The sequence below is a fragment of the Seriola dumerili genome, unplaced genomic scaffold (assembly GCF_002260705.1).
Source record: "Seriola dumerili isolate Sdu_G_001 unplaced genomic scaffold, Sdu_1.0 BDQW01000169.1, whole genome shotgun sequence".
NCBI lineage: Eukaryota > Metazoa > Chordata > Actinopteri > Carangiformes > Carangidae > Seriola > Seriola dumerili.
In genome coordinates, this window is record NW_019174424.1 from 2,541,369 (window position 1) to 2,602,316 (window position 60,948).

General features: G+C 39.0%; 6 protein-coding genes, 1 long non-coding RNA gene and 1 other non-coding gene across 9 annotated transcripts; 4 read left to right on the top strand and 4 right to left on the bottom strand.

Moving 5' to 3' along the window:
- The first annotated feature begins 13,811 nt into the window (after nucleotides 1-13,811).
- LOC111227298 lies at nucleotides 13,812-14,998 on the top strand. Its single transcript, XR_002665333.1, has 3 exons — nucleotides 13,812-13,988; nucleotides 14,119-14,209; nucleotides 14,966-14,998. It is a non-coding gene; the product is annotated as an uncharacterized LOC111227298 (long non-coding RNA).
- A 3,957-nt stretch (nucleotides 14,999-18,955) lies between these two features.
- On the top strand, nucleotides 18,956-29,036 carry sdr42e2 (short chain dehydrogenase/reductase family 42E, member 2). Its single transcript, XM_022752707.1, has 11 exons — nucleotides 18,956-19,393; nucleotides 20,693-20,788; nucleotides 22,242-22,299; nucleotides 22,709-22,827; nucleotides 22,959-23,034; nucleotides 24,293-24,375; nucleotides 25,452-25,589; nucleotides 25,872-25,937; nucleotides 26,444-26,507; nucleotides 26,624-26,697; nucleotides 28,797-29,036. The coding sequence occupies exons 1-11, from the start codon at nucleotides 18,956-18,958 to the stop codon at nucleotides 29,034-29,036; spliced, it is 1,452 nt and encodes a 483-aa protein (XP_022608428.1).
- Nucleotides 29,037-29,945: 909 nt separating this feature from the next.
- On the bottom strand, nucleotides 29,946-30,027 carry trnal-uag. The gene has a single exon. It is a non-coding gene; the product is annotated as a tRNA-Leu (tRNA).
- A 2,875-nt stretch (nucleotides 30,028-32,902) lies between these two features.
- On the bottom strand, nucleotides 32,903-40,501 carry LOC111227314 (cerebellar degeneration-related protein 2-like). Its single transcript, XM_022752750.1, has 7 exons — nucleotides 40,249-40,501; nucleotides 38,174-38,286; nucleotides 36,421-36,569; nucleotides 36,161-36,328; nucleotides 34,944-35,258; nucleotides 34,482-34,764; nucleotides 32,903-34,337 (listed from the first exon to the last, which is right to left on the bottom strand). Exons 1-7 carry the CDS (start codon nucleotides 40,325-40,327, stop codon nucleotides 34,056-34,058), a joined length of 1,389 nt encoding a protein of 462 aa, XP_022608471.1. The 5' UTR covers nucleotides 40,328-40,501; the 3' UTR covers nucleotides 32,903-34,055.
- A 344-nt stretch (nucleotides 40,502-40,845) lies between these two features.
- LOC111227200 (transmembrane protein 180-like) lies at nucleotides 40,846-44,730 on the top strand. The gene is made up of 7 exons (XM_022752630.1): nucleotides 40,846-41,364; nucleotides 42,044-42,358; nucleotides 42,441-42,869; nucleotides 43,139-43,293; nucleotides 43,398-43,481; nucleotides 43,710-43,853; nucleotides 44,424-44,730. Exons 1-7 carry the CDS (start codon nucleotides 41,152-41,154, stop codon nucleotides 44,563-44,565), a joined length of 1,482 nt encoding a protein of 493 aa, XP_022608351.1. The 5' UTR covers nucleotides 40,846-41,151; the 3' UTR covers nucleotides 44,566-44,730.
- Nucleotides 44,731-46,590: 1,860 nt separating this feature from the next.
- igsf6 (immunoglobulin superfamily member 6) lies at nucleotides 46,591-48,764 on the bottom strand. Its single transcript, XM_022752631.1, has 6 exons — nucleotides 48,678-48,764; nucleotides 48,186-48,512; nucleotides 47,989-48,086; nucleotides 47,851-47,901; nucleotides 47,525-47,635; nucleotides 46,591-47,414 (listed from the first exon to the last, which is right to left on the bottom strand). Exons 1-6 carry the CDS (start codon nucleotides 48,760-48,762, stop codon nucleotides 47,361-47,363), a joined length of 726 nt encoding a protein of 241 aa, XP_022608352.1. The 5' UTR covers nucleotides 48,763-48,764; the 3' UTR covers nucleotides 46,591-47,360.
- Nucleotides 48,765-49,946: 1,182 nt separating this feature from the next.
- On the top strand, nucleotides 49,947-56,509 carry LOC111227271 (ER lumen protein-retaining receptor 2). Its single transcript, XM_022752706.1, has 5 exons — nucleotides 49,947-50,214; nucleotides 52,441-52,541; nucleotides 52,645-52,803; nucleotides 52,945-53,197; nucleotides 55,175-56,509. The coding sequence occupies exons 1-5, from the start codon at nucleotides 50,124-50,126 to the stop codon at nucleotides 55,207-55,209; spliced, it is 639 nt and encodes a 212-aa protein (XP_022608427.1). The 5' UTR covers nucleotides 49,947-50,123; the 3' UTR covers nucleotides 55,210-56,509.
- A 703-nt stretch (nucleotides 56,510-57,212) lies between these two features.
- Nucleotides 57,213-59,082, bottom strand: tmem159 (transmembrane protein 159). 2 transcript variants are annotated; one of them, XM_022752658.1, is made up of 5 exons: nucleotides 58,944-59,082; nucleotides 58,554-58,657; nucleotides 58,279-58,447; nucleotides 58,033-58,178; nucleotides 57,213-57,842 (listed from the first exon to the last, which is right to left on the bottom strand). In XM_022752658.1, exons 2-5 carry the CDS (start codon nucleotides 58,638-58,640, stop codon nucleotides 57,780-57,782), a joined length of 465 nt encoding a protein of 154 aa, XP_022608379.1. In that variant the 5' UTR covers nucleotides 58,641-58,657; nucleotides 58,944-59,082; the 3' UTR covers nucleotides 57,213-57,779. The 2 variants fall into 2 exon arrangements, with proteins under 2 accessions (XP_022608379.1, XP_022608377.1); XM_022752656.1 differs by having other exon boundaries at nucleotides 58,542-58,657.
- Nucleotides 59,083-60,948: the final 1,866 nt, after the last annotated feature.

Consider the following 60,948-nt stretch of genomic DNA (forward strand, 5'->3'; position numbering starts at 1 on the left):
CAAGCACAGAGATACAAGGACAGCTTTCAATTCTCAGTACAAATCCACCACAAAAACATCTATTTATTAATTTATTTATGTATTCACTTGGACGAGTCCGTTTCATTTATTTGTCATTTTCTCACTGTCGGTGTGCAGCTGAAGATAAGACAGCACTACTCCTCTCGGGATGACACCTCCATTAGCCTCACAGCGACCTGCAGTGTGGACTTGAGCATGACTGGTGTTTCCATTTAGGATTTCAGAGGGTCACAGTATTTCAGTTCACATCAGTCCAACCAGCACTCTGCTCTCTGAACATGGCTGTGGGACTTTAGCAGAACCACGGGAAAAATGCACTGATGAATATTTGATCTTAACTGTCACACAAAGGCTCCCTACATATATGACAGCCTTTACAGACTGACTTGTATTATGTAATTCTGACACAATCACAGTACAACTTTCTATTGCAACCTAACCAACAGAAATCCACGATAATGAACAACACATATATGCTCAAACACAACGGCTTCCTTCTATTACTGCAGTTTGGATTCTCTAAAGGGGTCCTGAGATTAATGTAAGATGTCCTTAGATGAAAGTCTTCCCTGGTCGGAGTCAGTGAACAAGTGAGATGCGTTCTTCTCCTGCGTTTAGTTTCTTTACCCACAAAAAAAAAGAAAAAAGAAAATATCAAGCAAATAAAAGAGCATTACCAAAAGCTGCAGGAGACCACCTCCCAATCACTGGTTACATGTTTGTGTGGCGGGAGTGAGAAAGTAACCTCAGGAGGAAGGTCGTATCTGCCCAAATATCAAGAAGACAACATACTTTGTTTCTAGTCCGGGTCAGACCTGATTTATTCTCCGGCGAGCTGCTCAGTATGCAGAGTACACCTGGCTATAGGTGCTGTTTCAAACTTATAGAGTCCTACACCTTGCTGTTCAAGGTGGATCAAATTTAAGGTGATGTCATTAGTTTTGCAGATGTTTGGTCATAGAGCAAAAAATTGGACAAATAAAGATTTTGACCTGATGATGGAGCTAGAGGAAAGGTCAGGGGATCAACGTTTTTACAATTTATCTGGAAGGGATGAATGTGTGCACCAAATTTCATCCAATAGTTGTTGAGATGTTTCAGTCTGGACTAAAGAGGTGCTCGTATTCTTTCGATTTTTTCTTTTATCTTACCTTTCTGACCTTTTTTCCTTTAAATACTGCTGTATAAAGTTTTACCTGTTCAGCCAAATCTTCACTAATTCTAAAGAGAAAATCACTGTTATATTGAACTTCTCACACACCCACGACTCTTTCTGAATCAGGGCTTTCAAGTAGACATAGCTTAAGAGGTATTAAGGTATTGCAGTATGCATTAAAAGGTGACAAGCGACAAAGGTTGGAAACCACAGTCTTACTGTATGACAAATGACAAAATGTTTCAAAATGTCTTTATAAATAACTGCAGACAGTGAATTTTTCATTCATCTCTACCTATTCATCAAAAAAGGACACAATGAATAAGCAGAATAAAGACATACACGATCCATCACTGTGTGTGTGTGTGTGTGTGTGTGTGTGTGTACACATACAGTATAGAGAACCATACTGAGGGAATGAGTGATAAAGTTAGCCAGGAGGACCCACAGATAAGGCTGCTAGATTTGATTTAGTCAGGTCGGCAGATGCTTAATAGAGAGTTATTGGAGGACAGATGAACACTGACAGATCCCAGAACTGTCCTCTCAGTCCAGATGGAGGTGAGAAACATACTGTGGCCCAAGTTGCTCAGGTATCCATGTGGAAGGGGGAAAGAAAGTAGCTGATAAGCTATTCCTATTCAAACTAACTACAATATAAAGTTGTTAGATTTTTATTTGAGCCTCAATGATATTCGTTGATGGTGATAAACTTGACAGAGAAGTAGTTTGGGGAGAATTTCAAGTCACTATCCAGACATCAGTTAGGATTCATTAACAGTTTTATGAGAATTGTTTAACTACTCGGAAGTAGCTGTTGGCACTGTGGTGCAAAATGACAGATTGTTGGATTATGACTGACAGGATTAACTGATTTGTCCTGTGAAAATGTTACATTTACTGCTGGGAGTCTAATATGTTTAACTGGACGTCATCAAGCAATGATCCCTTTCTAATTTTGTGGAAATGTCCGTCATTTAGCAAGAGTTCACCCAACCATCTGCTGAACCGAAGCCCTGCTGGTGTTTAGTAGCAGATTAAAACCATATCTCTTCACATTTAATGCAGTTTTATGACACACAAAAGTCGTCGAGTAATGAGGGACATTTTGCACCAAGTGTGTATTCTGTATTCACATTTAGAGAGACAATAAAAGGGTTTCCTCAGGAGAGGATTCAAGAGATTCATTGGACCATTGGTTTTACTCACACAAGAGAGGATGCAGTGTGCAGAATTCCCTCCTGTTCAGTGCGGCACACGCTGACAGCTGCCTTAACATGACATAAGTTGTGATGGTGGGAGTGTGGGCAAGGAAATTCTCAGTTGATATGTTGCAACACATACTCCTATATTTTATTCGTCACATTTGCAAATGTGTGTACAGCACTCCCAACGTTGTGTGAACAGTGTGTCGTCCTTCTGCTCACTAAGATAGATTATTGTGTCAGCACACTGCCAAGCGCACTTAGATGGAAATATGGCCACCATCTGTTCATGAGAGGCTGTTCCAGCTTTGTGCGCCCCACCTGAGGAGAAGATTGATCTGATGATGATAATGTCATATAACTATTTTTTTTTGGAAGGTGCATATTTCTGTCTAAAATAGCTTCCAATACAAAAAAAAATCTTTATGAATCCTACATTAATTTACAACGTGCCTTTTGCACATTTCCAATATTAGAAAAAGACCATGACATATATTTTCAATTACATGCAGTAATGTTCTGTGCTATCAAACAATAAAATACCTTATTGATTAAGAGCTTTCCCTCCACCTGGATGCTCTTATAACTGAAATAAATCAAAGTCTTGGACAGTCTTTATCAGTCTAAACATATTTTTTGTTTTAAAATTGTCACCCAGTTGTTGCGACTTATCTTGGGTCTGTCATGATCTGGCCCCATAGTGACTTTGTTTGGACTCTGTTTATTATTTCCCCCCTAATATGACTTTGTTTGGATGTTATGGTTGGACTTTTATCTAGTTCCTGTTTTATTTTGAAATAACATACATTGTTTTGTCTTACTTCCTGTCTTTGTGTAGTTTTCCCTCCGCTGTGATTGTCTGCCCCGCCCTGATGTGTTTCACAGGTGTTCAATTACCCCTACTCCCCTTGTGTATTCAAGTCTGTCTTTCCCTCAGCCCCAGTTTGTTTCTGAACCTTCTTGGGTAGCATTCAACCTGCCTCTTGCTCTAGCCTCCAGCATGCTAGCCTCCAGTTTTTTACCCCAGGCAGCTAACTCCCAACCCATAGCCCAGAGGGTGACTCTGGGGATCCTTCACCTGCAGGCACCTCCAACAGCCACAGCCTCTGCTAGCCTCCAGTCAGTTTCCCAGCTAGCACTGAGCCCACAGTCTCTAGGCCTCCTCCCACATTGGTTGACCCCCTTCCTGATTCAGATCTGAACACTCTCCTTTCCTGGGAACTCACCTGGCCTTTCCTGAGATGTATCTAGGGGTGGGAGCCCCTAGAAAGAAGCAAACTTCTTGCAAATGTCAATCCGTCAAGCAACCTCAGCCCCAGGATTCCAGTTACCAGCCTGAGCCTCAGCCTCAGGTTTCCAAGCTGCCCGATGATCCTGAGCCTCGGCTGCTCAGCGAACACCCTGGCTGACACCTTGCCTGTTGCAGCGTTGGGGGGTCCCGGTGGACACCTCATCTGTTCCAGAGTCTGTTCCTGTGTCGACAGCCTTGTCTGATGCCTCGCCTGTTCCTTGTGTCGTTGGTTCTGGTTGACAAACCTGATAAAGCCTCCTGTAATGTCCAGCTCCTTTCCCCAGCCCTCTTGTCTGTGGAATTTTCAGGGGGGTTGTGTTCCTGCCTGATCTCCAGTTTTTCACCTTTTAAGTAAGTTTTGTTTTTCTTTTGTTGAATAAATCTTTGAACTCAACCAGCCAGTGTTTGTAGCTGCATTTGGGTCCAGAAATCCTAAACTTCATGACAGTATCAAGCTGATATTGTTTATTATACCATTTCCCATAGACCCATAATTTTGACATGTATGTGGCTTCTGATTGGCTGACTTTAATGCTCCCTTTGAATGGAACAATTTACTTTCACATTACGTGCACAACATTGTATGTTTATTTTAAATCATGTTTCTCTTACTTTTGATTTTTATACCTTTTTTACATTGGTGTTATTTCATTATTGTTTTTGCTTGATATTGTTTCTCTTTCTCAATGCTTTTCCACATTTTTTAAAATTCGATTTTGGACCCTCTTGAAAACAAGATGTGGCATCTTAAAGAGCCTCTGTAAACAATAAATAAAAGATGCCTTTTATATTGTGGGTTGTGGCAGGAAAACATTTTAGCTTTTTAAAAAAAAAAAAAAAAAAAAAAAAAAAAAATCAACTTATCTTTTTCCATAGAAGATATTTTGACATGCAACAGTCGGAAAAGCACACATGTAAGTGATAAAATCACTGGCTAAATTCCATTTGGTTTCTTCTTTAATGTTATTAGTAACATATGAGCTTTTCTTGCTTTGGTAAGTCAAAATGTCTGCTGGATAAGCAGTAAAGGTGCAGTTTAGATGTTGTATTCAAAGTGAAGTCAAACACGCTGGTCTGTCTCTGCTGAGATGCTTTTTTTGTTGCTAACTTTAGCTGCCTTCAGTATTGATCGGTCAGTAGGTGGGAAATGGAGGCCCAGCAGAGGATGCAGTGATGTTTCCTCCCAGACGGATGTCTGTCTGCTATTTGTCAGCATCCATCACACAGCAGACCTGCTGGTGAGGCATGAAAAAAATAAAAGAAACAAGGAAGAGGAAGAGGGAGTTGCAAGGTCAAGAGCTGCGTCACTGAAAAAGATCACAATATGAATAGGAACTGCAGTCTCTGCAGCATGTGCATTGTCATCAGTCTAACCCTAACTTCTTATTTCATTATTTTAATTTTCTTTTTATGTCTGCTTGTAAACAAAAAGACAAACCCATTTGACGTATTAATTTTATGTTAATGATCTTTTAGTTTTTTCACATTTGTCTCATCTCATGGTCCTTTTTTATCACCTTGTTTTTAACCTAATTTTAAACCTGCAGTTCCCATCAGCCACAGAGCATTTTATAACTGTTTAGGTCATTGTTTTGGTTTAAGGGGTCACAACTTTACTGTTTTGATTCTCTCTCACAGCTCTTATTAACTTGTTTCCAGCTGCAGCAGGCAACAGTTTTAAGCAAAGAAAAAGCTCTAAAAACTCACAGCACCATCACCTTCCTTCAGCTGTGCACTAACAGCTGGTGAACACAGTGGAGCGTTTAGCTGCTAAAGAGCCAGATTTTTCACAGGAGTGGGTGGAGACCAAAATGAGCTCAGATGGGAGTTAATACTGGATAACTTCTGAATGTTAAAAAGGCAACTGCTAACACTTTGATGATAGTACGTTGTGCGATGATTGCCACTTGTTGCACTGCCCCCAAGTGGCCAAAAAAAGGGTTGTTATTTCAATTTCAAATTTTCCAGTTTTGGTCTGCAGCTTTGGTGTTAAACTTGCAGCAGCTCCTGCTTATTGGTCCTCTCTCTCTCTCTCTCCCTCCCCCTCCCTCCGTCTACCCTCCACGATGCTGTCATGTTTGGGACACTCGCAGGCCGACAGCTGGACTTTCAGCTCTGTCACTGTGTATTTCTGACAATAACAGAAGGCTGCAGGAATAAACACAAGCACATGTTGACACCGCATGATCAACACTGGAATGCAAAGGACATCTGCTGTCACTTAGGTGTACCCGAATATACTAACAGATGCTGCTGAACACTTGCGCGCGCAGACACACACACACACACACACACACACACACACACACACACACACACACACACGTATGTCTGCTATCATATGGAGCTAACCCAGCTGCCACAGTTCTTACAGTGTGCGCCTGTGACTGGTGTGTTTCCTGCAGTGTCATGTTTTCTGACATCACATCGTGACTGTAACAGGATAGACACAGACGACACAACCAGCGGAGCCACTGTCAATTTATTCATAGTCTATTCTATTATATAGTGTTTAGATATGATTATACATCATGTTTTAGTCCTCCCCCGAAACCAAGTTGTGTCAGGAAGGGCATCTGGTCTAAAAACCTATGCCAAATCAGATATGCTGATGGTGATCTGCTGTGGCGAGGCCTCGCAGGAGCAGCTGAAAAACAACAAACAGTACAGAAATGAGTATTATTGTCTGTGGGAGCGAAACATTCAGAGAGGAAATGTTATGGTAAATCTGACCCAAGTTCATTAAGTCAATTATCAGCTACCAGGTTAAAAGTAGAAGTAATGTCAAAAGACAAAATGTCAGCCTGTCAACAATACCAATTACATGCTTGTGGCTGTTCACTGCAGAGTGCAGAAAAAGAAAATGTGTTTTTTTTTTTTTTTTTTTCCTCCGTCATTAGCATACTGACTCTGCCAAGCTGTTCTGTAGTTTTCTTTGTTTGTGCCCGTGCCAGAAAAACACTCATTCGAAACAGGAAAATGAATCACAAACAACATCCTATGTTGTTATGTCATGTTTTGAATGGTGGTAGTTTTAACAGAGCCAGGAATGAAAAATAAATAAATAAATAAACTACAATATGACTCCAGACATGAATCAGACTTTACATTACAGTATTTAATAATACACTGGATGTTTATATTAAAAAAGGAACATGATGGCATTTTTGGCTGTGACCTCAGCTGCCACATGTCACGGCACCAAAAAGGGAACCGCAGCCTTAAAGCTGGACATGAAGATTTCGGTGCTTCACACATCCGCTTTCTTTTCCCCTGTGTGTCTCATGAGTTGTTTAAATGTTCATTGATAGGCTACATTACCAAAACACTCTTTGGTAAGAGTGGTTTGGTAATATAAAAATGAGCCCTAAAACGTCTACATTGGGGGGGGGGGTCTCCATTGCAATGTGCTCAACCAAAGCATGTATGAAAGTTTAGAGAAATGCTTCAAACATTGTGCTGATTGTTGGTTGTTGGGCCTACTAATGATTTGTAGGATGATGCTGTGACGGGTTATTTCGATTATTTCGATTTTTCATTTCACCTGGCTCTGATGGGTTACAACAGTGGTTCAGAGGCACAATCTATCTAAACCTAAGATGAGCTTGGCTTCTTGTTTTTCACGTCCACCAGCTCTAAAAAGCCAGCTGCACAGAGATATCCTGATGCAAATGAGAGAAGTTTTTGTTTTTTGTTTTTTTGTTTGTTTTTTTTTCTTTTTCAAAGACCTGTCACTCAGTCTTCAGTGTTCACTGTCACATTGTTCTCACTCTGAAAATCATCCAATAATGGGAAAGCATGGAAGTTTTTATCCAGATGAGTGGTAGTCAATGACAGTTTTCTGACCCATGCTTCAGTTTTGTCAGTGACAAAATTTTACCCTGAGGTCCTAAGGACCTAAGCTGCTGGTGGTCACGGAATCCCGCCATCCGAGGTGTGACTGCCGCCATAGTTGGACAGTCATATTTACTTCTTTCGGCTTTTAAAAAGCCTTTTGATTCTTTAATGTCAACATCTTGGCAATGTGTCAAGTCAGAAGTTAGTTTCAGTAGTCAGTGTGTTTATTTACTTATTTTGCAGCTTCCTGTGACCACTGATCTTTAATAGGTTAAGTAATGATGTGACACTGCTGACTCAGTGTGACCTGTTAGTCAAGACCAGAATCCCCAAAACCAGTTATCCGTCAGTGTGCTCTCTAAGTATTCTGTCTGTGCAGTGGGAGATAACCCCTGTAGAATAAACACAGAAATCCTCTCCTGCTTTTTTTTTCTTTCTATACGCGACTTTAACCTCAGATTAGTCCATTCGGACAAATCCCCACCAAAGCCCACCAGGCCTATGTCAGTCATCATGCCCCGGATATTACTACTGACATATAGCCCTGGTGAAAGCATCCGTTATTCATCAGAGACAACCTTGTGGTGTTGTGAAGAGCTGCTCAGTCACTTCGGTCCGAGTTCCCCCCCTTGGACGTCTATGTGTTTGGTATGTTGTTGTAGCAGTAGGAGCTGGAAAAGAGGCTACAGTCTCACGGCCCACAGGCCGAGCCCCCTGACCAGTGTTTATTTCTGCTGGGCCCCACCATTTATTTTCATGAGGGTATTAATGTGTATTTTGATATGCCTCTTGTGTTATTTTAGATGAGTCATTTGGGAATGCGTGGGTACATGTGAGAACAGTTTGTGCCTGCGCAAGGTCGGCGAGATGCATGCATGATGGAGAGGACTCTGTGTGTGTGTGTGCGTGTGTGTGTGTGTGTGTGTGTGTGTGTGTGTGTGTGTGTGTCTGTCTGTCTGCGCGCTTAGAAATATACATTGGGTATGATAATGAAGGCTTCTGTATCCTGCTAAGCAGAGAAGCTTATTTCTGTATCTGGAGTCAACAATGCTACCGAAAGATGAGAATAGACTGTGTGAAAGGGAAAGTCTGTCATGTAATGAAATTCAAAAATTGTAAATAAATATAAAAAATTCTGTTTCAATAATAATTCATGCCTGAAACAAAGTAAGTCTCGTGTTCAGTGTTCATTGTTTTCTGTATTGTCCAGTCATAGAGAAATAAATTGAACAGTATATTTGTCTGTAGCCCAGCTGTCCTCTCTTTGTCCCCCAGACTCTAACAGTGCCAGGTTGTGAGTTGGGGGATTCAGACCGGGGGGAGATCCAGGATGAAAAGTGACCTCCTGATGAGCAGCCTTGAGCGGGCCTGCTGTCATCATCCTCTGCCATCATGCTGAAAAGCCCCAATGACTCAAAGAGCTGGAGATGACACAGCGTTTCCATGTCGTCTGACTACCTGCAAGATAAGAACATTTAATAGAAAATGACCTAAACTCTGTAAGTAAGGTGTGGTGAAGTTGTTTCAAAGGAGAACCCCATTAGTTTGAATTCCAATTACTGGCATACAGGTTAACATGTTAGAGCACTGGCAATAAGCACTTAGATAAATGTTCAGCATTTGAGGAAATGGAAAGTTAGATGTGAAAATTAATACGTTTGTGTTAAGTATTGAGCTGGAGCCAGCCATAGTTTGCTTAGCTCAATCCAAACTGTTGTTTTTACATTTCTGTTTGTGTCATTATTAAACAAATGAGACACAACATGCTAACTGGTGAGCTTTACAGGTGCTAGTTGTTGGATTTTGTTACCTTTTGGGCAGAGCCAGGCTAACTGTTTCCCTCTGTTTGCTGTCTTTATGCTAAGCTAAGCTAATAATCACCTCCTGACTTTAATTGCGTACTGACAGAATAGACATGAAATTTGCAAAACCTGCATCAACAAAGTAGAAGCTGAAACTAGAAATTACAAATAACAAGACATTATATTTGCATAAACTTGCACTATTTGTTCATCTAATCATTCGCCGGAATGTTTCGGAGGGTAAAGATGTCTGAACTCTATTTCCTCCCCTTTTACAGAATTGAACTCACTCACACTTGAGTTTGGGACATAAATATGAGTCATAAAGTGGGAAACATACTTTGGCATACATTTAAACCTCATAGTGGTGCAAGATAAAAAGTTGGGGAATCAAATTTTATGCCAATACTTTCCCTAAACCCTGAGAATTTCAACCCGCTGATGGAGGAAAAGTCGGAGGGTCACCAAATCAATAGACTAAATCTTATGGAGACATTAACAAGGCGATTATATATCTATCTAATAATCGTTGAGATATTTCACTCTGAGCCAAAGTCATGAACTGACCAACATTGCCATCCCTGTGTACTGTATAAGTATAAACGGATGTGAACAATCTCATCCTCACTCTCCTTTTACACTTCCTCTCTCTCCCTGAACTTTCCTCTATTTATTCTCTCCTCTTTTGCCCTCGGCAGCACTCCTCATACTGTTGACGACTGTAGACCGAAGCATGCTGGGACTGCAGCAGCAACTATCATGAATAGACCTCTGTGTCATACACAATAACTGCTGAATACAGACGGATAATATATATTATATCAGTGGATATGAATGATTAATATGACCCCGGTTTGAATAGAGCAGAGTGAAAAGACTCCTGTCATGTTCTCTTCTCTGCTTCACTTCAAACTGCAGAGAAGCTCAAACAAGAGAAGCTTTGAGCTGTTGTTGTATTTCATTGCGAGTATGTGTGTGGCAGATAACAGCATGTCATGGAGGGAGATCAGAGCTGCGACAGACCGATGGCACTCTGTCAGGGACGACTGGAGGACGCTGCTCTCATTGTGATGATACGAGAGGTGACTGTAATCTTTTTTGTCCTCTCCCCGTCTTTCTCTCTTTCTCCCTTGCAATTACAAAGCATGTGAACATACATTTTTTCAAATTGATTTCATATCTTACTTTCAGCAGCAGAGAAATACACGGTTAAAATAAGAAGCTGTTCACTTCTCTCCTTTCCTTGTCCTTTGCTTCGAGCCATCAGGTGCATCAGGACAGCTGCTCAGCTGATTGGGCTCCCGAGCGATGGATTGAAAGGTAACTTGCCAGATATCGATTGCCTGCGAGGCTCTGACCTTAACGGGAGCAGGCTTAGAGTAAAGCTACAATATTATCTGTACTGCTGTTCAGCCTTCTGTTGGGTATTTTTTTTGTGAAATATTGACTCTGGGTTATTAAGAGAGCCAAGTATCCTGACAAAACATCATGCAGAATGCCAGGAAACTGAAATAATAAACTGTAGATAAAATTAGATTGGCCCTGTTGGTTTTGGAAGATAAATTACGTTTATTCACCTAGTAAATGTTCTTGTCTTTCTCACAAAGTGTCCATCATATTCTCTGTCAGCAAGCCATTAGGGAAAAGTTTTCCTCCTCCAATCTAGTCCCAACCTGTTCCTAACAAAACACTCGGTTCACGGTAAATGCCAGCAGGAGAGATTTCCCCCTCCCCTCTTATTTTATCTGTCCTTGAAGCAGCACCACTGCCATCATCTTTGTCCCAAGCCTCCAATTTCATCCTCTGAGGAATTATGTGCTTGTCTGTCACTTACTCAATATCTTTCTCCTTTATCTCTGAGAGAGACAGGAAGCATCATATGCTGCCATTATTTTGGACATTTTTATCAGCTATTGGGGAATTTTTAGAAGAGGAAATTTAACTGAGTAATTACCAGATTCCTTTTCATTCCGTAAGTACATTTGTTGGTGTGTCATGTGCCTTTTAAAAATTCATGCAAAATGTACAAATACCTAAACTGATTTTTGAGGGATGTGGGAGTGAGTCAAAAGTGTGTCAGACTGGGAAAAAAACAATTTGTGGGGTGCCCAGTGTGCAGGGTCACTGGTTTACAATACAAACAAACCACATAACTGCAACAACTTTGGTTCAACTTCAGCTGGGGATTTCCCTGCATGTCATCTCTCCCATAGTTTCCTGTTTCCCTATCCTATGTAGTATAGTATAAGAATCACTTCATAGTTAGAACTGAACTCAAGCAAAAAGTCTAGGAAATCAAAACAGACAAAATCCTCTGAATTGATTCTCAGTTTCATCAGCAACATGTTCACATCATGCGTTTAAATTAATCTACAGTGTTTTATGTAGAATACTGAGGAATATTGTTCTTCTGTAAAAGTGGGTGTTATGGATTTGTGTTAGGAGCCACACTATGCGTTGTTTGTTTCATGACGTCGGACCTATATAAGAACTATATTCAAAAATACTGTATTTATTGTCTTAAGTATACTTGACTCATATATATTGAACTAATACATATATGTATGTATGTAGCCAAAAAAGATTTGATCCTTTTTCATATATGTAGTAGTACTACCCAAGACATGTAAACTTTGACATGTAAAAGGTGGAGATCCATTAAGATCAAGTTTTATTACACTAATTAGGCTACACCTGAAGTGGCATCAGTTTAATGCCACGCTGTTGTGCAATTTCTGAAAACATAAAAGGTATAGTTATTGAGTACATTGTACACTCAGAGTATTTTTAGAAAATTCATTGTAGTTTCTGGCTGGCTGCCCGTCACCCACGGTCAACAGTTTGGCTGCTGACTGATTGTAATTTCCCTCCTTGTGTTGAAGGTTGAGTGAAGGTCACTGAGGAGCACTTCCTCTTCTGTATGTCCGCTCTCATCTGTCTCATTTCTGCATGCCAGACCTTATGCTGCACTTTTTTTTGTCTTGTCTTATTAAATTTGTAGGTCAGGTGAGGGAGCAGATCACCAAAGCTTTTTTGAAATGAAATGCTTTAATTAACTTTTATCAATGAATCAATGGGCCTGTATCAATAGATCCCTCCCCTCCCTTTGGAAATGTCATAGTCACTACTGATATTTTTACTTCCTGCAAGTCATAGCCTGTCGGTTCGGCTATTTTTACACCTACCTTGTGTGTGTGTGTGTGTGTGTGTGGTGGTGGTGGTGGTGGTGGTGGTGGGGGGGGGCAATAGTTAATGAGCAGAGTGAATGCAGATAAAACTCAAACACTTCTACAGTTTCTTCCACATCTCTCTCTCTGGTGTTGTAATGCTAATAGTAACAGAGAAACACTACTTTTTCTTGTTTCTGAAAAATGAATTGTAACATTAAATTTTGTACAAACATTCATGGTCCCTGGAGGATAAATCCTAATGGTTTTAGTGATGCCCTGACTTTTTCTTTAATGCCACCATGAATTTGCCTTTTAATTTTTGGATGTGAGTGAAATGTCTAGACAACTATTGGATGGATTGCAACGAAACTTTCCCTATCATCACTTCAAAATTTCATTTTTTTTTTTCAATTTTAAGATTCCTGAGCATACAATACCTGTAAAATGAATGACATTCCCATCAGCCTCAGCTCTATTTTGTATTAAGTGCTGACTAGCAAATAAATGTCAGCATGCTAACATACTAAATTGAGATGGTCAACATTGTAAACATTACCTAACATTGTCACCGTGCGTTTATTAACTGATGCTGATGTTGGCATAAACCTCAAAGTATTGTTGTGTCTTAGTACAGCGCAGCAAACTGTAGACGTCTCCTCTCACTGTGCAGTTTCCTCTCTCTCCATGTCCCACTTTATTCCACAAGTGATTTGGGGATGTTGCACATTAAGCCAAGCTAATTGATTTAGCTTAAAATGCTCTCAGTGCACTAGCTCATCAATCTGCCTTTCTTCTGGGTGTGACCTCAGTGCTCCTGCTTCCTAAAATGAGCATGAAATGAAATGACTAATCCACTTAAATTAGTCATTTCAACAAAAAAATATGTCTGCCAGCCTCTTTTTTTTTTTCCACTTTCACTGAAGGGTGTTAAAAGCAAGGATGTTTGGTGATGCTCTGTTCTTTAACTCAACGAGTTTAAATGCACTTAACAAGTATAATATTCATTGGGACATAAATATGTCCTACATCATTTCCTGTGAGAGCGTAACATTGGACGTTAGACCATTTATTTATAATGTGCACAGTCAATTCGTCATATTTCTCTGCATTTCTTGGTAGTTCCCTTCCTTTACCTTTTTCAGTTTTTCTTTGGTCTCTTTGGTATTTTAGTTGTCACTCCCAAGCTGCTGCAGTGTACATTACTGTGCGTTCTTTTCTCTCCTTCTGACAGGTTGGATTTCAGCATGGCTCCTTTACCTCGGTAAACTTTCCACCCACCTGGGAATGAGGCCCTGTCATCTACTGTGCATGTAGGTTTTCTGCATGCAAAGTGTTTTATAGGTTTTGTCTGTCTGTGACAGCTCTCCATTGCAGTTTTTTCCCAACACCGTATTTCCTCAAGAGGTCCTTGAACTGCTCTTCCCTGTCAGAGTCCCTACTTCTCACAGTTCCCTCAATAAGTTCATCACTCCAACTATTTTCGACTCATCTAATGAATCCCCACAGGTTTGTCAGTGTACGTCTGTCTCTATCTTATTGTGAAATATACAGGAACATAACATCCTTGTTAAAATGGATCAATTATGGGAACACACACTGTTCTCTCAATGTCTATATTTCTGTCTAAACTGTACAGAAACATCCAGAACATGAGCAGGCAGGGCCTCTCTACGTTCACCAGACGATCAGAAGAAACTGATCTGGGATCAGATCTTCACCTTATCAAGGTATGTTGACTCTAAGCTAGCTGGCTGACAGTCTAACTCAGAAATGCATTGTAACAGAACAAACCCTTTGCCCTTTAAAGTAATGTGCAGTGTTTTGGGGGCTCAGTGTATTTAATGTAAATGTAGTTGTCTGGCTCCCCCTGCTGTTTGAAAGAGCCCATAATTGATCATACTGGTTTTCATCTCAGCCTGCCAATAATCTGGGATGCCTGGTAAATAAAAGGAATTAGCTGGTAGGATAAATTGTGTGTCCTTTTTTTAATTTTTTTAATCCAGAAATGTTATTTCCTCTCACCAGGCAAATTTACAGTAATAGCTTCATATTTTTTCAAGATGGTGGACACAAACTAGTCTCTGTCTGCATGTACATCAGAAAAAACAGAAACGAACTGTTCCTCGGTTGTATCAAGTTTCCACATTGTACTTGTGTAAATTATGCTGTATGTTGAACCATCAATGCCTCCCAAACTAATTCGCACAAACGCTCTCACATGAGAAACGTTCCCTCTTCAGCAAATTAATGTGAAAAAAAAACTTTCTGGTGTCAAAATCTGCACTGACATTATTCTGAACAGTGAGGCTCAAACATCCAGGTGAAGTAAAAGCAGTGAAGGGTGACTTAAAATCCCAAACTCTTCTCACTCAAATCAAACTACTAAGAGCCTCAAGCAAAGGCATCTCGTCTTTTAAGGCTTTATATTGTCACTTGCATATTTCCCATCTTTTGTATCTCTCTTGTACCTTTGATCGTTGCAGCAGCTCAGGTTGACCTCCACACTTTGCTAGGACTTCATGGAGTTGGTGCCTGTCCTATTTCCAGTCCCCAGGGCAAGGCCTGGCAAGGTCGTAGACAAGGGAGATCTGCCTCGACCAAAGTACTGCTTCCCCTCACAGCTGCAGCGGGGCAGACAAGGTGACGGCTGAAAGTGATTCATGGGTGTGCTGGACAGCATTTAATCAGAGCGTAACTCAACCCTTTTACCCAGTGCTGAAATAACTAATAAGCATCAGAGGAAAGAGTGGCTTTCGACTGATCTGGTTAGTGCTCACTTTATAGCATTGGGCAAATGTGTGCGTTGTTATTTTCTGTTTTAGCAAAGCATTAGAATCGTGTGTGTATCAACAGATACAATGACGTCTCGCAGATCAATTAAAGCCACAACAAACACTCAGACTGCGTTGTTGCCCTGGACATCACACGCACATAAGTGTGTGTACAGTATATTGTATGTGTGTGTGAATTTCTGAGATGTGTGGATCTTTCAGGGCCAATAATGTCAATCAAAATCTTTCACTCTCTATCAAAAGAAGCTGAAACTATTATTCTGTTAATTGTTTAGTTGACTGACAGAAAACTGCTATTTTCTAAAAAATGCCAAAAATGAATTGGCTTCAGCTTTGTAGGGATGAGGAGAGGAGTGGTTTCAACAGCCCTCTTGTTTTACTTCTATTTCTATCACTTCTTTTCTTCTACTGAAGTTAGCATGCTAACCAGCTAGCTGTTAGTCTTGTCACTTTCAAGAGCTACCGAGTCACAAGAGCATCCAAGTTGCTCAGAGGGCTTATTATAACCTTTTGTGTTTTAAACGTGACGGCCGAAGCTCTTGGAAAGATTAGTTGGTGAACAGCTGTTAATGCTAAGCAACAGCCAAATTTACAACTAGCTCCTTTAATTCAAGTACAAGTACCTCAAATAAGTACTGCATTTAAATTAATGTATATTCCACTGCTGGTGACTTGAACCTTAAAGTGATACACGTACTGTATGTCTGTGTTTCACTGTATGTGTCTCTTCTCACACTTTGTCTTGTTCTATAATGAGTTTGGGTGGAGCCACAATATGCAGACAGAAACTGAGTTTTTCTCCACCTCCAGGTGTCTCATTGGTTTACAATGCCTTTAAAGGGATTTGATGTCTACTTGCTGTCCTTCATCACAGATTCCAGTGCATACACTAAACCGTCAGACACTTAGCTAAAGATTAATTTCTAATTCTCAGACTGATTTTGTTTTAACATTATTAAAGGTAATACAAACAAGGTAAGTCCAGTAATTCACAAGAGACAAAAAAAAGGAGCAAAGTTTGGGATATTTTGTCTTTTGCCCTGCTTTCCAGGGGTTGTGAGTTGACTGTGTTGGTAGTCGTCTCATGACCCTTGAGATTTGTCTTGTAACCCCTGGGATGGACCATGACCTCCAGATTGGAGAGCACTGAAGAGAATCACAGTTACAATGAGTTTGCTGATGACACAACATTGTTCACCTTCATCTGTATAATCAGGAGTCTCTATTTGATTTCTAAAGTGAGTTACATAACATTTTATGAAAATTAGCTATGAATAAATAAAAGTCTGTCTCATTTTTGGGGCACTTTATTTTCAGAACACTGTATACTAAGTGAATGGATTTCCCTTTTGAGATAGCAAATTTGTAAGTCAATGTGATGCTTTTGCAGAGAGAGGAAGGATATGTTTTTTTCGGAAAATACAAAGAGAGACAAGGTTCTACAAAACGATATCGACTGTGACACAGCAGCACTGCCAGAGCTGCCGTTTAACCCCAATAAGGGTAAATGTGATCTGAGGTCTAATTTGAATCAACACATCATGTACCTTTTTGTTAAAAGAGGGAAATACATATTTTTAAAGTGCAATTTTATTGCAGTTTATCTTCAAATTGCTTTCACAGCTCAGTCATTTGGCAGCTGCTTAAGAGCCCCCCCACACACACACACACACACACACACCACCCCCCACCCCGCCCTCCCTCCCTCTCTGTCTTTAATTACGTGCCATGCATTTAAGTGTCAGCTCAGGTTTGGCAGTCTGTCTGTTGTCTGCTAAATAAAACATGAAGTGTCTATTTCTGTCCTCTCCAAAAACACTGTGCGCAGGAAGTGACTACTGATGCTGCTGCTGTTTACCAGGCATGTTGTCAAAGACGCATCTGTTACTTCATCTGAGGCTTGAGCTTTGATTAATGACTCTGTTTTCTTACACAAAAACATATGTGGACTCATTTTCTATATATTTTGATTTATAGAGAGAAATTCTTAATTAAATATCACAGTATTATGAGAATTGTGGAGCCTATTATTATTATTGAATGATTGCATTGGGATATTGTTTGAATGAGTAGCTTGGCCTGTGAATGACTGAAGGCAGCTGCAGGTAAAAAGCAGTCCTAAGAAAAAAAGTCATACTTAACACATAACATCATTTTATTGGCTTGACACATAATGACTTTTCCTAATTTTATAACAGCTGTTTATAAACATGATTTTGACCTGATGTCAGCTGTACTTTTCAGGCACTACCCTCCAAAAGGCTGGGAGTTTGGGTGCTCTGGCAGTAAAAGTGAGTATAACATCCTGTATTCACTGTCTGTAAATGATGTAAACAAAATAAATGTTTGTTCGGAGGATCTGGTCTAAAAAACACTTTTTATTTCATAATAATCACAATTTGTTATTAACAAACGCAGACTAGATGGAATTGAAACCTCTAAATGTAAATCAATCCAAGTGTTAATTTGAGCACCCCTCATAGTAAATATAAAGAGTAAATATATCACATCCTAATTTGAAAAAAATGTACTTCCTTTTAAAAGGGCGCTTTGACAATCAAAATGGAGCTGCGCGCTGCAGGCAAACATTACGGTAGGAGAGTCTCCAGGTACAGGTGCAGGTGATTGACAGGTGAGAGAGGTGACGCATCAGGAGGCACCGCGAGGGCAAAGGGAAGGTAGCCTATAGACTGGATTATTTCGTGAGCCAACAGGCACTGGTATGGATGTTAGAGGTCGACGGGAATATTAAGGTAAGTTCAGTAATATTACCTTAGTTAATGTTAGCATCATAAAGTACAAGACACGTGATGGTGATCAGATCTTCGCATGGTTTGTTCATCGCTTTGACTCTTAAATGTCCCTGTAGCTCATCTGTTTCAGAGGAGAACAGAGGAGAGATCCTGATTGAATATGACAAGAACAGAGGTCAGAACTTCTAGTGATTTTATACCTGATGACAACCAGTCAAACCTGTTGGGTAACCACTGAAATCTCTATTGGAAAATAAAATTCACAATCAATATACAGTATCCTTACAACGCAGTGATAGATTGTTTTAGCTTACAGCTGTTGAATATTGATTGATTATGTTAATTCATTCTTATGTGATTCATGAAGATGTGTTGAAATATAGTCCCAGTTAAAGTTGTATTCAAAGTTTGATGTCACCACCATCAGGTTGGTAAAATGTGTGTTAGAAATGAAAATTTAAAAAAAATGTTGTTCATTAGTTTGATATACATAATTAACACGTTAATAACAATAGTGTATTCTGTCAATTTTAGTGCTTTTAACAATTTTCACCCTTTTAATACCCATTAACAAACAGTGATCAGTCATTATAAAACTCATGTCATGAGGTTGAAATACACAGAACCGAATTTTAAATAATAGTGGAGATCCCAAAGTTATATTTCAGGCCAAGTTTGAGTGAATTGTGTATAAAATGATGCAAAATCTGATGGGATGGTACAGCCATCAAAAGTCTTCTAATCGTCGTGTGTGTGTGTGTGTGTGTGTGTGTGTGTGTGTGTGTGTGTGTGTGTGTGTGTGTGTGTGTGTGTGTGTGAGAGAGAGAGAGAGAGAGAGAGAGAGATTCATTCTTTACAGGTCAAACTTTAATGATACTAAAACAATGAATAACCAATATTTCCCCTCCTTCAACCCTCCAGGACGTCTATGGAGCTGTGTGGTCCCAACATGAGTGAGAGTGGAGGCTCTCTGTGCCAGGTGAAGCAGCTTCCCTGCCACACCGCCCCCCTTTGTCGCCTGCAGGCCGGTGGACATCACATGCACAACCTCCCCCACCTCACCCACCCGCCGTGGGCCAACCACCCAGCCCCAGCCGTCGTCTCCAGCCCGGCTGTGGCCATCCGACACAGGGTAAATGGAGCCACGGCGGCCAGCTGCAGCAGCCCGGACTGCACGGCCTCTAGACTGGAGGAGGAGGTGGCACTGGCCCGGGGCACCTCCAAAGGGAAGGTGGTGGTGACAGGAGGAGGGGGATATTTTGGTTTTAGGCTGGGGAGGGAACTGGCCCGTCAGGGGCTGTCAGTGATCCTTCTGGACATGAACAAGCCTCCCTGTGATGTCCCTGATGGTGCAATCTTCTATCAGGTATGGGACAGTGGAGAGGGGCCTGACTAATACCTGCTGTGTCCTTGTAAATTTCCTTTATATTTCTGTTTTTCCAGTTTTTCCTGCACTTCACCTAATAACTTTGCCCCTCAGTGATTTAGTACAAGCCAATACTGTTACAGTCCAATTGTATAGGACACATAACAGTGACAATGGTTATGCAGCCATACAGTTGCGTTTATTTCTTTTTCTCTGGCATATGGCCAATAACACTGTCCCTTCACTTGTAACATTTTATAAAATTTTTGCACAGACAAGCAGCCATCTAAAGTAAGGCCTAATACCTGCCTTATGGTTTGATTGATAAACATCTGACTTGGTGAACAAAACTGCAATTTTTGTCACACCTTCAGAAGTCTTCTTCTTTTCAACCCTAATTCACAATTATACAGAATTTGATAGGTGTATTCACCCTATTCATTTTCAGTGAGCTAACTCTACTACATGTTAATTAATATCCTGTTACTTAGTACATCTTCCTTCATACCCTATGGGGGGGGGGGGGGGGGGGGGGGTCTCACTGAAAAGTCAGTTTTCTAGTCTTGTTTTAGTTTTTAGTTTTTAAATTATATGAAAAACTTTTATTCTAGTCTTTTATTTAATATTCACATTTGCAAATAGAGAAAACTCAAATGAAACCTGACTGTAAATTCACACCCACTGACTGACACTGATACCTATATGGGACCTCATATTTATTGTCTCACATTAAACATGCAAAATATTTTTCTTAGTTTTTTAATTTCTGCCTTTTTGCAGTGAAAACTCCTGCTCACAGCAACACAGCTTTACTTCTAGGTTTGGTTTGGGATATAAATGACATGAAGTACACAGTACAATATACTTACACTGCTCCCCGCAGACTTAAAATTGACTCTAGTATTACCTTGCATCAGCCAGTATCAGTCTGCGTGCTGGCTGGAAACAGACACAGGTGAGTGATCCGCCTCAGAGTGCCAGCTGCTGACTGGGTCAGAGAGGGCGGAGACATGATTCAGGTTTCACCTGCAGGCCTCATGGCACACTTATCTTAATTATAACTGTCCTTTCATGAGATAGATATTGATGTATTGTGACACTTAAACTGCTAATGCTGTTTTGAGAATACACAGTAAATGTACTACAAGTCTTAATAACAAATCATTGTCATGGTTAAAATCAATAATTTACTATCACTGGACCACTTTATGTCTTCTCTTATGGGTGGACCTAAGTCCGACAGATGTCTGCAGAGTTGGTTTAATTAACTGAAGGTAATTCTTCTTCTCTCTTTCTCAGAGTGACATTCGAGACTATCCTTCCCTCTATAAAGTGTGTGAGGGAGTCGACTGTATATTCCACACAGCGTCTTATGGCATGTCTGGACCAGAACAGGTGACTTCCCTTCATGTCTTCTGTAGCAGCTTCTCACCACTCGATCATTCAAACAAAAGTCCGAGAGACAGAGCTTCTAAAAAGTGACAAATTTAATTGAATAATTAAGTGCTGCAAGGTCTGAACTTATATTATCTTTAGAGGTGATGTAGCCTACAGAATTCAAATGTTATTGAGTGCATGATTACTTAAGCTTAATAATGTACTTACTGTAAGTAGTTCTCTGGATTTACCCAGAGCCAGTGTCAAGCTTCAAAATCAATTGTAAATGATGCTAAAACAGACTTTCCATGGTCAGTATTGATTGTAGGAATAATTTTCTGAAGCTAATCTACAGAACAAGTTTGATTAATACCAGAACACGAGGACGAAAAAGAAAAAAAAAGAAAAAAGAAATGCTTTGCTCAAAATTAATGCAGCATAACCAGTGATACTTTATTATATATATATATATTATTCCACACATTCTTCTTCCTTGTCAAAACCTGGCACCTACATGGATGCAAATTCAGCTGCTAAAAGTTTTGTGGGAGATTCAGGTGTGTTATGCTAGTAGCAGCTAATGTTATCGCAAGCGGAGAAGAGGGGTGGGCCACAGAGGTCTGCTAACTCACATCTTTCTCACACCACAATCCCAGATTTTGTAGTCCTCAAGCCAGAGCTGACAACCTTTTTTCAACATAATGACAGACCACTGACTATTACTGACAAGATTTATGTTATCATTGTATGTACCTGACTGAGACTTGCAGTATGCCAGTTCATTATTGCACCAGAAAATAAAAATAAGGAATGTGTAGGTTTCCAGTGAATGAAGCCTTAGCCTGACGCTCAAATCAGTCTCTACTTCTTAATCCACTTCGAAAAAAAAATATAAATCCACTTCAAAATATCCACAGGACCACTCCGTAAAGTTGAGCTGTTTACTTCAACACAGAAGAAAATAATATTACAGAACGATATCCATTTCCAAAGGTATTATCAAATTCGAATGACAAAAAGAGAAGTCAAAAAACTGTGTGGCTCCACTCTCTGCTTGCCTAACTAACCTGATATCACTCCCCGCCCCTCCCCTTATGGGAACACCAAAGCACTTCAGGTGTGAAGTAATTAAAAGCGAGTACCTTATTCCTTTATACTCCAAACGTAACAAATGAAATTCTATATATTTTAAACTGTCCACACACCCAGTTTATTGACATAGACAATTAACTTACATTGTGGTAAATATTGTAAATATGAACTGTAAATAATTCAACCTGTAAATAATGTAAATAATCCTTAAATTTCTTTTATCAATTACTGTATATTATTGTTATTCCATGTATGAAATCAAACCAATTTGTCAAACATCAATTAACTGCATTTAGGTTCCTACAGAATGTATTATCTACAGTATAAGAAAGGGTGTAGTTATGAAGTGACATTTTTCTGTCTTTCTCTTTGCCTCCAGCTGCGGAAAGAGCAGGTGGAGTCAGTCAACGTTGGAGGGACGAATAATGTTATAAACGGTAAGAATACATACAGTCGCTGTCATTCTCAACACCATGCAACTCACATGCATTGTCATAGATCAGTGAAATGATTGCTGAGCCTCATTTGGACACTGAAAATACTTAAGATCAAAATTTGCTTCCAATGGGCAACAAAGTCCACAATGTATCCCAATGTTTATCTGAAGTTAATATGAGGCTTCAACGATCTGAGTTAGACAAGTTACTCTTTTTGTTACAGTCTTTCCACTGCAGCTCAGCAACAAAGCAGTGCCCAAAGACTTTACCTTTGGATGATATCCACTTGATTTGATAAATCCTGGCTGTTTTTTTTGTTGTTGCACAGACTGAAGGCACATTCAGAAAGTTTATTTTTAATCTGCACACCACCTTTTATTGTACCAGCATTTAATCTGCTGTATTTCAGTCTGTAAGGAGAGGAGCATCCCCCGGCTGGTGTACACCAGCACCATCAACGTGGTGTTTGCGGGGAAACCAATTGAGGATGGTGATGAAGATTCGGTGGCGTACGTGCCCCCCGACGTGGTGGGTGAAAAGAATAGGACCAACTGCAGCGTTACCAATAGCAGATTTTTACCCATGAATTATTCTAAATGTCGTATCCACTAATTTAGCACCAAAGGTTGGGATGAACTGTGTGTGTCTTTCTGTTCCAGCACATTGACCATTACTCCCGAACTAAAGCGATTGCAGAGCAGATGGTCCTCTCAGCCAACGGATGCTCCCTGAAAGGTGTGAAACGATCTGTATGTGTGTGTGATGACGGTGTAATCACAGGGTTACATGAAAAGTGTGTAATCACAGGAGATCGCAACTTTATCGTTCAGTTTCTGTGTAAAAAATGTTTTTGTGTGTTTGTTTGAAATGGCGACAGCGGGAGAGACTGAGTCAATGGTAGCTATGGAAACTCGGCGTGCAATCCAATACAGGCAGTGACACAGGTTTCATTTCAGAGCTGGACAAAACAGTACCAAAGAGTGCAGCAGTCATGTAACACCAGAAATAATGTCTCTCTCTCACACACACACACACACACACACACACCCACACACACACACACACACACACACACCCACACACACACACACACACACACACACCCACACACACACACACACACACACACACCCACACACACACACACACACACACACACCCACACACACACACACACACACACACACACACGTAATCTTCTAATGCATTGTAATGGGTTTTATGTCAGACTGTGTGCTTTACATTAACAGGTGTGAAGCCTCTCACTCCCTCCTCCAGTGTAACCCTACATCCTATCAGTGACCATCACCTTATACATTCAATCAAGCTTAGAGCAAGGAGATGTCTCATTATATGCTGCAGGTTAAAGTTGATGTATCTGCAACAGGAGGGTGCGGTTTAGGGTTTTTTTTTCCACTGACATAAAGAGACAGGACATTTACTTGAGTTCTCTATTTTTGTACTATTTTAAGGTAGTTTGTACTTTATTTGATTTTATCCTACTTTATACTTCTGCTCTGCAACATGTCAATAGGGAATATTGCACTTTTTACTCCACTAGATTGATGTGAGAACTATAGTTAGTTTTCAGATTAAGATTTTACATAAAAAAAAAGCAAAAAAAAAATGTTATCTTATAAAATTACAATGCATCATTAAAAGACCAGTGGTTTCCAACCTTAATGACATCGTACAAAAAAAGCAGTTGAGGCCTCTTGTTACATATTTAAGATGTAACTGAGTGATGGTTGCATTTAAATACACTGTCCAAATAGCTACAGTTCAAATGTGTCAAAAAAGTAAATATTAGAAATTAACTTTTTAAAAATGAATATAAATATGTGAAGCACTACATTATTTTTTGTCTTTACTACTCTGTGTCTCTTTTTAGTGCATCAATGTTAACTATCAAATCAAAGTAACAAAGTAATCATGATATACTGTATCACTCAGAGCATATTCAGTGAAGGTTTGTATCTTGTGTCTTGTGAAGGAGGAGAACTGCTGCAGACCTGCGTCCTGCGACCGTGTGGCATCTATGGACCAGAGGAGAGGAGACATCTTCACAGGGTGATGGTGAGGGACTAACACAAAGAAAAACTTATATATTGTCTTATCATAAAGATTCATTTCTTTTGTGTTGGCACTGGGAAAAAAAAGGACAATCTTGCAGTGTCTGAAGCCTCCCTGGCAGAGTGTGGTCCAGCCTGAAGTCTTTACATTATTCATGGAGCTCTCCAGGCATCCAGTTACAGCTACCTTTTCTTCCAGTCTTTCCTCTACGAGGCACCAGTTTGGGGTTTATCGTCGGCCAAGTGGCCACAAGGGCTGACTTTAATATTCAGTAGGTCAACCTGATTCTCTAGTCTGGGGTTAATTTGTACAAATATGAGTCTACTTATTGTTCCAAATCATTAGAATACCATAGATTTTGATATTTAGGACATTCATTTCAGTAGTAAAAAAGTTAAAAAGCTGCCAGGAACCCAAAACACATGAAAAATGACACAGGAGCCTATACAAATGTACAAATCATTAGTAGCAATAATCACTGAAAATATAATTGCAGAACATATATATATATATATATATATATATAGAATATATTGAACAAAGGGGTAAAGATGCTTCACACTTGCTTGGGTAAATACTGTTGCTTTGTAACTTGATTTCAATGACATCTCTTAGTGTGTTTTATCTCTCAGCTGCTGAACAGCTATGCTAACATCCCTGGATGTTGTGAAGATGAATAACATGAACTATGTTGTTTCTTGCATTAAAATAGTTTCTGTTCAGGAGCACTTTAGAACTTTAATTTAAGTTTGACAAAAGATGAAGTAAAAGGTGGGAAAATGTTCCCTGGCATAGATTAACACAAGCACAGTGTGAAAACCAAACAGGCATGTATCAAACCCAGTCGTAGGAAACAAATCTACAAATGTTTGCTTTAAAAGAGTTATATGCTGATGATATAAAACATGCTATATTCATTTAAGACTCAGTTTTCTGCTCTAACCTGTCATTGGTTAAAGTATTATTTTAAGGTTAATTCTCATTTATTAACAGAAAGAAATGTTAAAATCAGAAGCAAAAAAACACATTTGGCACATGAAAACTGTTCACTTTCTCTCCTCCATCTGTCTTTGTCTCAGGTGAACGTGGAGCGGCGGTTGTTCAGTTTCAGGTTCGGGGACCCCCAGGCCAGGATGAACTGGGTACACGTAGACAACCTGGTGCTGGCTCACACTCTGGCAGCTGAGGCTCTCACACTGAAGAAGAGCTGTGCTGCTGTGAGTCACACCGTCCGCTGCGTGAGAAAAAACCAACAGATTCGTGTGATCACACCACTTTGAACTATAAAACCACACAGAGTCAATCAGGCATTAACAGATTATTCCTAAATCTTTTTATATTTACCTAATCAGTAACCCCTTAATGACTTGAAAAGTGATTAAATTTAACTGAAGGCCGCCGAATAAAAGATGAGTAGTGGTTGTCTTTATCAACTATTCTGTACAAGAATAGAGACCAAAGATGGGATCAGTAACAAATTAATTTCTGTTCTTTTGCAGAGTGGACAGGTCTATTTCATTAATGATGGAGTTTCAGTCAATCTCTTTGAGTGGCTGACACCTTTGGTGAGTTAAAGGATAAGGCTGTTGATAATCTGTGTTTTCCTTACTGTCTCCCGTGGAGACACCAAAACCAACAATTAACTGCTTCTGTTAACAAGTGTTGTATGTAGCTTATTTCTCTGTGCCATAGATCTCCATTGTTGTCCAATAAAAAAAAACAAACATTCAAAATCCCATTCTGCTGCTGGAAATACTCACTAGAACACCAAATTTGTATTAATCCACAGTTGAAAATAGTCCCCATCAAAAGCACTACTGATGTCATTTTTAGTAACAATTGCTAAAAAAGCTGTGTTTTAGAAAATTACTGAGACTTTATCTATATATTGTGAACTATTTTGAAAGATTTACATCCTCAGTAGAAATTATTGGATTTGGGGCTACAGAGTGCTACAGAGAGCATTTGTCTTATAAAATTTCAAAGGTATTTACAGATGAATTGAAATGTATTTAGTCAGAACTAAGTGGAATTTACCTCACTTTGTTTTGCATTACTTTTTCGATCGCAGTTTGAAAAGCTGGGCTACAGCAGACCATTGATAAATCTCCCTGTTTCACTGGTCTATTCAGCAGGTAGTGCTCCTCCTCAAAAGTGTGCTTCTTTTCAATATCCTTTATGCCATAATGTTTTTGAATGTTTGCCAAGTTGTTACTACCACTGACTATATATGTTTATCCTCTGTGTCAAGCCATCCTGGTGGAATACTTGCATGTAGCTCTAAGGCCGGTGGTAACAGTGCCTCTACTTTTTACCAGAAGTGAGGTAAGTATTCTTCCTCCTGTCTGTCTCTTTAAAACATGTTTTTGCTTGTCAGGCTTTCAATGGATTCTGGGGATCTTGCCTTTTCTGCTCCTGAGCATGTTTTTAATCCAGTTTTTGAAATGTCATATGTCATTAGTTGTCCGACCTGAATGAACTCTGTTTGAGATACATTATAGATCATGAAGATGTGACTGTGTAGTGTTTGAGAATGCATGCATGACTAAATGAAAGTATGCCTTGTGTGTTGGAGATTTAGTTACCTTCTCACTAATGAGTAGATTCTTGTTTAAGTCTCTCCCACAGCAGTGAAGACAGACTTCATTAGGTATTTTCCCTACCTCACGCCACGTCTCCTCTCCCTTCGTCTACGCCTATCTTTGTCAATGAATTATGGAAAACAAAAGTGAATCTTGAATTATTAAAATTATTAGCAGATAACAAAATCTCAAAGCTCTCATGGTCACTGGAAACCTTTTAATACTATTTGTTGATCTGTAGCTCTATTAAAACACAGTAATTATACTGTATCAGGCTGAGGGCCTTTACGATGCATGCCAAGGAGCCTCCATCGTGGCCTGTAAGGTCCTCATGAATGAGTGATGAGGCAGAAACCAAAGCTGAGTGCCGAGGGCCTGCACCTGGAGCTCATGCTGTCAGACAGCTGCTGGCTGGGGGATGGATGATTGTCCTGTGAATAAAACATAAACTGCTGTGGGTCAGAACAGGAAGTTCAAGATGAAGTTTACAGGAAGTGACCTCAGTACGGTGGCTGTTGTCATGGTGAGTGGAGTCGGGCAACCGCTCAGCTGGGCTCAAATGATCCTGTCAACTCTCAGGTGAAACCATTGCAAGACATGCAGAGGACCTTTTCCTCTCTTGCATAAATTCCAGCTCTATAAATGCATAGTGAGAGATGCAGTTTCAAATGTCATATCAACTAAAATGTAAACACTGCAGAGAGCTGCACCAAGGTTCAGTGCTCAGCTGTCTTGTCTTGGCGTGTTCAATAAGTTTAAAAGATAAGTCTGGTGATATTCTATATTATTCATATCCCACAAAAAGATCAAAACCATCCTATAAATAAAGTACTGTTTGTGTATCCACAGCTATATACATATCATAGGCCAGAGATATACTTGCTTTTTAACCACGGGTAATTGTTCACGTATTTGCCTTTGTACTACACGTGTTACTGACTGGATAATCCTAGAGGGCACACCAGAGAGCACTGATCAGATACAATGTATGATGTAATCAATAAACATGCCGACACTCGAGGGGGTTACTATTTTGGTAATTCTGAAATCATAGTCTTAATTTCTAAGGATGTTCATGACTAACTCTCAAAACCGATGCAGGATACTTGAGGCAGTCATAATGCACACATGGACATGCAGTTAAAAGCAAGTATACTTTAGCTTTACTCCTTTTTGTACAAGACCTTTTAAAAACATAATTGAACCACAATGTTGCACTGTGTGACATTTTACTTACCATAAACACAGGAACTGTTTATTTTGATGTGATCTCATCCTCACCGTCCTGCTGCTGTAAATAATCACCAATAATCAGTAGGGCATCAAATGTGTATTAGTCCACAGCTCAAAATAGTCCCAAACACAAATGCACCCTGTGGTGGATGGTGTGCTTGTAGTGTTTGTAGCAGCTATGCATGAGGCATCATACAAGAGAGCTCTGAAGATCTTTTGTAAAAGGTGTGTGCTGACTGAAGCAGTTTTACATCATAAGAGAACTGACTTTCGGGAGGATGGAATGTGGGAAAATTGCTTTAAAGAACTATTCTTCTCTCACTGTCGTCTGTTTGAGCTCTTTAATCGCTGAGTGTACTTCACATGCAGATACCTTATCCCCGGGCAGTAAGAAGATGCAGTAACCGGAGGCATCCATCAGTCACATGCTATCAGACTGTAAAACCAAATTTGCCAAATTGAGGTTAATCTGAACCATTAGCCTGGCAGAATGTCCTTTAACTTTGTCTGTTGGCCTGGCCTTCTCTGCATCAGCTGAAGGGCTTGATATAGATTATTTCTTTTGTGATAAAAACTTTTGTGAAATTATAAACGTATCATCTTTTGCAGGTTAGGAACATTGCAGTAAGCCACACTTTCAAGATCGACAAGGCCCATCGAGAGCTGGGTTACTGTCCGAAGCTGTACAGCCTGGCGGACTCTGTGGAACAGTACCTGAAGTCCCAAAAGCCTTGCTCCACCTCACCTTTTTTCAACCTCTCCTGGACCTCACAGCACCTCATCCTGCTGCTGCTGATGGGTCTCATTGTGGTGCTACTAATGTTATCCTGCATATTCTGTCAGAACTAAACAATTTTTGCAGTACTGGATGGATGGCTGCACTATAAGCTGTCTCAGGTATTGTAATTTAGAATAAGACACTTCACTTGTTTGTTAGGAAATAAATTGTTTTGCTTCTTTTTTTCTCTCATGAAGGTGATGGTTTATTCTCACCACAGATGACAGATGTAATAGAATATGCCCTAAAATAAGTTTTCGAAGTTCAAAGTTATGGAATTTCCTTTTGATGTAAGTACATGTATTATCTCTCTACCTTTTTGACATTGGTATATGTGTATCTAATTTCAAAATGATGAAATTACCAGGCTGCTGAAAAGCATTAAACTTGAGTTGTGTTGTCTACAGTTGAAGTAACTATGATTTCATTAAAAGGAAAAAATACATAGCTTTGTATTACAAATATTCAAATTTTAATTGATTGTATGTAAAGCATGTTACCAGTTTCTATTATAGATTTGTTGAGATTTACATCTTTAGAGTTTAATTTAGTATTTAACTGGCAATTTTGTAAACTTTTAGAAATAAAAGCATTGATAATAAATGACAATGACCATTTTATATCTACAACAAAAAAAAAAAAAATTATAAGTTCCCTATTTCCTCTACTCAAATGAAAACTTATAAAGAAAGTAAAACTTTTTCCCTGAAAAATCTACGCATGAATAAAAAATGCTGGGCAACACAGCATGTCATGTTGAGGATGAGTTGGTGCTTTAGTGCAGGCTGCCACAAGGGGGCGTACTTGCACTGCCGAAAATGTTCACGGTGGTAAGCACTCCTAATGTGTAGCAGTAAAAACGACCATGGGGCATCACAATGGCATATATGTGTAATGTTTTTCACATGGCACTGTAGACACAAAGGGTCTGCTGACGTTGTTTGCTTATATTGAGACATCTCAGTAAAAGTAAACGTTACTGGCAGCGGTGGGATTCGAACCCACGCCATCGAAATGACTGGAGCCTAAATCCAGCGCCTTAGACCACTCGGCCACGCTACCTTAACGGCGTCTGTGATCGTGTCTCACTAAATCAATATAATTACAAAGATTTAAGTCGCATTTTAAACGGTCTACGGTTTAAAATATTTTTCTTCTATTTCTTCCCTGTTCTCTGATTAAAATACGTAACGGACAGGTCTGCCAGGGGGCTTCGTGTGAGCAGGATTATACCTTACACAGAATATAAAACATTAAATGTATCTAAACTGTGGCATTTTATAAATCACTTCCTATGGTTTCATCGATGATTTTACTTAAGTAAAGCAGAACGATGTAAAAAACACTCCATTACAACTAAATGTCGTGCATTGAAAAGTTCAAACGTAATAAATCGCGCATGGTATGAATACACACATGAAATCGAGATAGTAAAAATTATTTGGTCCGAATCCGGCCCGGAACCACCATAAAATCTGCGCCAGATCCGTCGGTGCCCTTTGGCACAACGGGGCTAGTTTCAGTGCGGATCCGTTTTTTGAGTCCGGGTCAGAACTGGGCTGGTTCCGGGCCGGTGAGGAGTCTTTATGGGGACCCAGATCCCTACTGAATCCGGCCCACATGTGGGTCGGATCCAATGTGGATCTGGGCCAGATCTGGATCCAGACCAGGACAGATCAGTTCAAGTCTGATGGATCTGGTCCGGAATTCAGCCAGATCTTGTCCAGTCTGGGCCAGATCCATTCTGGCTCTGGTTCAGCTCATTTTGTGTGTATTTGGCTCCAATATGGATTTTATGATTACTCAATATTACAGCTGAATAAAGGGTAGTAACATACATTTCTAGAATTTCAATGGTGAGGAAATAAATGTCTTGCCACTAATACTCAAAAGTGATAAGTAATTATAAGAGAATGTTTCTGTCTGGTCAGTTTTAACATGAAGCCCTTGAATAACAAAAGGCTAGAAATAATAGTATTATTTCTAGCCTTTCTAGCCTAAGGCTAGAAATAATAGTATTATTTCTAGCCTTTTGTTATTCAAAGGTGTATAGTTAGCAAAATTACAACTTTATACTTGAAGATAAATAAAATTGTTGTATTGAAAATATCCTCCATGGGACTCTTTTTCAGGAAGTCCATAAATAGTATGCACATCTTTGGATATTTGGAAATTCCCTTAACCTTTTTTTTTCTTTTCCCTCTTTCTTTTCTTTTTTGATTTTGTTTTGTATGTTGGACATAGCCCAATAAGAAATATACATAATGGTAAAGAAAAAAAAAAAGATGAAAAATGAAACAAATAAATTAGCAAAAGTGAACTCATATATGCATCAGATACACAGCATAATCACAGGGTTACATTATTACATTTTAATAGGCTATATGTTTTTATATGACATTTAATTATTATTATGGATGCATTCATTTGTAAGCAGGATTTCAATGTTGTTAGGGCAAACTATTTTCAACTATTTTATTTGCCGCTGGCTAAATAAATAATCCATAGTTAAATGTGGATTATGGCAATACTCAAGTATCCCAGATCTTTCAGTAGACTATTGTAAAGTAGTTAGTTACATTCCACCACAGTCCAACACTTAATAGCCTATAATCCCTGAAAAACATCAGTAATCATATATCATTTTGGATATAATATATTTTTTTGATGGCATCCAGTGATTTTGTAAATCACTTTTCTCTCAGTATAAGAGAGGACATTATGAGTGCACACAGACAGTCACTGTTGGTTTGAACTTGTGGTTGGCTGGCTGGCTGGCAGAGCTCCAGGAGCAGCCACACATAGGAATGTGTGGAGGATTTGCCCTGAGTTTGAGTCAATTAGGCACAGTTTCCATTTGTGACAGCGGCCACCTCCTCTGTCACCAGCAGTTGGTTTCATTACTTATATATAGCTAATTTGACAGCTAATCTATACCTTTTGTGAATAATTTTTTGTTGTATTTGGTCTAACTCAGACCTCTGCTGTTTGCTTTGCTGACGGCTGTGTATGTATGCTTATGATCTTGCCAAGACTTTAGGCAAGCGGGGTATGCAATCCCCTTGTTTGGAGGTTTAATGGATTTGGGGCTAGTTGAAAGCAGTGTGGGGGAAATCTCAGTTATATAAAATCTAATTATGAAAAGAGACAAAGCCCCATTAATTGTTTGCAGGGCCACAGAGTGCACTGGGGGACAGATGTCTTGCAAAATGAGGAGACCTCTGGGTTTCACTACTGTTGTGTGTTTTGATTTGACTGTTTCTACAACACACTGCAGCAGACAGATAGCCATTACATTTTTTCCATCTGATGAAATTTTATGATTATACACATAGAGGGAGGACAGGTTGAAACACCTCAGTGCACTGGAACTCTGTAACGATTATTGTGGTGTTGTTATAGACACTGCATACGATAACAATCAACAGGTTCCTGCATCAGTGTTTTTACTGGTTAGTTGCAAGCAAAAACATGTTAGTCATCATGGAGGACACCTATAATCGTACAGTGATGCCTTCTGCAGCAATATATAGTCCACTTCACAGCTTCAAAAACAACATATTGCTAAATGCCAGCTATGTTTAGTACAGCAGCATTGTCCATTAAGCATCTTCTCTCTCATGAGCAGTTCAACACGTGGAAAGTGAGAGTGAAATGACAGACCTCACAACACGATTTTGAACTCAGATCTGCAGTTTCACTGTGGGCAGGGTCAGCAGTATGTTTAAATTTAGCCGATGACAGCTCCGGTCCTGAACATTTAGGATTTTTGAGAGTTCCCATAATATCTATCAGAATCATTTTGATTCAGAATGAAAGGGTTATAAGAATAAACAGTTATTGACTTTTTTCTGTTGTTTATGCTAACCTGAGCAACACAATCTCTGTTGCATACTGAGAGAGGTTAAAGTCCAAGTCAAAAGGAATATTATGACGATTCGAGGCACAGGAAATTGTTTATATACAAGAGAACATTTCTTTTGTGCTTTCCATTTACCTCTGTATTATTTTTTTCTCAATCAACCTTGTCAGACAGAATATTTACAACCACAGAAAAACACCTTATTGTACATTTGATTTCACTTTCAGTCAGTCTTGGCTGATTAATCTAAATATTTAGCAATAAAGAAAATAAATAGCATTTTATCTTCTCTAAACTTATTTAAAAAAAATAAATAAAACATCAAACTGTGATTCAATCATAAAAAGTGCAGGGCTGTTATGTGTACTACTGGCATAAAGGCTCATTGCAGCCTAAGCTTTGCACAGACATGAAAACAGAATGCATAGACTGTTAAAAACAGTATTCCAGTGTACACTGAAATTTCTCTGGTGACATTACAATGACCCTTGACTGGTGAACCAACTATTGCCAACTTACAAAAACCACCTCACGCTAGCTGTTAAGCTATTTATCATAAACTCCTGAGTCTTTAGTTATTACATAGCTACAGTTTTTCATCCTATTACAACATTCCAACATTTCTGTTTATATAAGTCATATATAACAGCTATGTCTCCAACTTACATCAAAACGCTAACAATATTCAATGTGTGTATTTCTCTTCCAAACACCAAATAACAGGGTTAACATTATATAGACTGAATATGACACTGAATGCTGTTGCAGTTGGACATAATACTTGTAGATTTGGAGGTCAAACTACACACTGAAATGTACTTTTTATTAGTCTAAGGATCTGTTAGTACGTATTAATATAACTATAAATATTTCCCTATACAATAATTCTTTATTATCTGTAATTTTCTGTATATTTGTTATTGTACTTTGGAATGTATTCATTTGTCAAATCATACAGCTGCTTTATATAACAAGTTTTATAACACTTCATTTTTGATAAGGACGGAATAAATGGAACAGTGCTGACTGACAAAAGTATAGGTGCGTCAACATGACAGGAGATAAGAGGATTGCAGCGTGTCTAAGTCGCACAAGGACTAAGCGTGCTTATTGCATTTGCACCCACTGGATATTTTTATTGCAAAGCCACCTCAAAGTTTCTTATTTGTCAAAAACTTTCACAAACGAGTGCAAGCCCCATGTCCCATAAAGATGAATAATACAACTATTAGGCAGAGCTGGAGAATTTACTCTCCCTGTCTGGACGTTTGCTGTCACTGAGGTCCTCTTTGGTCTTTTGGATGCAGGTGAAGATCTCCTTGAAGAGAGCCTTGTACTCAGGCTGCTGGCCGTCTTCCAGAACCACTGTCAGATCAGACAAAGCAGCTGAGCTGGACAGGCGGCGGCGGGTCCGGATGCTCACAAAGGGACTATTGGATGTCTGGACGGCTTTATGGCTGAGTCCGTCTGTCGCCTGCTGGCATCGCTGCAGCAGCTCATCATATTTCACCTAGATAAGACAGACATATCTTATGGAAGTGCATTCATTTTCTTTTAAATATGTTCTCCTTCTTAATAGTCTACGCTACTGGTTAGTAGTAGTAGTAATAGTTCTCGTGCATAAATTGTACAAAATGTGCTATGAATACAACACCTGGAGCGCGCTGTACTGTGCATCCACCTCATTGAGCAGAGAGATGCCCCTCTGTTTCACCGCCTCGGCTCGCCTTATACACAGCTGCTCGTGACCACGGCGAATCTCGTCTGGGTTTGTCGCTCTCAGAACGCTGTCACTGTTACACCTCTGTCGGCTGTATCTTCTCTGCTCCTCATCATTTTCTACCTTCTCCTCTGTGTCACTCTGCCCTGGGCTGACCTTTTCTTCTGAGGCGAAGAATACTGTATCAGGCAGCAGCAGCTGGTCTGGTCTTCTGACACTGGTGGGAGTGGAGGGGACACGGAGGTATAAGTCTCAAGAATCATGAGAAATTACACACCTGGAATTGGTCCATACTCTTGCTGTAAAATCTTAAAGTTGTATAATCAATTCAAAGTCATAAAAACATAGCCAAGATAATAGAATTTGAACATAGTCCATACATAACTCAGTCCTAACCTCTTGGCACAGTCAGCGCGCCATAGAAGCCGCAGCTGTTCCACTTCGGCCTCCAGCTCCTTCTGCCTGGTCCAGCAGCCTGCCAGCAGGGACAGCCGCTGCTCCAGGCCAATGTTCTCCCTGGCTGTCAACTCATTCTCCTGCTCTGCAGCCTCCCTGCGGCTCCGCTCCGCAGCTATCTGGGCCTGAAGTGTCTGGACAGACCTTTGGAGAGCCACATTCTCCTCCTCTGGGTCTTGGCATCTGTCTTGGTCATAGAAAGAGCCCTGAGGCGACCAGAGTCCATCCACGTGCAGACTGTTGTGGGCTAGGTGCCTGAGCCAGAAACAGGTAAGTCAAGAACAGGTAATGCCAAAATATGTGAGACATCACTTTAAGAAAAATAAATATTTTTGTTAATCACACTGAGATCACTGTGCATCAATAGATGGAAACAAAAGATTATTAATCATAAAGTATTAGGTCTGTTTCAAGGAAACTAAAAGTCATTATAGGGTTAATGTATTTATAAGGCAGTAATTTAACTGCATTACAAAAACCTTTTGTTAGACTACTATCAATATGAAAAACATTACCAATTTCATCATAGTTTGTTATTAGATGACTTCATTGTGTCACCTCACTACTAAAACCACCTTTGGGAGCTGCCATGATACATTTTCTGTATACATAAAAAAAGATCTGTCTCATAATTCACACATAGTCTGTTGGATTGTACAAGATTTTAGGGTAACAATTCTCTTCACAGCACACCAAATACATGGCATGAAAAGCAGCAAGCTAAAGCTACAGTGGCTTGTATGTATTAGTATGTTGCACGGGGGGTGTTAACTTGGATTATGTCTAAAGAAGTCTGGTCTGGCTCTAGGTGACCTGAAGGTGTCCAGTTATCATCAAGTAGCTGAAATACCAGACGTATTATTTAGATGCTTTTAACTACCCTTTACTTCTTTGGACTAATGTAAAGGAAGATAAACATCAAACCACACTGCCCCTGATGGAAGCAGATACTGTGTACATGAATATACACCTGAATATGTTTCTAGAAAATCTGTGTAAAAATATTTCAAGGAAACTCTCAGTGTCTTTCTCACACAATACTGTCTGGACCAGCCATGCAATTTCCTGTCTGGCAATAGTTTGTCTGTTACATCCTGCAGCTCTGCTATTGGCACTGTACAGAAAAGTGTGTGTAGTTACGTGCACACATGCAATACCTGTCATGGTGTAAGTCATACAGCTCTTTGAGACAGGACACACTCTGTGCTCCGAGGCTGCGTCGCTGCTCTCTTTTGTTTCTCTCTGCCTGGGCAGTCTTGAGCTCATCCACCTGGGTCTGCAGGTCCTCCATGTGGGTCTGAAGCCCGTCTATGGTCTCTGTTAGACTGTAGTGGAAAGGAGGTTTATTGAATATTATCTTCATATATTAAGACTTTATGATGAACTGACTGGGTGAATAGTTCGAATAGGGACTAACCTATGGATCCTCTGCTGGGCCAAGCGGTTGTCCTGCACTAGTCTCCGGTTGCCTTGCTCCAGATCCCTGGCAGTCACGTCTAGCTGCTCATACACTTTGGCATGCTGGTCGTTCATCTGACGCAGCAGGTCTACCTGCTTCGTCAGGTACTGGTGCACAAGAGAGGTGACAAACATTTAAGTTTAACTTAAGTCTTCCAGGTTTGTTTGTGGTATCTCCAATAAATGATTTTAGTAGAGTTGAAGCAGTTGGTTCCAGCCTCTCAAATGTGAGGAGTGGACTTCTCTTCCTATATTGTTGTAGACTGAATATTTTGAGGGTTTTCAAACACATCAGACAAACCTGACATTCAAAGTTGCTACCCTGTATCCTTATTTTTTTATATATCATAATATATATCATTTCATCGACAAAACAGTTGAAATAATGTACATATTAACTGATTATGAAAATAATCCTGTAACATGTTACTATCACACATTAAAAGATCAAAATGCAGAGCAACAGCACCGAGCCACACATGAGGTTATTTAAAAACTTTAAATCCATCCACAGAAAAGAAAGAGACAGGGATAGCATATCATGTCTCACACATTTTTACATTTGGTTTTATATCCCAGCCTGACACATTTTACTACCAAACAGACAACGGCTTCCTTAGAAGCAGAGAGCTGCCAGTTGTGGGCCTGGAAAAGCACTCTGAACATTGGGGAAGGGAATGATAACATGAGTCTGTGGGTTATATTTGAATGGCATTTGACTTGTAATTGTGGTTATATATACTGAGTTACCTTTCTCTGGTGGAGATCAATGCAACCATTTGTCTAGTGCTTTTATAAATCTACTCAGCTCAGCCTGTATCACATTACCATGCTCAGGTGTATGCACAGCTTTGAGACAGTCATTAGTGAAGTGAGTAAGACCATCAGCAGACACAGCATGAGGACGAGGGTCACAGAGACGTATGGGGATTACCATATCAACCTCTATAAATCCTGAAGCCACCGGCCCTCTCACTGCTGTAAACAAATTAAGGCTCTTATCGTTGTTGACCTGCTGAATGCCATGTCCTCGGACTCAAATAGATCAGCACTGTCTGTGTGTGCCAAAATTAAATGTCTGAACACCGAAATGTAAGGCCTAATTGTGTTTATTTATAAGCTCTACCTGACAACCCACTCACAAACCAAGACCTGTGCTGAGATCCGAGAGTTTGACAACCTATTAATTTAGGGAATCTAGGTTTGATCAGGCCACATGAAAATCAAAATTATATTGTGCATTTTATCCTATCTAGCCTGTTAATTAGTTGCACCTTAACAAATAAGAGCAACATCAAAACCTTAATTAAGACCTTCGTTACTTGAACAATACCCATGTAAATAACACAGTGAAAGTTTTCCTTTAACTAGATGGACGCACATCCTGCCAACAGGACGCACTGAGCCAAAGGCTCACTAGGTCAGACTGGTGAGGATTAGCTTCTACTCCATCCTATTTAAAGTTTAGAGAAATTCCCAATGACACTTCCCTTCCAGTGAAAGATCTTTTTTTCAGATCCCTTTAAACAGATTTTTCTCAATGAATTGTCTGCCATGTATAGACTCATGCATATAAAACTACATATATGCAGTAAAAATATGTATCCACAGATTAGACTGTGGATAGCAGAGGATGTTATAAACACATGTTGGAATGGGTAGAGGGAATACACGCTCATTCCTCTGATTAGTTCCTTCCTAACATTTATCACCTCTATCTCCTGCAGCTGCTCCTGGTTGGTGGAGTACATCTGCTGGAGGGCCTGCTCCAGCTCATGGTTCCTGTCGAGGAGGGTTTTTCCCAGCTCCGCCGCCAAATGGAGATCTGTCAAAGCACAGGGAAAAATGTAAACACAAGATACAAGACAGTTTCAATGCCCAAACACAGGCAACTGATACAGACTTACGGTAGTGCAGTTCTCACATACACAAACACACAACTCATTGTCTCATACTATTAGTATTTGGCTCGGGTGAGTCCAAGGCATGCCTTGGGATCTCCTTGTGACACGCTGCCCAACTAAATTCTTTTTTCTGGATGTAATCCAGCAACAGTGTTGACTCCTAAGTGAGTACTTCTAATGTAGTACTACTAAGTACAGTCAATAAAAATGTTTCATGCAATTAGTAGTGTATTTCCCAGGATTTTTAACTCAAACATGATGTAAGACCACTAAATAACAACCTGGAGGAAAGGGTGTTGCACAAACAGTTATCCATTGTGAAAAATACCTCACATTACTGCGAAAAATCTATTTGTCAAACAGCAGAACACTTTAAGTTTTACTCAGCTCCACTGAGGAATGCTACAGGAAACTGTTCCTGCCTGTTGCCACCACTCTGTACAATGCGTCACCTCTGTGTCTGGACAGCAGCTCTGGCTGCGTGAAGGTGCCACGGTGAAGGTTCATTCGACTTTTTCCTACAACTAAAACAGACTTCTCACCGGACATTTACTTGTCAATTTAAACATAAATGGGGTGCAACTAACAATTCCTTTCATTTATGTAATTGATGTTCATTAATCTGCAAATAATTTACTTGATTGATTTATCTTTTTCAATTAGTTAATTAATTAGTAGTAATGGTTTCAGCTCTATGATCTATCCGTACTCTTTACTATATTCCACACATATTCAAGATTTTGGTTGTAGTTTGTGCTCCTTCTATTGCATATATCTCAAATCCCTCTTTGTGGTCTTTTCAGCAGCACAAAATATTTGTGAAGAGCAAGTTTATCAGAAAACAATCAACACAGGACCAGTGATGGCCTCAGGAAATCCTGGCTACACAGAGCTCTCAGGATGTCTCAGCTTTTACCCCATGACTAGTGTAATTCTGTGTAACAAGGGGAGCCTATAGACTTCAATGTTACTTCATCCGTGGACATTGGTGGGAAATTCTTTTTCACAGCAGTACTGTACATCACAGGGAACATCAGCATTACACTTTGACAGGCAGAAATATGTGAAGTACAACAAAACAGCACACAAAAGCAACAGGCAAAAACATGAAAACAACGCATGTAGTTCCCTCAGCCAGTCGCCTGTTTAGTGCTGCTATTGCTGCTAAGTACATTTACTCAAGTACTGAGCTTAGTACAGATTTGAGGTATTTGTATTTTGACTGTTTCCTTTTTGTGCTACTTCAAACTTCATTCCTCTACATTTCAGAGGAAAATATTGTACTTTTCCCGTTATCTACCATTTACTACTAATTATCATTTGACAGCTACAGTTGTTTGTTTGTTTTCATTAATATTATACATTAAAAAATAGTATAATAAATTGATAAAATACAAAACATTGTTAAAGATCAAACCAGATTTTTCAGTGATGACCTCTTATGAAAAATCAGTGAAGAAGATGTTTCAGATTTCCCATCTAAACTTGACTGGTTGGCAAAATTTCACATTTCAAGCAAAAGAAAAGAAAAGAGAAAAGTTATCAGAAACAATTAAATTTTTATGGCGGAACGTTGTGTATTTTTTTTATCTTCTTTCCCACTGTTTTTTTTTTTTTAAACTTATTTCTGTGAGCCCATTTGTTATTGTATCATGTCATCAGTGCAGGGCATTACTTCAATAAAACTCATATGATCATCCACCGACAAGCTCCAACAAGTCTACTAATTCTTACTTAATTAAAAGACTGCACCATAACACAACTGATTATCATATGGCAGCGTTTACATTCCTCTACTGCCTGTATGCTGTTGTCTGTGGGATAACCAGCCCTCACAGTGAGACAGAGTTAAGGGTGCGACCACACAACAGTGCAGCTCTTACCGTGTTCAAGGTCCTGCGGGTCGTACCAAGACTCTCCATTCTTGTCAAACTCTTCCTCCAAAATCATGTCAGTTAACATTTTACAGCTGCGGGGCGAGCGGAAACTCCACCTGACAGAAACCCGACACACAGGTGTGTGTTAGTTTTGCAGCTTGAAGTTGTCCGCCGCCTACCGCCTTGTGTAGAGGAAAGTAAACTGCATCCTCCCGGTGTGAGAGGAGCGTTAAGTACGTTGTCTCTACAGCAACGTGGCAAATGTCTAATACTCGACAACATCCGGTAGATGGCAGATGTAAGACATGAATTATTTATAATAAAAAATCACCATCTCTCTCCATTTTATCCGACTTGTCTTTTATCACCGTTTACCAATAAGCTCGAAGAACATGACGAACGGTAAAATAATTTAAAAAAAAAAAAAAAAATTTTGATTGTCAATTTTTTTTTCGTTCTCGGAACTTCCTGCTTTCCTTTGGCAGACATTTTTAACGACGAATCACAAAGCAGCAAATGGAGCCAAAGAATGACTCAGACCAATCAGGTGTTAACTTGTTATCTCTAAGCCCTGCCTCGCTCAAAAGGCACTGGAATCGAGTTTGACAGGGTTTTGGTTTGGTTTCGTAGGACTTTCTTATTGTGACACTGCTTCAGTGAACAGTTGATAAGTTTATTTAACGGGAAGTAACATTATGACATGTGGACCCTCATGCAAATGATACAGCTGGAACGAATACAAGCTCAGTATTGAACGCCTTTTGCTCTGGAATATTGATCTGATGCACTGGTTTTGGTGGTAGCAATAATTATCTGCGATGCTAAACAACAACAGCGTTAAATAGTTTTTGTTGAACGACAACATTTTGTCGCTCAAGGACTCCAGATTGTTAAGTTACTTGAGCTGCCATGGCCTCGGAGGGGAAACCTGCCTCAGGTGTACGCTCTGCAAGAATGAATGCAGTCCGACACCTGATAAACTTTGGGGTCAATCCTGCAGCTCTGGCTTACGCTATGACCACCCTGGGATCTGCCATGATAAACAATATATTCAGCTTCTACTATGTCAAACTCTTTCTCAATAAATACAAGATATCGGAGGGAGCATTCCACCAATCACAAGTGAGTATATTCTCCTGACATATTGCTGTCTTTTTGTATGCAAATGTTCATCAGATATCTTTGGAAAAGACTGGTGTGAAGAATTAAAGTGAAATTTTGATAAGCTGGCTGCTTTCTTTTGGAAAAAGACTGCAACTTGTAAGTGTTTTTGTTATTGCTTAAGTTGTTGATTATTTTATACCACTAATCAATTGTTTGTCTACAAAATGTCTGAAAATAGGGAAGAATTGACAGTGTAATTTTCCAGAGGTCAGGGTGATGTCTTCACATTGCTTTTTTCATTCAAGCCACTGTCTAAAACTTGAAGATACATCATTATGATACATCATTATATAGTTATGCAAATTAGAGAAAATAAGCAAATCCTCACATTTCACAAGCTGGAATAAGTGAATGTTTTGCATGATAAATAGAGACATATCCTATTTAAGAAGGAAGGAACATTACATTACTAATATAACAAAACACAATTTCCTTTCACAGTCAACACTATGTAAATTACAAAATTAGTATTCAGGGAATTTATATATATATATATATATATATATATCCTCTGCCACATTCAAGTCAGCAGTTCTGGAACAACAAAACAAAACATGATGTTGATTAACTAATCAATTGATCATTTTCACAATACTTGAAATTTTGTTGAATAATCTTATGAACTTCCTCTACCCAGGTGGTGTACATGGTGTGGAATGCAGTCAATGACCCTCTCTTCGGTTACCTGCAAGATAACTCCAGGGTGCCCTGTTGCTCTCAGCGACGTCTCTCCATCCTGTACGGTGCTCCCCTCTACTCACTGGCTTTTCTTCTAGCCTGGTTCCCATGGCGGTCCTACGCCCCTGGTGACTGGATGAGCGGCTTACATTTGATGGTGGCGCTGTGTGCTTTTGACGGCATGCTGACTTTTGTGCTGCTGGCACAATGTGCGTTGTTTGCAGAGATATCCAGCCACCATCAGAGCCGACTAAGACTTGTAAAGTACAGCCAGGTAAGGACTTTCTTCTGTGTGCCCCTTTGCCAACTTGGCACAACTTTCATCCTTCTCACATCCCCTATCTTTGTTTTCCCAGGTGGCTTCTCTCATTGGCTCCTCCAGCGTCCTCTTCTGTGGTGTGCTGTCCAGAAACATGGAGGACTTCACAGCCTTCCAAGCCTTCACAGTGCTCGTTGCTATCCTGAGCTGTGGCTGCATGCTCTATACAGGCCTCCACAGTGAGAGCCGTTTTGATAACAAAGGATCTCAATCAGATGCAGTGGGGTGTGTTGACCAGACTTCCCAACAGTTTGCGGTTTCCTTCTCCATGTTAAGAACATTGATGTGGCAAATCCTGACCAATAGGGATTTTCAGCTATTTGTGCTCATGAACTTCTTCCAGGTTTTCATGTTGGCTTTCTTTAATAATTTTACCATGATATTTTCTGAGCACCTGATTCCTCCAGATGTGCTTCCATCTCTGGCCAAGAGCATCATGTATGGAGCGGGATTCATCTGTCCACAGGTATTGACCTCCCAGAAAAAATGGAAGCTGTAGCTAAATAGGATCATTTTCATTTATTTCTTTTATGGGTCCTTTTGTTCTCCTATTACCTCAGAAGACCATACTGACACTTTTGCATAGTTAAATCTATCAAAATTGCATGTCCTTCACTCACATTTCTGCTGACTTTTTTTAAAATGACATGTTTTCAAAACACTTGATATACTACTTATTAATAATAATATTTTTTAACTCTGTCTGTTGTTCCTAATTATTTATCCCCATCCCAGCTGTTAGTGTTGAGCTTTCAGAGTCTGCTGCATGGTCTTGGCTACTACAGGATCATCCTCTTCGCCTTTTACGTGGAGGCTGGAATGGCGGCTATCATGTTAGCGCTTGGTCCTCAGCATTACTATATCCTGGCATTTTTCCTCACTGTTAACATGTAAGAGGCTAAATGATTTCTTCCATTTTTTTTATAATCACTGTATAGAATCGCTTCAGTTTGTTTAATTCATACCTACATTATCATACTTATCTTCTTTGCAGGGTCATCATTCAAGCTGCCTTCAGTCTTTTCAGCTTGCCCTTGGCTGACATCATTGATACAGACCTACAGTTGTACAAGCGCAGGTAAAGAAATATGATTATCAGCACACTTTCACTAACTCAGCCATCCCTCACATAGAAATATATGGTGCCTTTCATTCAGCATTGTCCTTAAACCTTTGGGCCAAATACATTGACATATCTCATGAAACCACTTTGTCTTGTCTTTTTTTGTTTACAATCAAACACATTCAGGTTATATGACTTGCAAAATGATGTTTTGTCATGATGTTCTTTCCACCCATGCTACAGTTCCCCTCTCTCCTCCATGGTGTTTGGGACGAATGCTTTGTTCACCAAGCCAGCTCAGTCTCTGGCCCCTATGATAGTGCTCAGTATCCTCAACCAGTTTGGATATGAACAACTGAAGGAAGCAGGAAGGGATTCAAACCCAAGGTACAAACACTTTCTTGCTTCTTCCGGAGTTAAAGGTCCAAATTTGAGCCAAAAGATTAAAACCAATTAAAACTGATGTTGGGATAGGACTGATTATCGTGTCTGTTAATATTTAGAATTAGTGAAGTGGTCACCACTGAAGATACATTTCCTAATTCTGCCCATCCATGTTTTATCTATTTAATTTTTAACCTTTATAGATGTACATCACTTTTAATATAATATCAATTATTGATTTTTTGATCCTCTAGATTTGATAAATCTGTGGACAAATATTATTATAAGGGGTCCAGGTACTGATGGTGACCCCTGGATCTAAACCTTTTAACCAGCTGATTAAAAATAATCTGGAATTTATATAACCCCGAACAACTTTACAAAGCATTAATATCCAGTCCCCTGTTCACAACTGCATTACAGTGCAACAATAACTTAACTTTGACCAATAAAGTATTAGATCACTAAGATGGACTGAAAGCAAGTTTTAAGTTTTAAAGGAATAAATTCAGTTTAAACAAATTTAAACATACAAACACTTTGTGTCTATAAGAGAAATCTTCTTCTTTGCAGCACCTTTGAGAGCCTCCACAGTGTGATGTTCTACCTGGTGTGTTTGGTGCCATTGTGTGTCTCTGCTGTGCAAGTCCTAGCTTGGAGGCCATTTTCAATCCGTGACAGTCACACAGTCGACACAAAGTACATTGACAACTAATTTCAGTGTTTTCAACAGCTGACTGTCATTTCTTTACCTTGAATTTTGGAAAATTCTTTATGACTTACTGAAAGATCATGTTGAAAGTAATGTGCAAATATATATAAATATATATTTATGTATATAGAGAGAAAGAATCCAGGATTTTGTATATATATATTTTGAAAGAATCCTAGGTTATATATATATATATATATATATATATACACCTTCTAATTCAATGGTTTTATTATTCTCTACATTTTTTCTACATTTTTGGATATTGATGATCATTTGTTGGATCTGAAAGTTTTGATATGAATATGAAATTATATTTGTGATCATTAGTTGGATGTGAATGTCTTTAACTGCTGTATATGAAAAGACCAATGATGCGCCTTTAATTAGTACTTTATGCATTCCCACTGTCTCATCCTCGAACACTTAACACGATAGGGATATCATGGGATCATGATACTTTGTCAGTCTGGGAGTCCACTACCTTGACAAATACAGTCCTTTCACTTGTGTTAAATGTGAGACACTTTGTCCCATCACTGACTTCTGCAGGTAATTAGCAGGAACATACTGTATGATGGCTGTGCTCTGCAAGAAAAGGACCAAATTCCTCAAAAGGTATATGCGAAGATTCAGAATACAGTTTTGTTCTTAAAGGAGGAATTGTACTTGTTTCAACATGTTGCTACAGAAATTGGCAGAAATTGTCCTAAAACAATCAAGTGAAACAGAAGTGATACTAACAGTGGAAATTAAGAGCAGTTGTCTTCCCTTAACAGTAACAGCAACATCCAGTTAAAGGAAGAATTATACCTGTATGGCATACAGCAACAGCAGCTAAAGGTCATAGCCCTTGAACCAAGACTGCTCATTGAGAGGAACTGACTAATGACTACCTCCTATGTAGGAGCACATTTTGCCACACCGTATGGTAGAATGACTTAACAAAAATTTAAAGAATATTCGTTTGGATTTTTTTATTTAAGGACTTTCACATTCCAGGCTTGAGTTTGGTTTCATGATTAAGAGCATTGTCATTTTGTAGTGCAGACACACAAAAAGACAGGCAGCTGATATCTGTAATATTTTTTCAGGCAGTATATCATTCTGTTATATCCATCTGTGTGATGGAGAAAAACTAAAAGCATTTGAGTTACCCTGGTTACACTCCATATTTTGCTGTTGAGAGACTGCGAGCACTGCTCACATGTAGACTGCAAATGCTGGCAGCATCACATGTCATAAAGGAGCGTCACTCAAGTGGCCAGTCCTACAGTGCTCCTGCATGCTCATATATGGGTCGCAAGTATGGCTTTTGTTTTGATGAGTAGAAGATGTGAAGTGTGCAAGACAGAAATTGTCTCATTTTGCAAACTGCGTGTTTGTAAGTTGCAGCTTTGGTTGAATTGGCCACAGGTTGCGCAAACATGCGTGTTGTTTAATTTCATTATTTAAGTATATAACAGGGTCATCTGAAGAAAAAAGTGAAAGAAATGCCACCAACATGACAGTAATTACTGTCATTTTTGCTGTAAACATGTGCAAATAGATATTCAGTTTACAGTAGAGAGTCATGAAGGAGAGGAGGCAGAAAGGGAAGAATTTACACAGACTTTTAACGGATGTTTGCATGAATGATCAAAAACCTCAGAGGTTCAAATCCCAGCTTTTAATTTGTGAAAAAACAAGAATATATGTACATAGCATTTATCTTGACCTTTTGAGTAACGTATAACTAAATTCTAATATTAACTGGAGGGATCTGCATTCTTTCTGTGGGCATTTGCAATAGACAAAAACAGATGACAGTCACCGAGCAGAATGTGTCAGGATGATGCCTCAAAAACATATCAGAAGTTGACAGGTGATTCTTTTAGAGTAAGAACCAATATAACAGCAAAAATTATACCTTTTCCTTTCCCCTTTCCTTCAATATAGTCTATTATTGGCTGTATTAAATATACAGTAATCTTCAATGTGCCTTTTTTGTCATGTTCAACTTTCTATGGTCAAATTACATCTTGAATCTTTTTTTTTTTTTTTTTATTAAATGTATTTCTACACAACTACAACCTGAATATGACCTATATTTTTACATGTTTGCAAGTTTGCAATTTCCTTATGTGTCAAGAAGGAGTGGATTAATTTAAATCATTTTGATGTAAAGTGCTATTTTTAAACGGCAGTTTGAACCCTCAAAGCGAAGCATACTGTAATCCCTGCTGGTGAAGTTTGTCCTGACAACGACATGATGCCAACGTGATCTGTGTATCCTGAAAATGTAAATTACATGGGCTACTTTTTACTCTCTATTCCTGAAAGCACCATTCATAAATATTGTTTTTCTATCAAAGGGCTTATTATCCTAAATATATGGAGGAAGTTTCTGCATTAAAATCTGCAAAATACTGCATTTAAATTACATGTGACTCAGCTACATCACGAATTGGATGTTCTCGTTTTTCCAGGTATACACTGACCTGGTTTCTGAGGAGAAATTCTTGAATGTCTTCCAAAATTGATAATCAACAGAATGTAGGTAGGCTTTACAAATGCCATAAGATCACTGCTGAAGCTGAAAAAGAGAAGGAATAATGACTCAGCACCTTTGTACTGGTATTTATATCTCACTTCATGAGAAAAGGTGAGCAAGCACACAACTGACTAGCATCCTCTGCGTTTATGTTCATTTCCACAGTCACGAGTGTCCTTTTGTCAGGTGTTTCATGGCTTTGGAATTTCCTCTCAATCCAGACAATGGAGGCCCGACTCTATCATTTAATATCCTTTTCCGACACTTAGACATTTTGATAGATGTCATCGGTTGAGCTGTTCACTTCAGGACTTGAAGCCTGCAACATACAGTACATACATGCTGTGACATAAGCTATGCAGAAGTTTCATGCTTACCAAATCTTTCTGTTGACTAAGGTTAACCATAACATGCTGCAACAAAATTTACCTCCACTTGAGAATGGTTTCTGACTGCAGTTTGTTTGTCTGTCTCCTGATTCCTTCTGTTGTTCATTTCTCGCAGCACATCTCGAAATTGTGTTTTTTTACTTCCGTGATTCTGAAAGTTCCGAAGAAATGTATTATAATACAAAGATATTTGGAGATTTGTCTTTCTGTATTTAATTTCAATGAAAATCAACAATTGAACTATTGCTCTGAAATTTGTGTTGCTGCAAGAGAGAGGCCTTAGTTCCTGTTCCTCTTTCTTGCTTCTGTGGGCTTTTCCCCATTTAGTAAACATTTAACAAGCCAAACAGAAAATCAAACACTTACAATCTTGCCAGTTTTGCACATCCTTTTGCGGAAACTCATATTGCAGCCACACTGCCAAGAAAGGAAGATGTTAATTTCATTACTATATAGTACATTTTCAATTGTATGAATAGAAATAAATACGTTGAGGTAATGTACCTTTAAAATGATAAGTGCCACTACTGCCATGCTGTAGATGACCAAGAGGACAAATGATAACAACAGAAGAATGTGCCTTGCCATTGTTTTAATTTCTCCTGGAAACAAAAGAAAAGTTTTCTGTCTGCCTTAATTCATCTTAACCAAAGCATTCTGTGCTTAACCTTTAAAATATTTTTTTCTCTCAAAAGACTCACCTTTCACTATAAGAGTTGTGCCCACCCCTACATGCTGTGTGCCGTTTGCTGGTTGTCCAGGCCATACTGCAGCACAGTGGTAGATCCCACTGTCATTAGCATTGAGTGACCTGATGTGTAAAAATGCTCCGTCCAGGGAATATTTGACAGGATTCCGCAGGTTGAGACGAGGATGGGAGGTTTCTTTGAAAACGAACCACTCATAATGCAAGCCTGTGGCTGAGCAGTGTAAACTGACATTACAAGGCACAACAGCATCTTGTCCAACTTTCCTCCAGATCTCCTTCACTGGCTGTGTTAAGCAGCCTTCTGCTATTCCCATGCTCTCTGGAAATATCAAATTAATTATTGTCAAAATAACTATCTATTACTGTACAGGAGCTCTGATGCCTAATTCTTATTGCTCATGTGGAAGAATGAGAATTAGTAACCACTACTTCCTAAATAAATAATGCACGTAATGCTAGGACAGATGTAGGAAAGACATTTTACCTGTTACTAGCAGGTGGGTGAGCAGGAGAGAAAACCAAAACAACCAGTCCATGTCTGTAGCTTGACAGCTTGTGAATGATCTCATGATTCCTGGCATGATGGTATCGAAATGGCCGAAAATATGGGAAGTAGGTGTACTGCTCTTCCCCATCACTTAGTTCCTCCTTCTTGTGCTGTGCAGCTGAATGGTAACACAATATTTTTTTCCGAAACATTTCAGTTTATTTATGGTAAAATGACACAGTGAATTATGTATTAGAACTGAAGGTAGACTGAGAATTTTCTAAGATGTGTCATTATTAACAGGAAACCAGTGGCATGTTATTACTTATGCATTTCTGAAAATGTAGGTATACTGTACAATCATCTCTGTGTGTAGGCAGTGCAAAAAGGAAGAAAATGTGTAATGAGATGTTGAAAATACTCAGCAAGGAGAGGCAAATGTTGAAATGGTGAAACTTGAGTATTGAATGGAAAACATGCAATGGAATGAGAGTCAGAAAACAGTAAGTCTAGTTTCGGTTTGAAAGAATCATTGAAAACATTAATACAAATTGTTATTTTGACTGTTTGTCATGGCCATATCAACCTGCTATTAAATTAGCTCCTGGGCCCCTACCCAGCCCCTTTTCTATGAATTAGTATTTCTCTTTTGAAATATTACATAACACTTGGTTTGCTATGTTGCAATTTGATTAAACAATACTGAGTTCATGGTGCACTATGTAAGCACAGTATCAGCCAAAATCACAATATGTAGATTTTGATATAGGGGCCCTCTTTTCATATTCCCATACTACCAAACAACATTACAATTAAACACACACACACAATGAATCTGGTGCTTTTAGGGGCCCCTAAAAGTCTGTGGCAGGGACCTACTTTGCCCATTTGGTAACTGGCGTATATGAAACCAAAAAAAGTATAATAAATAATTCTCACAGAATTGTACTTAAGTAGGATTTTGATTTTGAATGCATGTATTACAAGTATTAGAGTAGAGAAACAGTAATGTTGGTAATTTAACTTAAGTAAAGGATCTGACTACTTCCTGCACCGTTGGCACTGGCCGTGTTAAAATAAATAATAATGTTAATTGCTGCTGAAGTACTGGTCCCACCCAGTCCCTCCTCATGCATGCAGGACCTACAGGGCTCAGGTTCAGTCCCTCTCTGCACAGCCTTGTAGGCGGATCATCTCGTGCTGTCAGTCAGATTTTTGTCCAATCCAAATCTCTCCGTGTGTTTTGTCACGCCCCCTTCCACGTCGACCTGCACTCTCGCCATATTTTCAATCCTGTTGAGACCCGCAGCCCGGTTTGCCACCAAGTTGACCAAGAGACCCCCTCACACAAGCCAGCATAAAGTGTGAAAAGGATCAGCTTCTTAGCAAAAAGGGACATCTACGTTAGCTTCCCAGCTTTGTCTTTCTCTTCATCCTGCAACCATGAACATCTTCAGACTGACAGGGGACCTCTCTCATCTGGCTGCTATCATCATCCTGCTGCTCAAAATATGGAAAACCAGGTCGTGTGCAGGTGAGCCCTAGCTACATTTTCAATGACATATGGTACAACGTGGATTTCCTAATGTTTCTGATTAACTTTACCTTTCTTTAATGGCTGAAATGGTCGTTTATTTTTACCTTGTCCCTTCTCGCCCACCAAGCTCCAAGGTAGCTAGCCTCATGATAACGTGTTCCACTCATTCATTTGATCCAGTGGCTAATGGCGTTAGCAGTCAATGAGCTAACTTCCATAACAAGTAAAAACTGCGGTCTGCACTTCTATTACTTCTACTGCAACATTTACTGTAAAGATATAATTAAACATTGAAGTTAGTGGCAACAATATTCAAATGTAGCATAGCAATAGCTTAGTGTGAGTTAACCATGATAGCTAAGCTGCGGGACGAGAGTGTGTGTAGTCAGTTAGATGTCTGCAGTTTAACTGATGAATGAGCAAAATAATTAAAGGTTTTATTAGAAATGTTTTACTTGGTGCAGTGTTTCCGCACATCACCCATCCATTCGCTCCTGCTCTGCTAACTTGAGGTTTGGTGCTCGATTCTTTTGGTCTGGCTTCTGACGTGGCGTTCTAGAACGCGCTACGGAAGTAGCTCACCTCCAAAATAGTTTGTGTGTTCGGTTTTTTTAGTCATGCTTAATTTTTTATTTATAGCTCTTATAAACATGTGTTATGTGTTAATAGTAAGCTGCACCTGAGTATTACAGACAATGGTGATTCCTCTTATGCACTCTGGTCTCGGTGGTGGATCCTACTTGGGTTTATGATAAGTGCAGTGATTGGATACAAAGCTGTATGGTTTAGCTTCAAAGCTAAAAAGTTATGTTTGGAAACAGATGACAGATAAGATGGCTCTGTTTATGTATAATTTAGGTTATCATGGTTAGATATTATGTAGTGATTATTTTGTTATAGTGAAACCATATATACATCTTGCAAAATCACTAATTTGCCTCAACAAACTTTACAAACTATATACCATAGACCCTCAATTAGGGAAGAGGGAACCAGCACTCCCATCCCACACCAAAAACAAAACAGGGAGACAACAGTGAGGACATCAATTAACTTCAAAATCCTGCCAAACACTGGTAGGACTTTGACCCCTAAACCCTCCTCTCAACCATGACAACCTGGACTATACATACTGTAAAACTGCTTATACCATTCACACAGAGGTATACTGACAAGAGATGCTTAGAGAGGATGAAGCAGGCAACTGCAGACCACACATGATGTGAATGCAGGGGTAAGCACAGATGGAGGAAACACTGGGGTCTCATGCAGGATGAGGACCTGCTTATTCTTTGCAGGGGAATGGTGTGAGGGCTGCAGCCTCTTCCACCATGCGTTAGGCTAGATCCAAGGTAAATCTCGGACAGGTCGGCAGGCTATCACAGGCTATCTCACACATACAGACAGATAACCATCCATACTCGCATTCACACCTACGGCCAGTTTCAGGTTCACCTGACCTTCATATTTTTGAGGCTTTGTGCGAGGAAACCAGAGCACCTGCGGAGACCCACAACCATTCTTGCTTTGAGGCAACAGTGCTGATCACTGCACCATCTTGCTGCCCTGTGTGGATCACAGATAATGTTAAGCTCATTTATAAGGTTACAAGTTGTTATGTTCAGGTGTGGTCATGGTCAGGGGAAGGAAAATTCTGGCAGGGATGCCTGCACCTAAAATAATGTTGTAAGAGGCACCATTTTGTGTATGATGAGGTTAGAAATGCAAACAGACTCAGAGCAAACCTGGACATACATGTGTCTTGTGTATTGTCTTCTCCTGATGCCCTGTGATGACGCAGTGTGTAACTCAAGGATAGTAATCCACACACCTGAAATGCCTATGTGTCTGCCATCTCCTCTCTCAATGTCATCCTGTCAGTTTTTATATTTTGGTTTCTGAGAAGTTAAGCCTGTATTTAGAAGCCACCTATTTGGACATTTTTGTAAAACTAACCTACAATAATTTTAGAAAGTAAAATTGGTTGTAAATTGGGCATACTTGCATGTAATTCGATATATTATCCTTGCAAAAATAAGTCCAAAATGAAGAAACATGTTGTTATTGTTGTCTGAGGTTGCAGATAAATATTCACCATTTTCCCAGAAGATGTCACTGTTGAATAAGGAAAAGCATTAAGATAGTGAAGCCATTCGGAAGTTGCTTGTGGCTTTGGTATACTTTCAATGTAAATGCTAAATGTGCTTGATATCTTCGTTAAAGGTATCTCTGGAAAGAGCCAAATCCTGTTTGCAATTGTGTTCACCACGCGCTACTTGGATCTGCTCACCTCCTTCATCTCCCTCTATAACACATGCATGAAGGTAAGACACCAGTCACATCTCAGGCCTGACCAGTAGCCTTTCAAACAGGTCTCCTATTTCTCCCAGTACCTTGAATGATGAGCGGTTTTGTGTTGTTTACCAGGTGATATACATCGGTTGTGCGTATGCCACAGTCTACCTGATCTACTTGAAATTCAGGGCCACCTATGACGGCAACCATGACAGTTTCAGAGTGGAGTTCCTGGTGGTTCCTGTTGGAGGTCTCTCTGTTCTCATCAACCATGACTTCTCTTTCCTAGAGGTGGGTTCATCCTCTTGTATTGCCATCAAACTGTGACTGAATTCATTGATTAGGAACTAACCACTATGGGAATACATAGTCCCTTTGTAGACATGAAATTAACTGTATTCCTGCACATTTGAATTGAACTTCTGTCATCAGATCCTTTGGACATTCTCCATCTACCTGGAGTCGGTGGCAATCCTGCCTCAGCTCTTCATGATCAGCAAGACCGGCGAGGCAGAGACGATCACCACCCACTACCTGTTCTGCCTGGGGATGTATCGAGCCCTCTATCTCTTCAACTGGATCTGGCGTTTCTACTTTGAGGGCTTCTTTGACATGATCGCTATTGTGGCCGGCGTGGTCCAGACTGTCCTCTACTGTGACTTTTTCTACCTTTATGTCACCAAAGGTGGGTTATACAATGCTCACATGTCCATATACATCTTTTTAAAGGCATTATTTGTTGATGTTATCATTCTTCCCTGCCCGGCAGGCCCTGAAGAGTAACTTCAATGTAAGAGATAAGGGACAAAATCCACACAGTCCTTGTTCCCTGAAAAACCTCAAGAAGTTCAGCCGAAGCTAATATGAGAAATCTGAGTTTCCTGAATGAAGTGGGTATTTTCCAAAGTTATGGTCTTTTCTAGTACAAAATTCCCTCTTTGTGTTACTGTCCCTTCACAGTAGTTAAGCAAGGAAACACAGTCCCAGGAAACACACAAAGGGAATTTTGTGCGAATAAGGAAATACGCACTTGGTTTGGCGAACACAGACTGCTGAAGCATCACATTAGCTTTCACTGAGCTTAAGAATCCCTTTTTTTCTCACGAAACCAAGGCTGTGGATTTTGTCCCTGATTGCTTACAGTCGCATTAGAAAAAAAAGTCTGTTGTGAGTAAAGTCGATACAGTTCAAGACTTTTCCTCACTAATAGTACCCTCCTCAATCACACCAAAGTTGCAGCCCAAATCTGTAACTATTCACACTAGTGCAGTTAAAAAAAAAAAAAAAACACAAGTGTATATGTAACATGACCCATACTGCAGGGTTCTGAAGAGATGTTTTCAAACTTGAAACCATGTTTGTCGGTTACCAGAGCCAGTTATTTCAATACGGTAATTTTCTTGGAGCCAGCATCTAGTTGCCATTGTAGTTGCTTGTAGCCTGTTCCTTAAAACACAGGCACGTTTTTAGTAATTCAGGAACCTTACATACATTTCCACCAGAATAAACAGTTTAAATTTAGTACCTCATTGCAGCCAAAACATCCCTTCGTTTAGTAGCACTTTCTTATTGCCCAGGAACCGTTGTTGTGTTCAGCCTCATTTACATTAGTGTTGCCACTAGTATCAGGATTAGGAGGAGAAAAGGACATTTGTTATTAGGGATGTCCCAATCAAGTTTTTCTTTTGGCCCTGATCCCGATATGAATCGTTAATCTGCCAGTAGTCTGATCTGATACTTATATTTAAATGTTGATTAACTGTGTATGACACATTGAAACAACAGCTGACACGTATTATTTTATGTGAGCACATTCATCCAAACACTGAAGGTCCTGATTCAAAATGATTAAGTTTAAAAGCCTAAATGTTTGATATAGTACAGCTAAAAGTTAACAAGGAGAAAACAACTCTGGAAACTGACATGATGTGATTAACTAGAGAGAAGATGTATCACTCTCTTGTCTTCCCTCACAAACAATCTTTGGCAGACTACAAACACAGGCTGCAGAGAGGACTATAACCTGACAACAGCCAAGTTTTATTTTTGGCCGTCATGAAGTTGTCACCTGATTTGACCTGCTGCCGGTGACGGTTAGAGCCAGCTAAATATGACAAGCTACTACCTGAATGTTTTGTACACTGCTCTTGGCTAATAAGTAGAACAGAGGGGAGATAACAGATTTGTAGGCACCTGAGCTTTGGGAGTCTGTGTATTTTGCCAACGTCAGCGTCTGAACTCAGAAAATAATTTTACGCTTTAACACATATTAATCTTAACTTGGATGTACTGCAAAATGCTCGCTCTATAGGCTGTCATATAAGATAGTAGTGCTGCACATCAGTCTCCAAAGTCAGTGACCTCCTTCTTCACCTCTGTGTGTCTCCATTGCATCCAGTGAAACATGACAGCAAATTACGAAGAACAACACCACTCTGTGTTATTTGCTCTGTGTGAAAATGCTGTCGTCATTGGTCTAATACGCTAAATCTTCATGGTTCCTCAGATGGGGTGGACACACTAATAGGAATGTGCACAAGGGCCTTTTAGTCTCAAGTTTAGTTCCTGGGGCTCTGTGGTTCCTGGGAGTATTTAGTTGAAAATGGCTCTGGTTCTTTGTTTCCTGCTTCATGACTGTCTTGAACTTTTTCTCATTCCTCAGTGTTGAAAGGCAAGAAGCTGAGTCTGCCAGCGTAAAACATACAGGAGGCGATGGCGACTCCCAGCAGACTCAGGGGGTGTGGAGATGACATCATGGAATCTCGTGACCTATAGCAAAGGATGCCTGAGGCAGAGAGCCAACTAACGGGGAAAAACACTAGTCTTCTTGATGATTGCTGATGGAACTGGTAAATGCCAACAAACACCAGAGCTGAACAAAGATCATCCCAGATCAACCTTTGGATTTCTGTGTTCAGCATCTTGCCTTAAACTTCTTTTCATTGCTGTTCAATTAGGAGAAAAGGCTCTTTTTTTTTTGTTTTTTTTTTTACATGTGAGGTGTATACGCTTATTTTTTTTATTTCTTATTTTTATAATGTCACAAATAGGGTCGACTCTGAGAAGTACCTTGTTTGACTTGGTAATGAAATGCACAAATGTACAGTCTTATTAAAGAGTGAGATAAAGAGTAATGTTTCTGAGTGCCTCATGAGGATTATGTCCATTTTCTCACAGTATTTTTTGGTTTAATGATTTTTTTTTTTATCTTAATCATTGTTTGCATATGCTGTAACACATGTAGCCTCTCATGAAAACATTTTAAAGAGGACACACATCATTTTTGTAAAAACATTGCTTTCTGAAATCACTCAAGACAACATTTAAAAAAGATTTTCTCTCTTCTAAAAATCAAAACTTTTTTGTAAGTACAACTCATTCAGTTTAAGATATAAACCATAAAATACCTAACTTTAACGCCAGCAGTCTTTTTGTCATAGGTGTCGGTATCTTCAAATGTGGGTATCTCATTTGGAATTCAACTTTCCATGTGATCTTTTTTTTTTCTTCAGCTTAGTGTATCGAAGAAGCTAAAATGCATCAATTGTTCTTCAGCTTTAATATAGATTTCATACAATCTTAAAACAATGCTACATCCCATTTTGGATGTAGATACAGCACAGACTTTGTTTCTGTCATTACTGCACCCCAGTAACAAAGGCATGAACACCTTCCAACAGTGGCTTGTCAAGGCTGAAATCACTGACACAAAGCAATAATGAATGACTGAATGACGATTACACTTATCGTACCAAGATGAGAAGTGTGCAGATATTTGACATGAGAATCCTCCAGCACTTTGACTGGTTGTGACATCTTGGTCGTTAACTGTCTGGAGTGTGAACATTATGCTGCTCAGTAAGTGAGTAGAGATTGTCATGGTGTTCATTGGGTACATTTCTATTAAAGGCCTCATGTTAACTTCAACCTTTTCAAATTTGCCATTCCTAAAGGATTATTTCAACTTTTTATGTGATTTTTTTTTTTTTTTTTTTTTTTTTTTTTTTTTTTTCTCCTTTGTGCATGATATCACCTCCATTAAAGATTTTATGAAAATCACCCTCCAGTGTTGCTGTGTGATTATTGATATAATGTAAGCACTGATGAGTACAAGTGCAGCTTTATTTAAGGCCTCCTTCACTCAAAAATGTATTTTACTTGGATGTTTGATCTTCCCTGTGCAGAACGATATATGTGCAGTTTGACACTAGGAAGTTGTTTTCACATCCATCTGCTGAAGGAGGAAAGTTGCTCTGTGCTCACCTTAAATCTTGACTCTTACGAAAATGCATTTTCATAGATTCTGGATTTTTCTATGACAGAGGAGGAGTACACATTTTAATAATTTGTGATCAGTGTAAACTTTTTTTTTGTGGAAAAAAACTTGAAATTTTTATTATGGGCATAGTATTTTATGTATTAAATACATTTTAAAGGGAAGCAACATGCACATTCAATCAAATTAAGCAGACAAACTCCTTTCCATATAGCTCTACAAGAAGGCCCACAGGAATATGTTTCAGTTGTGAGGGAGTCTCCTCTAAAGTTCTTTGTCATACATGGGAGATTCTTTTGTATGGAAACATTTGTAGTTAATCATACCATATTGATAGAGTAGGGAGATATAAATAGAGTCAGACATGTAGGATCTCTTGTTTGGACAGAAGACCAGAGCAAACTTTCATTCTAATGAGCTTTTATTCATACTGTCTTACAAATGCAGGTTGTTCTTTTCCAGGTAACAGCAAACAAAGACATGTAACAGTATATTGTAGTGCATCTTCACTGCCTAAGAGGCACAAACATTAAATATCAAAATGCAAATGCAAACATTCATAAATATAAAGGCATTTTCAGACTGAAAACCATAATCAACAACGGAGTTTTTCCTTTAGTGATAGAAAAGAGCTGCCATTCCAAGATCTGTGCATTTAGAATATGCACAGATCAGACATATATCAAGGCGTCTGTATTTGGATAATTAGGCAGTTCAAAAATTAGATTACAGGCCATTGGCTGTTGTAGACATTATATAACTATTGCACTATATGAAGATAATAACACTTTTCATTTCAATATTAAGGTTTTAGGCATACAGTAACCACCAGTCTTTGTGCTTAGAAAATCTGTTACAACAGCAGATCCCAGACTCAAGCCACCATACATTCAAGCATCTGTGTTCTCTGAATCCCAACCATCAAGCTTCAGCAGCGCTGATTTAAGCTTTCTGTAAACCATAGATGAAAGTTGAGAGAAGACGAAGAGAGCTACTGCATTTCCTTCAGTTTTGAGGATTCACAATTATTCTCCTTCCCCTGGACTTTATGTTGCTGATGGGAATAAAGGAGAAGAGAATGACATAAATAACAGTGTCTAAACATTTAATAGTTCCTTGTGATACAGTGTCAGTGTAAGTAATATGAACGTGTGTATATATACTACCACTTTAGAAGAGATTATGTTCAGGCATTATATACTGTATATAATAAAATAACTAGAGCTGAGTCTGCAGTACATTACCTTTGTCAGTCGTGAGTCGTAGTAGTTGAGGATGTTGAAGATGGTGATATAAAAAACATTAAAGATGACTGAAACCATAACAGCAAAGAAGGCGAGGCCAGAGAGCACACACAGCAGAGTCAACCCTCCCACAAACAACAGGAACACTGGAGGAGACAGTGAAAAAGATTTCAGGTGTGTGGCTGTGAGGTGCAGTGTCACAAAACATTACAATGCAGAGGCTGATTTTGACATGAGTACACCTACCCTCAAAGAAAATAAAACCTACTGCTGACATAATAATGGTCACAAGAGCAAAAACAAGGAAAAGTCCAACAGGCAGTGCAGCCATAACACCGAACACCATCACTGTGAGAGCTAAGACAGGATGGCTGCTGAGGTACTGCCCAAGCCTCGTCTCCATCACCTGTGTTACCTGGAAAAGACACTTGTCATTCAGCTGTGAGGAAATTGAGAAAATAAAAGAAAAAAAACACTAAGATTTTTTTGTAACAGATGCAGGGGATTACATTTTGGGTTACCTTTGGGTCATCATGAAGGCGGTTCAGCAGGGTGGTCCATCTTTCCTGCAGCTGCTGAAAGTTAGTCACACTGCTGTTGTTCTGCATCTCCACACCGTACGTGACTGTAAATAAAACTTGGTCATTCTGACTGGTAAAATCCCACCACTGATGTACTGGTTAAAAGTAAATCCAGCAACACTAATTTACAGCTTGTTGGAGCAGATTTCCATTTCCATTTTAATAAAAAAGGTGGCACACAGAATAGATTCACTGTAACCTCAATGACTGTAACAGAAGACTTAGCTCTTAGTTCACTAGCCAGCAGCGGTCCTGGAGCTCAGCTGCCAAAATTTACCAGATAATACTTAGTTGTACTTTTTTTAAAAAGTTTAGTTGAGCAGTACAAACCTGACCAATGTCGTAAACCTGGAGTGATTCTCAGCAAAGGTCTGCTCACAATTTCTGAAACTGTGTCCTGTAGGTTGCCTCAAATACTCTAACAGCAGCAGCAACACACCCTTTTTAAACACACACCTTCTTCTTCCTTTTCTTCCTCCCCCTTCTTCCTCTTCTGGATTCCTAGAAGAGAGACTCTAAATCGCTTGTAGATATTATTGCTGCCATCTGCTGTTTGCCAATTATGTTGCAGAACACCACTGCATATGACACTGTGAGACCATATAATATTCATTTGAAATGTCCGCTTATTTACTGGAAAACTGAATCTACTTTTCAGAAAATGTCTGATTTCACTCTATAAGACATAGAAGGAGGGCTTTAGGGAACAGAATAAATAAATAAATAAATAAGTAATGTGCACAGTTAATCAGAAGTATGTAAATATAGAATATATATTGTGTTCAACTATTGATTTATTTATCTATTTATCATTTCATTCATTTTTGTACTTATGGAAATAATGTAGTTATTCATTGGAGTTTTTTGACGTTTTATTCCACACTATAGGCCTACTATGACATTTTTGAAATTTTTAGGCCATACTATACTATGATGTTTTTTGGCATATTTATGCCTAACTATACTATGTCGTTGTATTACTTACTATACTATGACATTTTTTGACATTTTCTTGCCTTAATGTACTATGTCATTGTATTCATTGCCATGCTTTGAGGTTTTTAAGACCTTTTATGTCTTAATATACTATGATTTTTTTTTGACGTTTTATGCCATACTATGACATTTTTTGACATTTTTTTGCCATAATATACTATGTTGTTGTATTGATTGCCATACTATGAGGTTTTTAAGACCTTTTATGTCTTAATATACTATGATTTTTTTTTGACGTTTTATGCCATACTATGACATTTTTTGACATTTTTTTGCCATAATATACTATGTTGTTGTATTGATTGCCATACTATGAGGTTTTTAAGACCTTTTATGTCATAATATACTATGACATTTTTTTGCCGTTTTATGTCTCACTATACTAAGACAGTTTTCACATTTCATGCCTTACTACAACGATGATGTTTTTTCACATTTTTATGCCTTACTATACTATGATATTTTTGTGACATTTCATTCCTTACTATATGATGATGAACTAAGACGTTTTTTGATTCTTTCATGACTTTATATACGATGATGTTTTTTTTTTTTTTTACATTTTTAGGCCTTGCTATACCATGACGTTTTTTGACATTCTTATGCCTAACTATACTATGTCGTTGTATTCATTGCCATACTATGAGGTTTTTAAGACCTTTTATGCCTTAATATAGTATGGCGTTTTTTTGACATTTTTATGCCTTACTATACTATGACATATTTTGACATTGTTATATTCATTGCAGTTCTATGAGGTTTTTAAGACCTTTTATGCCTTAATATAGTATGGCGTTTTTTTGACATTTTTATGCCTTACTATACTATGACATATTTTGACATTGTTATATTCATTGCAGTTCTATGAGGTTTTTAAGACCTTTTATGCCTTAATATAGTATGGCGTTTTTTTGACATTTTTATGCCTTACTATACTATGACATATTTTGACATTGTTATATTCATTGCAGTTCTATGAGGTTTTTAAGACCTTTTATGCCTTAATATAGTATGGCGTTTTTTTGACATTTTTATGCCTTACTATACTATGACATATTTTGACATTGTTATATTCATTGCAGTTCTATGAGGTTTTTAAGACCTTTTATGCCTTAATATACTATGATGTTTTTTTGACATTTTATGCCATACTATACTATGACATTTTTCACATTTTTATGCCAAACTATACTATGATATTTTTTGACATTTTTTTTGCCTTAATATACTATGTTGTTATATTCATTGCAGTACTATGAGGTTTTTAAGACCTTTGATGCCTTAATATACTATAATATTTTTTTGACATTTTTATGCCATACTATACTATGATATTTTT

Excerpts from the sequence above, each read along its gene's own strand:
- sdr42e2 (XM_022752707.1), top strand. The coding sequence starts at position 18,956 with ATGGAGCTGTGTGGTCCCAACATGAGTGAGAGTGGAGGCTCTCTGTGC. Across the intron at positions 24,376-25,451 it reads GACATCTTCACAGGGTGATG|GTGAACGTGGAGCGGCGGTT; the intron begins GTGAGGGACTAA and ends TCTTTGTCTCAG. Across the intron at positions 26,698-28,796 it reads TACTTTTTACCAGAAGTGAG|GTTAGGAACATTGCAGTAAG; the intron begins GTAAGTATTCTT and ends CATCTTTTGCAG.
- LOC111227200 (XM_022752630.1), top strand. The coding sequence starts at position 41,152 with ATGGCCTCGGAGGGGAAACCTGCCTCAGGTGTACGCTCTGCAAGAATG. Across the intron at positions 41,365-42,043 it reads GAGCATTCCACCAATCACAA|GTGGTGTACATGGTGTGGAA; the intron begins GTGAGTATATTC and ends TCCTCTACCCAG. Across the intron at positions 42,870-43,138 it reads CGGGATTCATCTGTCCACAG|CTGTTAGTGTTGAGCTTTCA; the intron begins GTATTGACCTCC and ends TCCCCATCCCAG.
- tmem159 (XM_022752656.1), bottom strand. The coding sequence starts at position 58,640 with ATGCAGAACAACAGCAGTGTGACTAACTTTCAGCAGCTGCAGGAAAGA. Across the intron at positions 58,179-58,278 it reads AGGTTTTATTTTCTTTGAGG|TGTTCCTGTTGTTTGTGGGA; the intron begins GTAGGTGTACTC and ends TGTCTCCTCCAG. Across the intron at positions 57,843-58,032 it reads ACGACTCACGACTGACAAAG|CAACATAAAGTCCAGGGGAA; the intron begins GTAATGTACTGC and ends TATTCCCATCAG.
- LOC111227314 (XM_022752750.1), bottom strand. The coding sequence starts at position 40,327 with ATGTTAACTGACATGATTTTGGAGGAAGAGTTTGACAAGAATGGAGAG. Across the intron at positions 36,329-36,420 it reads GCCCAGCAGAGGATCCATAG|TCTAACAGAGACCATAGACG; the intron begins GTTAGTCCCTAT and ends TTTCCACTACAG. Across the intron at positions 34,338-34,481 it reads CACAGTACAGCGCGCTCCAG|GTGAAATATGATGAGCTGCT; the intron begins GTGTTGTATTCA and ends TGTCTTATCTAG.
- igsf6 (XM_022752631.1), bottom strand. The coding sequence starts at position 48,762 with ATGAGATCATTCACAAGCTGTCAAGCTACAGACATGGACTGGTTGTTT. Across the intron at positions 47,902-47,988 it reads TGGCACTTATCATTTTAAAG|TGTGGCTGCAATATGAGTTT; the intron begins GTACATTACCTC and ends CTTTCTTGGCAG. Across the intron at positions 47,636-47,850 it reads TGTGCAAAACTGGCAAGATT|AATCACGGAAGTAAAAAAAC; the intron begins GTAAGTGTTTGA and ends CGGAACTTTCAG.
- LOC111227271 (XM_022752706.1), top strand. The coding sequence starts at position 50,124 with ATGAACATCTTCAGACTGACAGGGGACCTCTCTCATCTGGCTGCTATC. Across the intron at positions 50,215-52,440 it reads GAAAACCAGGTCGTGTGCAG|GTATCTCTGGAAAGAGCCAA; the intron begins GTGAGCCCTAGC and ends TCTTCGTTAAAG. Across the intron at positions 53,198-55,174 it reads CTACCTTTATGTCACCAAAG|TGTTGAAAGGCAAGAAGCTG; the intron begins GTGGGTTATACA and ends CTCATTCCTCAG.